Source organism: Hibiscus syriacus, unplaced genomic scaffold (genome assembly GCF_006381635.1).
Source record: "Hibiscus syriacus cultivar Baekdansim isolate YM2019G1 unplaced genomic scaffold, ASM638163v2 tig00111812_pilon, whole genome shotgun sequence".
Lineage (NCBI taxonomy): Eukaryota > Viridiplantae > Streptophyta > Magnoliopsida > Malvales > Malvaceae > Hibiscus > Hibiscus syriacus.
In genome coordinates this window covers 318,213-390,301 of record NW_024063187.1, presented here as the reverse complement: position 1 = coordinate 390,301, position 72,089 = coordinate 318,213, and the positions used below count along the sequence as shown (strand labels likewise).

General features: G+C 35.1%; 1 protein-coding gene and 1 long non-coding RNA gene across 2 annotated transcripts; both read right to left on the bottom strand.

The window, feature by feature from the left end:
• Positions 1-20,770: 20,770 nt before the first annotated feature.
• On the bottom strand, positions 20,771-42,072 carry LOC120171197 (36.4 kDa proline-rich protein-like). The gene is given in 4 exon segments (XM_039178949.1): positions 20,771-20,780; positions 37,686-37,692; positions 40,316-40,450; positions 40,453-42,072. Coding segments are annotated over 2 exon segments (1,620 nt in total). The 5' UTR covers positions 41,957-42,072; the 3' UTR covers positions 20,771-20,780; positions 37,686-37,692; positions 40,316-40,334.
• Positions 42,073-61,874: 19,802 nt separating this feature from the next.
• Positions 61,875-62,841, bottom strand: LOC120171177. The gene is made up of 3 exons (XR_005520852.1): positions 62,555-62,841; positions 62,040-62,078; positions 61,875-61,943 (listed from the first exon to the last, which is right to left on the bottom strand). It is a non-coding gene; the product is annotated as an uncharacterized LOC120171177 (long non-coding RNA).
• Positions 62,842-72,089: the final 9,248 nt, after the last annotated feature.

Here is a 72,089-nt window from a genome sequence, read left to right as displayed (position 1 = left end):
CGTTTAATGCCCGGTCAAAGCCGGTCAAAGTTTTGGTCAACAGTGGTCAACGCCGGTCAACGGTCAATGGGTCAACGGGTCGGGTAAACAGGTCGGGTCGGGTCAATGGGTCGGGTTATGACCGGTCAAACCGGTCAACTATGCTCCAAAACCGGTCATTTAAACCATCCCACGTGTAGTGGCGGCGCGTGGGGGCGCGTGGGGCCCCTTCCAGTTGCCTAAAAATCACGAAAAAATTCTTAAAAATTATTTTGAGCGATTTCAAGATACTTACAAAGCTCGGTTCACAATTTTGAACGGCAGAGAGCTCGATTTCAACAAATCGGAAACTTTGACCGCTTCACCTCCTCACGCGCCGCCGTCGACGGAGACCAAGGATGACACTGGCAAACTCGGAACGATGCAACGAACACGATGGTGCGGGAGGTGTCGTAAACGGATGACCCAATCGTCGTGAATTGATGAAAAACCAACTAAAACTGAGTTATTACCGATGATACTTCCGACTGAAATTAACAACGAACGGAGATGATTCACGACGAAAGGTTTGAGGAGTTTTGTTCCTCGGTTAACAACGAACACAATGGTGGTTTCAGCTCGTTGATCGAAGGTCGGACGGCGAGTAGATCGGAATTGAAAGGAGGGTAGTTGGAGAAGAAAAAACTGAAAAAATGAGAACCTGCGCACGGGGAGAAGAAATTTATAATTCATCCTATATAAAAAATGGGTAAACCAAGAGTTTAGTCACTGAACTTCCTGTACTTCTTAAAACGGTCTTCCAACTTTGAAATTTTACAATTTAATCCCCGATTTCATCCAAAAATACCAATTAAATTCATCACTTTATAATTTCTTAAATTTAGCCCCTAAATTAGGGTGTTAGAAGCCACACTTGAAAATGAATGGGTAACCTCTAAGCTTAATGCTTTTGTTTTGATTAATTGGTTGCTCATTTAGTTTTATGCATGCATGAGATTTGATCTTAAATGATTATGCATTGTTTTTCATCTCATGTATGTTGAAAAGTGTATTATGGTGAACATTTTAATTTTTTGATAATTTTTGATAATTTTTAGTTCATCATAATGAGTTTTGGTCAAAATTGGTTTTAAATGAAAATGATATCTCTCTAACAATTGATATCAACTTTATGCATGTGCACTTAAATTCAACATTTGGTATTGCATAAAGTATCTTATACTTGGTTATATTGAATTTCATGTGTTACTAACATGTTTGTTCATTTTTTTGAAATTCAATATCTTTTAAGTGTCAAGCTTTTAAAGTCATTTTTTTTGTTTGGAATGGTTTTGTCGTAACCGGTTTTCGTCCGGGCACGAAATATTTATTTGGCGGGAAAAATAATATAGATAAAAAATGATTTTTTTTAAATGTTTTGGGAGTTGCCATCGGCCTTTTGAGTTAGGTAGGTCGAATACCTAAAAATTATCTTTTAAAAGAGTTTTTAAGAAAATATCAGTTAAAAGATGAACTGATATGCGTTTATAACCAAAAATTCGTTCTTTTTAATAATAAAAATGGATTCGTGGTCGATTACGTTTAGGGAAGGATTAGCACCCCTATAACGCCCAAAATTGGTACTTTTTAATTATACATTGTCTCTAATAATAGAATTTTAAGGATTCAAATATATTTAATTTATAATTCTGTTATTTCAAAAAAATTTTACTATAATTTTTAAGAAAATATATTAATTTATATATATTTATAAAAATATTTATTTATTTAGAAATATTAGAAAATGACTTCTAGGTGCCTTAAGACAGCTCTTTTCTTCGATATAAAAAATAAATAAATATTGATAAAATATTTATCTAAAATAATAAAAAATTAGATTAATATATATAATTGATAAAAGTAAAATATTTATTTAAAAATATCAAAAAAATGGACATCCAGTTGCTTTAAGACTGCCCTTTCTTAATATTTAAATAAAAATAATATTTTTTTCTAATAAAATAAAAAAATATATGTGTTTTCTGGTTTTTATAAGTAAGATATTTATTTATTTTTAAAATATCAGAATAGGACATCTAGTTGCTTTAAGACTGCCCTTTTCTTTGATATTAAAAATAAATATTATTATTTAAACCAAATATATATATATATATATATTTATAAAAAGAATAATGAAAGTAATAATTTACATATATATTAAAAGTAATAATAAAATAATATTGCAAATGAATAATGATTAAAATAAAAGGTATTAAAAATATAGTGTTAAAAGGTAAAATATTAAAAATTCATAGTTAAAAATAAAAATTAATGATTAAAATGTAAAATATTAAAACTTAAAATTATAATTCTAAGTAATAATATAATATGGACATTAATAATAATTCTAAATATATATGTAAACATATCTAATCATTGGCGAAAATATAAATAAAATAAAATTAAAATACCAAATTAAAAGACATATAAATTGGTTTTAGTGGCTAAAATGGAAGTTTATAAACTTCTGGTGACTATGCGTATGGTTTAACCATACATGAATTTACACAAATACCCCTCCACCAAAACGACGTCATTTGGTGGAGGGTATTTGAACCCAAACGACCGGCCCTTCGGGCCTGTCTCTCATTTTCTTCTTTCTCTCTTCTCTCTCTAACTGAGAGAGAATTTTTAACTCTCTCGCCTCTCTCTAAAACAGAGAGGGAGACCACCGACTGGCAGCCGTGCTCCGGCGTCGGTCACCACCGCCGGCCACCACCGATGGTGGTCGAAAAATTAAAAATATACTCAAAATGAAGCTCTGAACCTCCCCTGGCCGAATCCGGCCTCTTTTTCCCTTAAACAGCCCCGAAATTACCTAGATCTACAGAAATACCCACGATATTTCGGTTTCTTTGGCGGTGTGTGTGGAGATTCTGACGACGGCGTAGCTTCCTCGGTGGTAAGTCTTCTCGTCTTCTTCTTCTTACGTAGTCGTCTGGGATCGTTGGTGTAGTTCTTGCTCTCGTGGTCTCTCGTTTCTGTTTTCTATCTTCCCCTTTCTTTTTGCAGGATCCAGTGGCTTTTATAGCCACCACGGAGCCATGCTCGGACCGGTCCAGAGGGGGAAGTTCGGTGAGTCACCGAGCTATATGGTGACTCACCCCATAGCCGCGACGTGTGGGGGGCAGCTGGCCTTCTAGAATCCTCTGTTGGCGTCGTGGCAGCAAGGTATCGTCGTCGTGGGGCAGCTGGCAGTGTCTGGAGGCGGCAGGTGGGATCTTCTGGAAACTTGAGGTGGCGACATCAGTGTTAGGGTTTAGAAACCTTAGCTAAAACCCTAAATGTTTAGGGTTTGCATCTGGTATGGGCCGGTTCTGGTTGGGCCTGGGGTTTGTATTTAGGCCTCAGCTTTGGGCTTTGTAATATTTAATAAATAATAAATAATATTAATATTAATAATAATAATTATAATAATAATAATAATAATTTTAATAATAATAATAAATTTAAATTTAAAATGAAAAAATTGATGTCTACAGCTGCCCCTCTTTGCTCATCCTTGTGTTAACAAGAATAGAGCAAAGACGAAAAAGACAATAATTTTTTCATTTGGCTTCTTTTGAGCAGGATGGAAATGTTGAAAACATCATGCACTGAAGGGCTTATAGATGACCCAAAGGTTTTGAAAACATCATGCACTGAAGGACTTACAGATGACCCGAAGGACTTACAGATGACCCTAAGGCTTTGAAAACATTAAAAAGCTCCCGAAGGCTTTTTGGAAACATCATGCACTGTAGGACTTACAGATGACCCTAAGGCTTTGAAAACATCAAAAAGATCCCGAAGGCTTTTTGGAAACATCATGCACTGTAGGACTTACAGATGACCCTAAGGCTTTGAAAACATCAAAAAGCTCCCGAAGGCTTTTTGAAAACATCATGTACTGTAGGACTTACAGATGACCCTAAGGCTTTGAAAACATCAAAAAGCTCCCGAAGGCTTTTTGGAAACATCATGCACTGTAGGACTTACAGATGAACCTAAGGCTTTGAAAACATCAAAAAACTCCCGAAGGCTTTTTGGAAACATCATGCACTGTAGGACTTACAGATGACCCTAAGGCTTTGAAAACATCAAAAAGCTCCCGAAGGCTTTTTGGAAACATCATGCACTGTAGGACTTACAGATGACCCTAAGGCTTTGAAAACATCAAAAAACTCCCGAAGGCTTTTTGGAAACATCCTGCACTATAGGACTTATAGATGACCCTAAGGCTTTGAAAACATCAAAAATCTCCCAAAGGATTTTTGGAAACATCATGCACTGTAGGACTTACAGATGACCCTAAGGCTTTGAAAACATCAAAAAGCTCCCGAAGGCTTTTTGGAAACATCATGCACTGTAGGACTTACAGATGACCCTAAGGCTTTGAAAACATCAAAAAGCTCCCGAAGGCTTTTTGGAAACATCATGCACTGTAGGACTTACAGATGACCCTAAGGCTTTGAAAACATCAAAAAGCTCCCGAAGGCTTTTTGGAAACATCATGCACTGTAGGACTTACAGATGACCCTAAGGCTTTGAAAACATCAAAAAGCTCCCGAAGTCTTTTTGGAAACATCATGCACTGTAGGACTTACAGATGACCCTAAGGCTTTGAAAACATCATAAAGCTCTCGAAGTCTTTTTGGAAACATCATGCACTATAGGACTTACAGATGACCCTAAGGCTTTGAAAACATCAAAAAGCTCCCGAAGGCTTTTTGGAAACATCATGCACTGTAGGACTTACAGATGACCCTAAGGCTTTGAAAACATCAAAAAGCTCCCGAAGGCTTTTTGGAAACATCATGCACTGCAGGACTTACAGATGAAGGAAATAGTTTAATAAGTAAAAAAAACTAAGGAAATCATTTTCTTACTTTTCAACAATTTCATTTTTAGAAAAGATTGAATGAGAAACTATGGAAATCGTTTTCTCATTATTTTTTTCAAAATAACATGTTGATTGGGTAACATGCCCTAATCTCAAGATAAGGCTGTTGGAAATAATTTACTAAGTAAAAAACTAAGGAAATCGTTTTCTTACTTTTCAATAATTTCATTTTAGAAAAGATAAAATGAGAAACTATGGAAATCGTTTTCTCATTATATTTTTTTGAAATAACATGTTGATTGGGTAACATGCCCCAATCTCAAGATAATGCTCATTTTTGTGGATTGCGTCCATCTCTTCTTCAGATGTTTGCATGATTCCTGTATTTGCGGTTTTGAATACCTTCTTCTTGTAAGGTATTTCTTACCATGAATCTTCTTGTTCTTCCGAAGATCTGTAAAACTTCATGTTTGAATGCACTCAGATGTATCAATGTAATACATTGTCTATTGTGCAAATGATGTTCTTATGAATGCATGAATGTTGATGAAATCTTCATTTGACTTCAAAGTGGTGAACTTAGTCTTCCTTCACTTTATCATTTATTGTCAGGGTTACCTCTGGATATCAGTGTAGAAACTTATGCTATCAAGCTTGCATTTCTGCAGAATCATCTGATCAACTTGTATCTTGGTGCCTTCTTTGCTTCATTTAAGTCTCAGAAGAAATGTTTCATTTGTGGAACTCTTGCTGTAATCAGAACTAGGATTTTGATGCCCTATTTTGTCTTTGGTAACACCGGTTTTCTTTGTCTGGACTTGTGTAGAAATCCAATAAAGCTTTCATTTTTGAAAAGAGAATCTATCATCTTTAAAAAGAGAATCTATCATTTTTGAAAAGAGAATCTATCATCTTTGAAGAGTGTAGATTTAGATATGCCTGACTCAGCAGGGATTAATTAGGGGAGTAGAGTCTGTTCTGATTTGACTCTTGAAACACATCATAAGGATAATTTATCTCAATTCGTTTCATGTCCCCACATTTAAATGGTTCTTGAACAAGGCAACTTGGACCATATTATGTCGAGATGCTTAACAACAACCTGTCGTTCAACCTTAGTTGGCTCCACTAGTTTCTTGTTGTTAAAATTTCAGCTCTCCTTCTGCGGAAAGAAATCTTCATCATATCTCAACTTATAATCTTGAAGTTGAAGAAGACAAACTTCATCTTGGGTCAAAAATGGAAACCATATGATAACAACATTGGTTTAGCATCGGAATAACTGGTTCGTAAAACATTTGACAACACATTCATCATTTCCTATGGTTTCTACTTAGATGTAAAACATTTGACAACACATTCATCCTTTCCTGTGGCTTCTGCCAATTTCTGGTCAGGGAGGCTCTTTCGTAGCGCTCAGAACTTTCGTATAACTTCACAAGACCACTTGAGAACAAAACTCAATAGGAATACAAATGAGATGCTGGTGTGACCAAAAAGTTGATCAAATTCGCAAGATATGCTAGTGATGAATTGAATAAGAGATACCAATTGATCTTGATATTGTCTCAGGCAAGGGTAAGTGTGATATTGATAACGTTTTCTTCTGTAATGAGAATTATAAGAAGTAGAAACACACCCACTATAAGAGCCATGTATGGAAAGATGTCCGTAGAATTCTTGATGCTGGGGATGAAACGCACATGATAAACCAAATAGATGAAAACTCAGTTCAGTCTAGCTGGCAATAATAACCCCAGTAACATCGGGAAAGAGCAATATACGTAAGCCAAGCCTCTTTATTCAATGTCATCAAGTAAACAAAAACTGATGTGAAAAACAGCTTCATGACCTCAATAGTATGGTTGAAACTAACTGCCAGGAATCTCAAAGAAATATTTCCAATCATCACTGACACACAGAATACAAAATTCAAAGCTGAGATCTTGAGGAACTGAACCCTGGATCAAGTAGTCTGCCTGGGGACCATCTTTATCCAATTATGTAGTTTAACACATTGTCATGTGACACATGGTTTAAGAAGATTGGGCATTTGAAACAATACTTACTGAGTATATATTTGTTCAACAACATGATCAATATGTAACTGCTTGATGAACGAAGCAATTATGTATAGTCAGCTCGACTGTCACTGTTTCATCATTTTCATTCTTCATATCTTTCTGTCTCATTGGAAATATTTTCTCAAATCAATGATCTTTAACACATGATGTTATGGGCCTTTATCATGTCCTAGCATTGCTGATACGAACGTTCAAAAATGCATCAACAGTCCTAATTCTGATTGAAATGGGCTTTCAGCATGCCCCGACATTTGCTTCTTGTTAATCTGAGCCTTCAAAATGCCCCACATGGATCTGTCTGAAGGAACCTTTAAAATGCCCCAATATTTGCTGATACAGATGTTAAAAGTGTGCTCAACATTACTTCTTGTTGAGATGAGCCTCCAAGAATGCTCAAATATTCATATTGTTGTTAGCCTTCAAAATGCCCCAATATTCTATTTCTGATTGAAAATGGGCCCTCAAGATATCCCTCTAGATCTGTCTGATTCACTCTCAATGTCTATTTGACTGAAATGTCATGATCCCTACGAGGTCCAATTTTGACAATGAACTGTTGTAGGTACTTGTAGCTTTATTCGTGCCCCAAATCTGTTTATCTTGAATACTCTCATTCTGGTGTCACTAAACAGTAGTAATGTCAAGTAACTAGAGAAATTCTCTTCATGTTGTCATAAACTTAAGAAGTACTCAATCATTCTGACAGGAATGTCTGAGATATGTGTCTTCTGAATGAGGTGACCATTTTTGTATCTGGAGGGATTTAATCAGACAGAGCAATATAAATAGGTTGGTAATCCGTTCCAGGCTGACACAGTGGCTTATCATCTTTCAATGAAGGCCATCTCTGAAATATACTTTTCCGTAGGAGAGAAACCAATTTATGCAAACAGTAATCTGATGCACTGGCAAGACTACATATACAATGGTACATGCTCTTGAAAAATCCACACCCATGCAACATGTTGATTTTGATAACAACTCATCTGATTATGAAGCGATCTTTCAAGATGATTTCACAGATATTGATAGTTCATTCTGATACCGAGGAAATCCTGAATTCTGATTCTAATGAGGAGAATAAACTGTTATTCTTGACAAAAATGGGGTACTCAGAGGTTGAGGCTTCAATAACCATGGAAAGATGTGGTCCAGATTCATCAATTACAGAATTGACAGATTTATATGTGCTGATCAAATGGCTAAAGTTGCTGACGCATTTCTTCCAGTAGAAGGTAGGAATTCAATATGCAATGACCCCAATTACAAGCAAAGGTGAAACTTGGGCTATGATTTTTGAAAAGGAAGAAGCAGAGAAAGCTTGAAAAGAAGCTTCTTAATGAAGACGATCATGCAGTTCATCTTTCAATTCCAATGATTGGTTCTGGGGTTCCTACCGAACCAGATCAGATAACACTTCCAGAAGATGCTATTGGGCCTCCTTATTTCTACTATTAGAACATGGCGCTTGCTCCAGTTGGTGTTTGGACCAAAATGTCACGGTACTTATACGATGTAGAGCCAGACTTTGTAAATTCAAAGCATTTTCATGCTGCTACACTGAATAGGGGCTATATTCATAATCTGCCAATTGAGAACATATTTCATCTTATCTTGTTTTCTCCACGCATTATACATGATATTTTTCCATTGACAAAGAAATGATGGCCTTCCTGGGATCAAAGAATAAAGTTGAACTGTTTATAAACATGTATAGGAAGTGCCAAATTGACAAAAAAGATCTGTAAGGCTCTTGAAGCTTATGACGATGAGCCACCTTCGAGTGTCCAGAAGTATTCTTAATGAGTGCTGAAAATGGAATCTGGTATGGTTTGGAAGGAATAAAGTTACTCCACTTGAACCTGATGAGGTGGAAATGCTTCTAGGTTTCCCTAAAAACTATACATGATGAGCTGCTAGAGACAAGTTCCCCAGTGATATCAATGTCCTGTCTCTTTTCTCTGGAATCAGTGATGCAGAGGTTACCTTCTACTGTCTTGGCATACTTTTGAAAACAAATGTGTAAGAACTGAATTATGATCGGTTGGAGCAATTGATGAGTAGATTTGGAAATTTCGACCTTGTTGCAGGTAGCATCCAGTGTAACAACCTTAAACATCATTGTGATGGGCTTGAAGATTTTTGTTGGTGCATTTACTTGCAATGACTGCTACAACGACTGTCTCTTTTGCTACTCCAAGATATATCATACTCTTACTGAACCATGGAAAAGTTTAATTGACGGTAAAACTGATTATTATCTTCAACTTTTGGAATCCTATAACCAATGTTACCCTATATAAAAGGCCTATAAGGGTAGATTCTGTTCCAATGTCTTATTCTGTGCCATAAGTCCTCAAATTCAAATTCAGCAATCTTCTGAAGGACATAATGGATGTAATCTTGACAAAGAAAATGATCGGCATAGAAGAAGTAGCAATGATGTATCAAGACTTGAGCTAGCATCACGGTATAACCAGAGTGCAGGTAGTGACTTGTTCATGGCTCTATGATGTAATCTTCTAGAGAAAATGAATTGATGGTTGGGGAAAATAATCTGTCTGGTGATGCTTATCGCCCTCAGCATGAGATAAATGATAATCTTTCTTGATGAGCTGCTAATAATGTCATAGGAGAGTGTTACAAATTCAATTCTCCAGACTTTCTGATTTCTTGGACCATTTGCTTTCAAAAATGTGAAGTGCTTCATCATTCTGGCGTTACTTTTTCTACAATAGAGGTAGAATAGGCAACAATTGCTTCAAGGGCCTTCCTCATTTGAGACTATCCTGTTTGAAAATGTTTTTTATCCTTTCTTTATTGAAGAATGAAAGAATTTTGTAAAGTATTACCCCTTTCAGGTTCACAATATAATCAAATTATAAACAATGAATTTAATGAATATCAAATAAATCAACTACACTTTTAAATCATTCAAAAATCATAGTCCTATGGCAAGTGTCAAAATTATTGACTGATTTGAGGTGTAGGTTGATTTTGGTAAAGTAGGTTCTTTCAAGTTGGTTCAGTATGTCGCTTCGAGCTTCCACTAACTTGAAGAAATGGCTCTTATTCTCATCTTTGTAGAAATACTTCTTGATTCCAGAATCTCAGGAACGTCTTTTGGGATGTGCGGTGCTTTATTTAAGAGCTTAAGATCATCTCTTATGTCGTTTGTTGCACCATTCAATTTTCGAGCCGCCTTTTTAGGTTTTCAACTCGAATCCTCCTTTGGTTTCAAGATGTTATTTAAAAATTTACATCTTGAACCCCCTTTATCATTTTTCATATCATGCATTAAAGATTTTAAAAAACAATTTTTGCAAATAAGAATCAATCTTGAGAGGCGGAATGAAATCTGAAGATATTCTCTTTAGATGCCTTCAATCTTGCTTTGCTTGACTTGGATCTGCCTTACTGGGGATTTTTCCATTATCTGGATCCTCTAAACTGCCAAATTTTGGGTCCATTTCCATTTTATCATATCTTCATCATTTCTTGCTCTGCTTGTTGAATATGAATCTTCAAATTAATTATACTCGATCTATTTTGTAACTTGAGGCTCCATAAGTCACCTATCTTGATTCAATTTCTCCTTTTTTTCATTTTTCTTTTCTTTTTCTTTTCTTTTTTTGTTTTCTTTCTTTTTTCTTTTTCCTTCTTCTTTCTTTGCTGGATGAGTATACTACTTCAATTGCTTTGAACACCTCCTTTTCCTTTTTGTCCTTTTTTCTTCTTCAAGTATAATATTTCTTGATAAATCTGAGTTATTGGTTTCTAAGAACTTTCCCATCCGTTTTTGCCAAGATCAACTCTTCTCGGGAAAAGGCCATTTTTACAACATAGGTCCCTTCTCATTAGACATTTGTTTCCTACAGAAATCTTTATGTATAGGCAATATTAGATCATACTCTCAGAACTCTCTCGGATGTACTTTCTGTTCGTGACCTTTCATCATCCATTTCTGATACATCTGCCCATGGCAAATAGCTTCATTGGTTCTCATCAATAAGGTTTAATTGATCAAATCGAAATTGGATACATTCAGTATTCTCCAATATTTCCTCCTTTAGGATACAAAATAATGGGATCTCAACTTCAATTGGTAATACTGCTTCCATCCCATAGACTAAACAATAAGGTGTTGCCCCAGTAAATGTTCGCACAGTAATTCAATATGCATATAAGGCAAAAGGTAGCTTCTCGTGCCAATCTTTGTAACTTCAGTGGTCTTTGTAATGATCATCTTAAGGTTCTTATTTGCTCCTGCAAATTCCCCATTTATCTTTGGGCATATGTTACTGAATTTGCATGCTTGATCCGTGTGCGAAGTTAAGTCATCTCATACATAGAAGTCCTTGTAAAAGGTATCTCCAGGGGGATGAATATTCAAGATTAACTTTATTTACATGAAAAAAATGTAATTAATGCATGATATATTTATTTCAATCAATCACTTTTTCCTTCTCTTGAGTATGCCCCAATCACTCAAAATTATCTTCAATGAGTTGGTCCATGATGCTTCATCGTCTCTTCTTGTAGTAAGATTCCGATAATTGAAAGTTTGGTTCTTTTGAGGTGTTTTGGTTTATGATGGTTTTGTATTTAAGGACAATGTGTGACTTATGGTGGAATATAACATAATGAATCGATCAACTCTACCCGAAAAGGTAAACATCTGGAGTAGGTATCTCAAGAACAGGTAGAGACATTCTTCAGAGTCTCAGATAAATGTACGGCCAAAATTTGGTCTTTAGTAAGGATCAAGTAATTGGCATTGGATGGAAGGTATAATTTTATCACTTGCCAAAGATCTATAACTTTTTAAAAATTAAAAGAATATTTAATTTACTTGATACTCAATAATCTCAAGGTTAAAACTTGATTCCTTGCTCATAACCATAAAAGCAATACATATTTATTTATTGCACAAAAGGTGGAGAAAGGAACAAAAAAAAACAAGTTCAAACAAGATGCTGAAAATAGAAAGTACTACAGTGGTAGATAACACTTCCACTTGTTTATGCATCATGCCTCATTATTCCTATAATGTTGGGTATGTAATAGGATCAGGGTTCTTTTCTTCATTCGCCCCCCATTTCTTAATCATTTCTTGTGTCAAAACCTCTTTGTCAACAAGCATCTCAATTTCTTTTAACAATGGCCTACAATTGCCTATAGAATGCCCCTTTACCCCCCAAGTGGAAATTACAAACATTATCTTGATCATAGCTATGAGCAGAAGGGTTTGATGTCACTTTAGTTGGTCTTGGTGTGATGTATTTAACCTTTAACCAAATGAGGATACAAGTCTGAAATGGAAGTTTGGAACACTTCCAAAGTTTTTCTTGATCATATGACTTTCTTTGGTCGATCCGAACAGTTACTTGCTCTTTTTCTTTGGCAAATGCGGAAACTCTGGATACGACACTCATTTACATCATCAGCTTTCGCTTTTTGATCCGTCGGGCTCTTGGATGTGACTTTTGAGTTTTCTTCACTGATTACATTCTCAATTAATTTTCCACTTGTCATAAGATTCTCAAATTCCTTCGCCGGGTTTGCCTGCATTAATTCGAAGAAAGGCGCAGGAAGGGAATCACGAAACATACGTGATATCTCTTCTTCTAACATGGGAGGTTGAACTTGTGCTGCCACTCCTCTCCATCTTAAGGCATATTCTTGAAATCTTTCATTGGTTTTCTTCTTTACTCTTCGAAGATCCTTACGTGTTGAAACTAAGCCTTTAACATACAGATATTGTCCCAAAAATGCATCAGCTAAATCAACCCATCTCTTGATCTGTTCTTGGGTCAACTGATTATACCAGACTATTGTTGGGCCAATAAGGCTATCATGGAAAGAGTGAATTAACAGATCATCAGAACTTAATTATCCTTCCATTTTTCTGCAAAAATTCTCAAATGGATTAAGGGGACAACTGGTGCCATCATATTTTTCAAAATTTGGCATTTTGAAATCATGGGGAATAACCAAGTGTGGAACCAAACTGAGTTCTCTTGCTTCTAGTTCTTTGTGGGAAGTATCAACACATTTCATATTTTTGATTGCTTCATCCATCCTCTTAAATCTTTCCTCATATATTGAATAATGAACGAGGCTATTCTTTGGGTTCAAGTGGGGTGCCCCAGTGTATGTTATCTTTCTTGACTCTTCATTCTGATAGCATGGTTGCTCTTTAGCAGTTATCTCTTCTTTATCAGATGCCATCCTCTGACTAATTTGATTTGATCCATCTGGTACTGAATCTGATGCTTCTTTCCTTATATCATGAGGTAACCCTGTCAATACTTCTGGCCACTGATCTTGTAGTCCCTCATAAGATTGCTTCATTGTTTTTATGATGATGGTAAAGTAATATGAATGGTCTTGGTTTTTATTGTTACAGAACCTTTCATGAATTATTTACATGTTTTTATAATTAAAGTATATAACAATATTTAAATAAAAAAATGTAATGTAAATGCGAAAATGCATAAATGCCAAAAATAAGAATGCAAAATGTGCATTTCAAAGATGTAAACATAAAAGTATAAATACAAAATGAAAAATGCAAAATGCAAATGTATGAAAAGGTATTACTCAAGAGTGATCATCTTAGAACATATTTCATTGAACACAAAATCTTTGGTACATCAAACAAAAATTTTACATGTAGGGGATAGCTTTCACTCCTAACTTCTCTATTTCCCTTAAAAGCCAAACTAACTTCCACTCATGCTCAGGTGTGGAGTTCTAAATCTGCTTTAATTCTCTTGCGAAGCCAGCTATGTCCACCAACTTATGAGCCACATTGTTTGCTTGAACAGCAGCTTCCTTCATGATATTGTCTTTTTCCTTCATCTTTTGCATTAACTCTTGAAGTTGTAAACAATATTGTTCATTTTTTCTTGTGAGAGAATCTTTATGTTCCAAAAGTTCTCGTACAAGATCTCCATAATCATCTAAACATTTCTTCAATGTCTTGTTCTTGTCGATAGTGTTTTTTAATTCATTATCAATTTCATGCTGATGAATCTGATATAATGCTTCCATGTTGGTCATAGCACTATTCAACATTTGATTTTTGGCTTGACATTTTCCCAATTCAATGACAGTTGTATTGCGTCTTTCTTCTGCAACTTGTAAATCATGAGAAAACTTCTTGGCGCGTCCTTCATTTATGTTGGAGTTCTTTTTCAGTTTGGTGACCCCTGTTATCCATTCTTCTGGAGTGTTTCCCATGCCAACATTTTGAAAGGCTTGACTGATCTTTTGGAAATCTTCATGCATGGTTTTCATTTTAGTGCTTAATTTCTTGTTTTGATCATTCAAATGACATATTTGAGCTTCGAACCTCAGCAGATCTTCTTCCTTCTGGATGCCCCTACTGATACTCTTACCTTTGAAGACTTTTGGTATTAATCTAGCATGACCTTCAGTTACCAAACTAGGTTGATCATTTATCATAAATTGTAAGGTTTCATGATCCAAAAGACTTTGAACTTGACGTTTGAAAGCAAGACAATTGTCGATGGTATGTCCTTGAGCGTCGGCATGATATTCACAATAAACGTTGATGTCATACCACTTCGGATACGGAGGTTGGAACGATTTTATGTAGTAGGGAGCCACTTCTCGCGCTTCAAGTAGCTTCTCATATAATTCTTTATATGATATGGGGATAACATCAAAATGAGAACCAACTTTTGTCTTGGATTGAACCTGAGTTTTAGACGTCGGGAGCATACCAAACTTCGATGATTTCAGATTACATGATTTCTTCTCATCTCTGGGAGCTCTTACAGTGGTCACCATTTCTTTGGTATCTCCAGACGATTTGTGAATACGAATGATGATTGTCTGTAATTTCTCAAGTTGGTTAAGATCCGAAGTCCCTTGCGTATCTGACATTACAGGGTTAAGTTCATTGAGCTCTCTCTCTTTCTGTGCAGGAATTTCTTTTCCTTTGTCCAAAACAGATATTTTATCCATCATCTTGATCATTTGCTTTCTTATTTCTCGTATCTCCTTTTGCTCTTCAACGCATACGATCTTTGGGTGTATAGCTCTCCTCTATCTTCAGAGTTCCCTCAAGATTCCATTTCATGGTCGCATCATATTTTGTTTGATCATAAAACCTTTTGTCCATTTACGATTTCTTTCCAATATGATGAACAGTCTTTCAAGTAAACACCTTTTGGTTATGCCATGATCATGCAATGCAAACAAAAGAAATCCATGTGAACATATTAGAGCAATGTAACATGCATGAAAAAATAAGAAAAAATAGAATAGTTAGTACCAACTAATGGAAAAAAATCTATCTATCAAGGTATAAATCTTAACCTCATGCTTTCTAGTTCTATGCTTTGTTTAAAAAAATTAACCTAACCGCATGATTTCTAGTTCGCATGCATTTATTCAGGAAAAAGAAAAGGAAATAAAATAAATTAAAAGCTAGAGCTTATTTCTCCTTTGTGTATACCTACTGACAAAATTTCGGCATGGTTTCAGATCGGGAGAGTTTCTAGGGTTTATTATATGCAAGGTTTCAGTTCTAGGAGTAAAGGTACTCAAACTGTCCTTGTTGATGCCCCCTTGGGCTGTCAAACCCTCAATCCTAGTCCATTACAGACTTTAGTGGATCGAGTTCAATTCGAGGGGACACATTTCTCTATGCCTGACACAGAGAATAAATTCTCACGAAGACATAGAGCAAATGAACCCCGAAAATTACTTGCTAGGTCTGACACAGAGAATCAATTCTCACGAAGACGTCGCTTTCACTCCCACTTAAAAGGGACAAGCTTGATTAGAAAGCTTATGTTATGCAATGCAAGTGTTGTGTGTGAGGAGAAATGTTCAAACCTCTGACAGAAAAATAAATAATGAAATAAAATACTTGAAAATAAAATAAAACATTAATAAAATAATATAAATATTATGAAAATATATATATATATAATATATATATATATATATATATATAAATTTTGAAAAGAAAGAATTAAAAATTAAATATATGAATTTTTAATTTTCTAATTGATAGAGACAATTAATAGTTGGCTTTAAAGTTTGACCAGATCCCCAACGGAGTCGCCAAGCTGTCGTAACCGATTTTCGTCCGGGCACGAAATATTTATTTGGCGGGAAAAATAATATAGATAAAAAATGATTTTTTTTAAAAATGTTTTGGGAGTCGCCATCGGCCTTTTGAGTCAGGTAGGTCGAATACCTAAAAATTATCTTTTAAAAGAGTTTTTAAGAAAACATCAGTTAAAAGATGAAATGATCTGCGTTTATAACCAAAAATTCGTTCTTTTTAATAATAAAAATGGATTCGTGGTCGGTTACGTTTAGGGAATGATTAGCACCCCTATAACGCCCAAAATTGGTACTTTTTAATTATACATTGTCTCTAATAATAGAATTTTAAGAATTCAAATATATTTAATTTATAATTCTGTTATTTCAAAAAAAAATTTACTATAATTTTTAAGAAAATATATTAATTTATAAATATTTATAAAAATATTTATTTATTTAGAATATCAGAAAAGGACTTCTAGGTGCCTTAAGACAACTCTTTTCTTCGATATAAAAAATAAATAAATATTGATAAAATATTTATCTAAAATAATAAAAAATTAGATTAATATATATAATTGATAAAAGTAAAATATTTATTTAAAAATATCAGAAAATGGACATCCAGTTGCTTTAAGACTACCCTTTCTTAATATTTAAATAAAAATAATAATTTTTTCTAATAAAATAAAACAATATATGTGTTTTTATGTTTTTATAAGTAAGATATTTATTTATTTTTAAAATATCAGAATAGGACATCTAGTTGCTTTAAGACTGCCATTTTATTTGATATTAAAAATAAATATTATTATTTAAACTATATATATATATATATATATATATATATAAAGAATAATGAAAGTAATAATTTACATATATATTAAGTAATAATAAAATAATTGCAAATGAATAATGATTAAAATAAAGGTATTAAAAATATAGTGTTAAAATGTAAAATATTAAAAATTCATAGTCAAAATTAAAAATTAATGATTAAAATGTAAAATATTAAAAATTATAATTATAATTCTAAGTAATAATATAATATGGACATTAATAATAATTCTAAATATATATGTAAACATATCTAATCCGTGGCAAAAATATAAATAAAATAAAATTAAAATTCCAAATTAAAAGACATATAAATTGGTTTTAGTGGCTAAAATGGAAGTTTATAAACTTTTGGTGACTATGCGTATGGTTTAACCATACATGAATTTGCACAAATACCCCTCCACCAAAACGACGTCGTTTGGTGGAGGGTATTTGAACCCAAACGACCGGCCCTTCGGGTCTGTCTCTCATTTTCTTCTTTCTCTCTTCTTTCTCTAACTGAGAGAGAATTTTTAACTCTCTCGCCTCTCTCTAAAACAGAGAAGGAGACCACCAGCCGACAGCTGTGCTCCGGCGTCGGTCACCACCGCCGGCCACCACCCATGGTGGCCGGAAAATTAAAAATATACTCAAAATGAAGCTCTGACCTCCCCTGGCCGAATCCGACCTCTTTTTCCCTTAAACAACCTCGAAATTACCTAAATCTACAGAAATACCCACGGTATTTCGGTTTCTTTGGCAATGTGTGTGGAGATTCTGACGACGGCGTAGCTTCCTCGGTGGTAAGTCTTCTCGTCTTCTTCTTCTTACGTAGTCGTCTGGGATCGTTGGTGTAGTTCTTGCTCTCGTGGTCTCTCGTTTCTGTTTGATGTCTTCCTCTTTCGTTTTGCAAGATCCGGTGGCTTTTATAGCCACCACGGAGCCATGCTCGGACAGGTCCAGAGGGGGAAGTTCGGTGAGTCACTGAGCTATGTGGTGACTCACCCCATAGCCGCGACGTGTGGGGGGCAGCTGGCCTTCTGGAATCCTCTGTTGGCGTCGTGGCAGCAAGGTGTCGTCGTCGTGGGGCAGCTGGCAGTGTCTGGAGGCAGCAGCGTGGGGCACTGGCAGTGTCTGGAGGCAGCAGCTGGGATCTTCTGGAAACTTGAGGTGGCGGCATCAGTGCTAGGGTTTAGAAACCCTAGCTGAAACCCCAAATGTTTAAGGTTTCCATCTAGTCTGGGCCGGTTCTGGTTGGGCCTGGGGTTTGTATTTGGGCCTCAACTTTGGGCTTTGTAATATTTAATAAATAATATATAATATTAATTAAATAATTATAATAAATAATAAATAATAATAATAATAATAATTTTTTTAATAATAATAATAAATTTAAATTTAAAATGAAAAAATTGATGTCTACAGGTTTTATTGAGGGGGAACTTTGACTTTTTAAATAATTAATGTCAAAATTATCACTTACTCTTCATTGTTGTTTTGTAGTTTTAAAGTTGAATTATTTTTTATTTAACAAAAAGGGGAGAAGTAGTGTTTTTAAAAATTCAATTTCAATAATGAAAAGGGGAGCTTTAACATTTTCCAAAATATGTCTCTTTTTCATTAAATGTTTTGTTAATGGAGTTTTGCCAAAAACATTTTTCAAATGTTTTGTTATAACAAAAGGGGGAGATTGTTGAACTATGTTTTATAATGTTTTGATATATCAATTAAAGGCAAAATATTTTTGGACTAAAATGAATTTGTTCAAAGTTTTCAAAAGATTTCAAAAATAATTCAAAGTCCATTAAACAAGGATTTGAGCACAAAACTATTTTTCAAAGTACGAAGTATCAATAATGTTCTTAAAGTATCGATACTATATGAACAGTACTGACATTGTTCATGTGGTATCGATACCAAAGGTAAGAGAAGTATCGACACTCTCAAGGTAGTATCGATACTACCAGCTTGCTCAAATTCTATAATGCAAAATAGGTATCGATACTCAAAGGAGTGTCGATACTACTTTACATAGAAGTATCGATACCATCATCATAGTATCAATACTGATCAAGCCCAACGGCTAGTAACAACTAGTTAATTTAAACATTATAAAGGAAGTACCGATACTCATTAAAGGAGTATTGATACTCCCTGTCCTGGGCAGTTTTATTTTGCAGAGATTTTATGCCCATCGGCTCCAAATCATCCCCAAAGGATAGAAACAACCAAAACACATTCCAGCATATAAAAATAAGTTGATGACACTTGAAGAAGGGTTAGGACACATATCCAAGCAATCAAACACAAGAGAAGAGCTTTTCACTCTTTATTTCTTTTCTCTTGTAAATAGTCGTGTTTTTGTGAGCTTCAATTTGTAAACACCTACATTGTAAGGGTTTTCTTGTTTACATCTTTGTCTTTTTGTAAAAAGGGCTTAGGTTCTATCTTAGCCAATTGAAAAGATAGGGATTTGTAAAGGTTATCTCTTTGTCCTAGAAAAAGAAAGAACAAATTAGTGAATTTGTTAGAATATCCTTGGTGAGGAGTTAATGTAGTGGATGTAGACTTTGGTTGAGAAAGTTGAACCACTATAAATCTTCGTGCATGAATTCTCTCATCCTTTATCTCCTTAATCCCTAAATTTTTCTCAGATCCACTTCAACCCCTATTGGAAAACCATTTGGTTGTTCATTGAGCTTCATTGAATATCCTAACAGACACATTTAATATGAAAACATTAGCAAACAAATCAGTCCAACTATTTAGTGGTTAATCAAATTGTAAAAAAAATTATTTAAACCAAACAATGGATCAGAAACTAAATTAGACCGAACTTGTAATTTTCATTGCAAAGACAATTAATTAATTGACTATCGGCCCGACCCTCTAAAAAAAGTCCCCAATAGAGACGCCAAGCTGTCAAAACGATTTTTTCTTTTAAAAAAACAACATATTTAATTTATTTTTAAATTAATTGTGATTTAAAAAATATCTCTTCGAAAAATATGGGATTTTTCTTTTCAAGTAAAAAACCAAAATATTTTTTTTTTCATTTTAATGAGATTTAATTTTAAAAATATTAAAACAACATTTTAAGGTCTTCGCACCAAAAATTGAGTTCAGGAATGAATTACACGTGGGGAAGGATTAGCACCCCACAGCGCCCTAGATCGGTACATAGTCGATTAATTAATTGTCTTTGCAATAAAATCTACAAGTTTGAGTTTAATTTAATTCAAGATTCCTTCAAATAATAATCTTTGAACTTTAGGAAAAAATGATAATATTTAATTATTTCCTACCGAGAAAAAACGACCTCTCATGTCTTAAAGCATTCAATTCTTACTCCAATTGAAATAAACAAATATTACAAGTCCATTCTAAAATTCATTATTAATTTAAATGCATGAATGATAATAAAATAAAGTAAATTAAATTAAAAATTACCAATCCTATTAAAAGAAGGATATTTGATTATTTAAAGTCGTCGAGATCAGACCTTTTATAAGTTCTAACGATCATTTCTTGAAGAATTTAAAAAGACAAACACTCATTTTTCTCTTGTTCCCAAATTTTAGATGTTGAATTTTAGGGTTTACTTAATGGATGCACTTTCATTTTAAAATTGTTGGAAGTAACTTTCTTATACGTGTTAACTCCATAAAAAGGCCATATTTATGGCCTTTTCACTTAAGTTATTGATTGTCTAAAAGCCCATATAGGATCATATAGATGCCTTTAGGAGCATATAGTTGCATGGGTGGAAATATATTTTTTGTGGCATTTTATTTTGAAAATGGTGTTGCGTTATAGGGAATGTCTTTTGTTTGATGATGTGTAGGATTTTGGAGCAAGGATAAGCGAGGAGAATTGTCGTGACATATTGGGAACAATGAGAAAAATATAAATGCCAACTTAAAATAGCATTTCTAAAGTAGAAAAGACTAAAGAAGATGGTTTTAAGAGACAACTTTCCTTGTCTTCATGTGCCTTCAACTGCCAAACACCTAGGAGGGAACATCTGCACCTTTGTCGGTCGACCTTGTCTGAATGTACGTCCAGCTGCCAGCCTCCCAGGATAGACCAGTGCCACGTCACCAAGGAGGGGACCACTACCACTTCTGTATCACCCCTCACGCGAAGGGAACCAACTTGGGGTATCATAGGAATTTTGATACAATCCCTAAGTTTATTTTCCACTAAATAATAGATGAGGCCACCGGATGAAAGGGGGATTTTACACCATTTTGAGCTAAATCCTTGAGAAAATAGTAAAGAAGCAGTTGAAAGAAAAACGTTCCTCCTTTTTCTGTCATTCTCTTTTGTCGTGTCATTCCTCCATTAACAAGCTAGAGGGAGTGGCAAACTAGACATCCGATAGGATCTAGCAAGCTAAGACGGTTTGTGGCGGCTGATGGGAGTTTCGACAGTGCATGTCGAAGACTTTTTCCTCCATCCCTTTGTTTTCTTAGCACTTATCATATTTGGGTTGTATGGAATGAATGATCATTATGTCCTGTTGCTTGGAATATTCGAACCCTACCATGAACTAGCTTTATTTGGTGAGAGTTTAGTACAGATGTTTAAGCTTTTTTGTAATGGATGGTTGTTTTTCTTTATGTTCCTTTTTGTTTTGCTTATGGTGCTTAATATCTTAAGGTTATAAGAGCTATAAGAGTAGCCATTCCTTAGGAAATTACTTAGGTTGCGTTTGGTTCGCTGGAATGTTTATGAGGGAATTGGAATCTGTGAAGGAATTAGAATCTGTCAGGAATTGGAATCCAATTCCATATTCTGTTTGGTTGGCAGGAAATGGAATTGAAATCCAATTCCATATTCTGTTTGGTTCGCAGACATGTCAGATGAATTCGATTTCAGTAATGTAAAATGACAGAATTGCCCTTCTTGTTTTTTTGCTTTATTTTAGTTTGTTTTACAACTTACATGTAGTAATATATTATAAAAAATTAAAAAATATTAAATTTTCATTTTATTGATTGATTATTCATTTCAATAAATTATAAAAATCATGCTAATAAACATCATAAGTTAAAATCATCGCAATCAAAATATGTTAATAAGTTACCAAAAGATAGAGCAATATTTCGATACATTCCAATCGGAGTATGTTAATTAGTTACTAAAACATATACCAAAAACTATTTTTATTCAATATATGAATTAGAAACCCGACCCGACATGATACGAAATAATAAAAAAATTATTTTTATTCAATAAAAACATGGACTTAATTGAAAACAAATATATATAGGGGTATTATTGTAATTATTCCTAAATATATAAGGTAAAATTATATATTTTTTTTGGGTCGGGTCCGATTTTTTCACCCTAAACCCAAACCCGACCCGACCTGAATATCACAGTTAAAGACCCGACTCGAATATCACAGTTAAAAACCCGACCCGAACCGAACAAAATAAAGTATCACCCGGCCCGACCCGAATATATGAATTAGAAATCTGACCCGACCCGACCCGAAATAATAAAAAAAATATTTTTATTCAATAAAAACAGTGACTTAATTAAAAATATATATATATATAGAGGGGTATTATTGTAATTATTCCTAAATATATAAGGTAAAATTATATATATTTTTGAGTCGGGTATTTTTCACCCTAAACCCGAACTCGACCCGACCCGACCCTAATATCACACTTAAAAAACCGACCCAACCCGACCAAAATAAAGTTTCACCCGACCCGACCCGAAATAATAAAAAAATATTTTTATTCAATATATAAATAAGTTACCAAAAGATTGATAAGGGTAGTATGGTCAAATTTCAATTCCCTCCAACAAGGGAATTGAATTCCATCCATTCTTGGATGGAATTCACTTTCTCTCATTTGATGGAAAGTTGAAGCCATGAGGGATTCTAATTCCCTTGGAAAACATGAACCAAACATGGGAAAGTGGTGGAATTGGATTCCAATTCCCACCAATTCCAAGGGATTCCAGCGAACCAAACACCACCTTAGTGTTTGAGAGAAACTAAGTATCTCATTTTTAGTGTTCTAAAGAAACTAAGGAGGATCAATATAAGCAATGGGTTTTAGATAGTAACTAGGCCTAATCCACCTTTAGACATAAGGCTAGGATTTCAATCGACTAAAAGGAGTAGTGCTCGATCGAGAGGTTAGATACTAGTGCTGACGCCGAGTGGTATTGTCGTGACATATTATGTTTATCAGAACCAATGGGATAATTGTACTTGCTAACGCCGAGAGGTATTACCAAGGCATTCTCAACCTATCGAGTCTCTTAACTACAGATAGTATAGGGCACCTTTAGTAAACTCTTTCGGGCAAGCAAGACATAGAAGTAAGACCATCCTGAGAAAATGGACCTAAGTTTCCTAAGTCACTCCTATCATTCATTCCCATAGTAGATTGTTGTGTGAGGATTATCAAGCCATTCTATTAAAATATATTGTTTTCATTTTGTTTTTCATTTACATTCTTATTTGATTACTCTACACATATTCTATTTTTTCATGACATCTCCATTTACTGCCACATCACACTATCATTCCATCCCCGTTAACATACATTTCACATTGCCTCACATTCTCATTAGTACATACCATCACACTAACTATACTTAGATAAAGTAGTTCTTTGCTTTGATTAAACTTATAAATTTCCTCCAATCCCTGTGGTGATGATACTAATTATCACTGTATTACTTGTTTGATTGTGTACACTTGTATATACTTTGCGTCCATATTAAGTACTCACAAAATGCGGACAAGTTTTGGCACCATTATCGGGGATTGGCAACTGGAAGTTAATTAGTTTTGTCATAGCATTTTTATTTTACTTTTTCATTTTTTATATAGTTTTACATGTTATTTTCCTTGTATTTTTTAGGTTTTTCTTAGTGTATGACTAGAAGACACTCTGACAACCCATTAGAACCAATTGAACCTGAGATTAAGGGATTTTTAGGCAAAAAATATGTGCTCAACGTGTTCAAGGTGCAAAAATATATCAAATTGGCAATCAACGTATTAGTCAAGAGGAAGATCAGAATACTGAGGTAATTCTGAATGTTAGGAATGGAGGTAGGCCTCGTGCCATTTAAGATCACTTAAATCCTATCTTGGACGACTTAAGTCCATGAATTGTGGCACCCGAGATTCAGGCATTCCCATTTTTAGCTTAAACCAGTCAGGTTAATATGATGAATTCTATAGGGTAGTTTGGGGGAATGCCTCATGAAGATGCCAGACAACACATCTGTAACTTCTTGGTGTGTGTGTTTTTTTTTCGACAAAAGGAGTGCACGAAGATGTATAGAAGTTAAAGTTATTTCCATATTCTCTGTGTGATTGAGTGAGGGCTTGGTTGAGTGGTGTTCCAACTGGCTCGATGTAGTCTTGGACTGATATGCGTAAAAGTTTTTTGTTGTAGTATAATCTGTCGAACATGAACACTCAACTGAGGAACGACATCGCTTCTATTCGTCAAGATGATGACAAATCAATGTATGAATGATGGGATCGGTATAAATAATTGCTTTGCAAATGCTCTAATCATGGTTTTCAAGATTGGACTCAAGTGGTAATGTTCTATAATGGACTAAATATACCCATGAGGATGATGTTAGATGCTTAGCAAATGGAACATTGCTCGATAAATCACCTATAGAGGTGTTTTATATTCTGGATAGGATTGCCAACAATGATTATCAATTCTCATCTACAAGGCTTGGAATTGGACGAAAAGCGCATGTGGCATTCAAGTTGGATATTAAAGATGTCGTGTCTTCCCAACTTGTTGCAATCACCAATATGTTGAAGAATTTGCAACGAACAAGTGAAGTGAAAGAAGTTAAGGCAGCCAACTCATCATGTTTATTATGCTATGGAAATCACCATGAGAGTGAGTGCCCGACCAATTAGAAATCCATCAACTATATAGGAAACTACAATCGAGGCAATAACAACCCCTATTCTAACACTTATAATCCTGTATGACATCAACATCCAAACTTCTAGTGGAGAAATCAAGAAACTAGCAATACTAATCAACCTGTTAAGCCGTAGAATTTCAATAACTCCCAAGGTTTTCAAACGAATATGCCATGGCATATTTCTAACAAGGGAGTATCATCTTCATCCAACACAAGTTATTTGGAGGCCACAATCCAAGATTTTATAGCAACCACGAAAACCATGCTGCAAGACCATGCTACCTCCATAAAAAACCAAGGACCCTTATTACACAGTCAATGAGCTTTACTTCAAAGCCACAACTCATCTCTGAGGACTTTGGAGGGTTGGGTTGGTCAAATTGTCGCGACAATACAAGAATGTCAACCAGATCATCTATCGAATGACACTAAAGTCACTAAAGCCCATGGAAATTAGCAATTTAGTGCACTCACTGTACGGAGTGGCACCCAAATCAATATACAAGACAAGTTTGGGAGAAGAAAGAATGATGATTTACCCCCTATAACTATGCCAGATGAGCATGAAGTGTTATAAGAAACACAAGTGGAGGAGGATAAGTATAAAGGTTCATCCAGTGAAACTACTGAGGGAGCAAACAAAAGTGCCACGAAAAATGTTGTTCCTATCAATTCACTAAAAGAAGTTAGACCCCACCAACCTTCCCACAAATACTAAAGAAGCATAATGATGACATTCAATTCAAGAAGATTTTCGATAATCTGGACCAACTCCACATTAATTTCCTTTTCTTGAAGCTATAGAACAAATACTGACATATGCTAAATTTCTCAAAGAGATTGTTACCAAGAAAAGAAAACTGAGAAGTTTGAGACCATTGCCACGGTAAAAGTGTACTACTCTGCCTTGTGCAAGCTTTTGCCAAAGTGACAAGATCTAGGAAGCTTGATCATTCCATTTTTTATAGGAGAAAATAATGTTAGAAAGGCACTATGTGACATTGGCTCAAGCGTGAACTTAATGCCTAAGTCAATCTTCTTGAAGCTTGGAATAGGAAATGCAAGACCCACCTCCGTTATCTTGCAACTAGCCGACCACTCCCATGTTTGTCCCGAAATGAAAGTTAAGGATGTTATTTTAAGGGTGGACAAATTTATGTTTCCAGTAGACTTCCTTATACTTGATTTTGAGGTTGATGCCACAACACCCATAATCTTGGAGAGACCCTTCCTACCTACTGGACGTATTCTTATCGACTGTGAGAAGGGCAACCTCACGATGAGAGTGGATGACCAATATGTCACTGTTAATGTTTTTTGTACTCTCAAGTATATAGATGAGTCTGAAGAATGTTAGAGCATTTTGAAAGTGGATTCATTGATAGCAGGAGAAGCAGATCAATTTTCTATGATAATTTTATTCAGCTAGAAAATTATGAGAGGCTTATTGAAGATAAAAGTATCAAGAAGCCCAATAACTTTTCTTTGGAGGTGCAACATGATAGCTTTCTCATAGCTATCCTAGATACATACTTTGAACCTCTTGATTTTGATAAGTTTGTTCCTCTTAAGACCTCATTACAGCATGCATCTACCCTAGAGTTAAAGAATTTGCCATAACATTTTAAATATGATTACCTATGTAGTAATGAAACTTTATCTGTTATTAATTCCTCTTTTCTTACTCCTAACCAAGAATGTAGTTTGTAAAGTGTTTTGTCGCAACAAAAAATACGTTAGGATAGACTATGGTAGATCTAAAGAGGATAAGTCCCACTATTTTCATTCACAAGATCCTACTAAAAGAATGTTATGAAAAATCCATAGAATCAAAAAGAAGACTAAACTCAATCATGAAGAAAGTAGTGATGAAAAAAATCCTCAAATGGCTTGATGCTGGAGTGATTTACCCATATCTAATAGTTTATGGGTGAGTCCTGTCCAATGTGTGCCAAAGAAGGGACGCACAACCGTAGTGACTAGCGAGGATAATGAGTTGTTGCCATTACGCACTGTCACCGGGTAGAGGATATGCATGGACTATCGTAAGCTAAACAAGGCCACCAAGAAAGACCACTTTCCTTTGTGCTTCATTGATCAAATACATGATCGATTGGCATACAAGGTATTTTACTGCTTCTTGGATGAATATTCAAGGTACAGTCAAATTTCCATCGCACTAGAAGACCATAAGAAGACTATGTTCACGTGTCCCTATGGAACTTATGTTTTTCGAATGATGCCTTTTGAACTATGTAATGCCCCGACAACTTTTCAACGCTGTCTGTAAGATATATATTTTGACATGGTTGAAGACTTCCTAGAAATCTTTATGGATGACTTTTCAGTTTTTGGAGATGACTTTGAGAAATGCCTCAGCAATTTGGCAAAGGTACTCAAGAGATGTGAGGAGGCATACCTCGTACTGATTTGGGAAAAGTGTCACTTCAAGGTGATCGAAGGTATTGTCCTATGCTATAAGATCTCTCATAAGGGCATTGAAGTGGACAAATCCAAAATCAAGGTGATTGAGAAGCTACCCCAACCAACATCTGTCAAGGGGATTGGAAGTTTTCTTGGATATGTCAGTTTCAATAGAAGATTCATCAAGGACTTCTCCACGATATTTAAACCCTTATGTGCCCTGATTCAACAAAATTAGCCCTTCGTGTTCAATAAAAAGTGCCAAGACGCGTTCACCAAGCTGAAACAAAGACTTATCTCTACGCTTATTATGGTCCCCCGATTGGTCGTCACCATTTGAGCTAATATGTGATGCGAGCGATTTTTCCTTGGGAGCTGTACTTGGGCAACACAGAGGTAACATTTTCCATGTTATATGTTATGCTAGTCGTACCTTGAATGAAGCACAAATGAATTACACACCCACTGAGAAGAAATTACTTGTTGTTGTATTTGCATTTGATAAGTTTAGGTCATACTTGATAGGCAACAAAGCTATTGTTCAAACTAATCATTCAGCTGTCAAATACTTAGTAAACAAGAAAGATGCCAAGCCTAGACTCATTAGGTAGATATTACTATTGCAAGAATTTGACTTAGAGGAGATAGATAGAAAAGGTACTGAGAACCATGTTGCAAATCATCTATCTAGGCTAGAAAACAATTTTGAATGTAACATCCCAAAAACCAGGCTAGTGACTAAAACGTAAGTTTTGAAACTTGGTGATAAATTTTAGAAAAATTGAAGAGTTAAAGGACTTAATAGGAGTATCTTGGTGTTGGATTTAATAGAAAAGTTTGGAAATAGAAAGGGCATATTGGTCTTTTGGTAATTAATGAATTTAAAATGTTTATTTGGGGTTATATATCTCCACGTGGAGAATAGTGGGGGAAATCTATAATATTTTTTCCTCTTTCTTCATCATTTCTTCCTCCTCTCTACGTGAGTGATTGGCTAAGGTAAGGATTCATCCAGTTGTTTATTTCTTATAATTTTTTATTAGTTTTGACTCTTGGAGTATTAGTAAAGCTTAAGGAAAGCTTAAGGTGGCTTAAAACTCAGAGATGAATTAATTATGAAAGATTGAAAGTAAAAGGTTTTGGAGTGAGTTGTTGAAAAAGAGTTTGTAAATGACGGTTGAGGTTAAATTTGACTTGTCAAGAGCTGAAATAAGAAATCTAAAGTGTTAGGAAGGGATTTAGAACATGTTGAATAATTGGGGTGATTTTTGTTTCCAAGTGTTCTATGAGGATTTTGGATGTTTAAGTGTGTTGAAGTTATATTAGTTAGTTTTAATAAGTATATTTATGTTTAATGAATTGAAAAGAGTTAGTAGAGTGGAAGTTAAGTAAGTTTTGGAAAGTTTTCGGGTAAAATAAATAAGTTATGGGCATGAGATATTGGTATTGGATGAAAAATATCGATACTTCAAAGCAAAATGAGTAGAATTTGAGCTTGGGGTATCGATACTGGAGGAACAGTATCGATACCATAAGATAAAATCTGATGAAATCTTTAAGAAGTATCGATACCAAAGGAGTAGTATTGATACTAGGGATATTAATACCATTAGCAACTATCAGTACCATTTTGAAAAGGAATTCCAGAATTGAAATTGGGTATCATTACTGAAGTATAGTATCGATACTATAGGGTAGAAGTATTTTTACTGTACCTTGGGTATCGATACTACTCATATGGAAATTATGAATTAAGTACTTTGTATAGCTTATGTTATATACTATTGATTAATAGTGATTCAACTTAAGGCATCCATATCGATTATGTGTATCGTGTAGATATCGAACGAAAGCAACTACCAGATAAGTCAACAAGATAAGATCGATCAAGAAAGAGATAAGTGTATTTCTTGGACTAGTGAGGCTAAGGTGAGTACATATTATAGTGTGTATGGTGTTTTATGGAAATAAGACTTGCGATGAGTCTATTTCCAATGCTTTGATTGTATGATTCTATGAATGTAAGCATATTGTTTATATGGTTTCTATTTGTGTACATGAATACATGTTTATGTGTTATATGCATTGTTATTCATGAATTATGTGTTGTATGTTATCTGGTGTGATAATGATCTAGGTGAATATATGATAACAAGGTATAAGTTATATAAATTAGATATATGTGAAATGGTATAATTGACTTATGTGATTTAATGAAAAATGGGATAAGCTAAGTAGCCTTGACCTATATAATAATATGAGAATAGGATATAAGCTAGGATATATTGACATAAGTTATTATACGAATATTTAAGATAAGTTATAGGGGAGGATCTATGTGTTTAAATAAACCTATGATATAAGTCTTGTGAAATTCCTATGTGATATGAGTTATATGGCAAGGATCTACGAAATCATATGATAATGTTATAGGAACTAGGTGATAATAAGTTATAAAAATATATGCATATGTGACAAGCTTTGTGAAACTGAACTAAGTAAATATATGAAACTAATATATAATTAATGTGATATAAAGTGATTATGGAAAACTGTGAGATAAGCTATATGGTATTGATATATGGGCTATATGAAAATGTGTACATGAGTATATGTATAAGTTTATATGTTAGTTTATGTGTTATGTGATATATGTGAATATATATACGTACAAGATATTATCCATGTGATATAATCTACGTGTTTACATGAACATACGAGATAAGCCATGTGATATGAACTACGTGATTAATTGACTATGTGAAATAAGATACAATAAATGATAAATGATAAGCCCATAGTATGTGAGATGGGAGCTAAGGGTATAATTGGCATGCCAAGAGTCGAGGGTTCTACGAGGTCCTTCGGGACATATATGTGGTCCTTTGGGGCAATTCTATGAGCTCCTTCGGGACATATATGTGGTCATTCGGTACAATTCTACGTGGTCTTTCGGGACATTTTATATGAAACTCAGTGCAATTTATACGAGTTGTGCTGACAGCATTTGTGCACAACCTCAATGCACTCACATATTTTTAGTTCTCAGAAGTGTACCATGGGCTATTAAAAGAGATAACATAAATAAAATGTGTGTGATGTTATGTGTTTTGCTGTGTGAAATGTATTATATGATTTGTATAATTTTTAAGTATAATATTTATAAATAAAAGGGATTAATGATGATATATGTGTATGTATGCATTTTGTTATATGAAATATTATATGGTTTTTGTATGACATGATGATATGAAATGTTCTTGTATTGTTAGTACTTAAGTTTCCATTATAAGTTTTATATGCCTCACTAAGTCAATGACTTAGCATGTGAGTGTTTTACACGTAGGTTTCGAGAAGAAAGATGAACAAAGATAGGCAAGTCAGATCAGCTTCTCCTTTCCAAAGATCAGATCAGAAAAGAACTTGATTCGTATGTAGTTTGTTATAATAAATGTAGTTGGCATGTAATAAAAGATTTGAGTTGACTATTCTCTGATCAGTTTTGCAAAACCATATGATTGTAATTCATGTAAATTATTCATTTTATTTGAATATGAATTTGAATTTTCAGTTATTTTGTAAAAATAAAGAATTTGAAAAGTTAATGTGACACTTCGGACTTATATCTGGGTCGGATACGGGTTGGGGTGTTACACTGAATGCCATGACAAATTATATATTCAAGAAGCATTCCTTGATGAGAAAATTTTATATACCACGACAATTCTATGGTAAGCTGACATAGTCAATTTTCTTAATAGTGAAATTTTTCCTTATGAATTGAACAACCAAGGTAGGAGGAAGTTCAAACATAATGCCAAATTATACTTTTGGGACAAGACATATTTATTCAAACAACGTATCGATCAAATAATTCGATGTTGTGTCCCTGAGGAGGAGCAAAGAGACATTCTACACCATTTCCACACAACCCCTTGTGGAGGCCATTTTGGAGGTACGAAGACTGATGCTAAGGTCCTTCAATCAGGCTTTTACTGGCCTTCACTATTCAAGGATGCTCATGAGTTTTACAGAGCGTGTGATAGATACCAGCGCACTGGGAATATTTCTAGGTGACATGAAATACCATTGCAAAATATTCTAGAGATTGAGCTCTTTGACATTTAGGCATTGACTTTATGGGGGTCGTTCCTGTCTTATTTTGGATACTTGTATATCTTGCTTGTTGTAAACTACATATCTAAGTGGGTTAAAGAAATTGTAACACCAAGGAATGACTCTAAAACCGTGCTCAAGTTCCTTCACAAGAACATCTTCACCCGATTTGGAGCACCTAAAGCCATCATTATTGATGAGGGCACTCATTTTGATAACAAGCTAATTGCCAAGGAATTACAAATATATGGAGTACGAAACAAAATTTCCATGGAATATCACCCACAAACCAATGGGCAAGCTGAAGTGTCCAACCGAGAGATTAAGCAACTCCTAGAGAAGGTGGTGAATCATAGAAGGAATGAATGGTCCCCAAAACTTGACGAAGCACTCTGGGTTTATCGAACAACATTCAAAATGCTTTTGGGAATTTCACCTTTCAAGATGGTGTATGGGAAAGCATGCCACCTACATGTGGAATTAGAGCATAAAGCATATTGGGTATCAAGAAGCTTAATTTTGATGCGCAACTATCTGGGGAGAACCAATTACTCTATCTGAATGAAATAAAAGAATTTATAGCACAAGCATATGAAAATGCCAACCTTTATAAAGAAAAATCAAGAAGTGGCATGATCAAATACTTTTGCCAATGTATTTTCATATTGGCCAGCATGTGCTCCTCTTCAACTTAAGGCTGAAGCTCTTTCCTGATAAACTAAAGTCATGATGGTCTTGACCCCTTTGAAGTACACCATGTATAACCTCATGGCACTGTTGATATCAAGAATATAGATGATGGGACCATTTTTAAAGTTAACGGTCAACATCCGAAAGCTTATCAAGGAGCTCTTTCCTTGCGTGACAAATCGACACTCTTATTGAAAGATGCCTGAATCTGTAGAGCATTTTGAAGATGCCATGATATTTCAGATTTACTCATGTTCATAAATAAAACATTTATTTTATTTTTTATTTTATTTCATATTCAGTTATTTTTCAGTTAATTGAGTTATTTTGAATTTTTAGGGACCCACACAGATGGCATGTGAGGACCGTATGGTTAAGGACATAGGAGTTGGATGTACCAAGATAAAAATAGAAGGGAAAATCTTCACTTTTGACTTTTTTAAAAATTTTCCTTTTTTGGGTTTACTTTTACATTTAATGCTTTTGTCTTTTTCCCCAACTCGCTAATGAGGAGGTGCTAGAAGACGTTGATCCAATCCACTCAGTACTAGTAACCGAATGCCAAGAGACTGATGTCTAGTCACCAATCTTAACAACACCCTTACAGCCCATAGAGCCACTTGATGCAGCATAATCAGAAATGCCACAACTATTCCCCCTATGAATAAGTCGATGCCATTGGAATAAGGTGTTTCAACGTGAGGAGCCTCAATTCACCTTGATCCCTTAAGGCCTTAGGACCCCCTACTGCACCACCAACAGATTCTGAACACTCTAGTCCCACACCATTGCGCAAGCGCCCACGTTGCACCACAGCTCTAACACAACCATAAATAGTCAAGGTACCTTGCATTGCATTGCATAACATGTAGTCTAGTTTTTCCCTAGTTTTTATTTTGCATTGAGAATAATGCTTTTCTCAAGTTTGGGGGAGGTAGGGTTCTCAAATCATTGCATGATAGTATTAGTTGAATGAATATGCCATTACATTAGTAAGTGCTCGATTTAGTTCTTTGGAATAAATTAATAATGCCCGGTGATGATGAACTCTTTATGACTAGAATTGAATGTACATGACTATTGAGAATGATGTAACCAACTCTAGGACTTGCTTCTCTGTGATTTTTTGATACAGGATTGTATGTTTTCCATGCTTAAGGAATGTAGAAATTTTTTATAAGAGAATTCTTGCATGTCTAAGAATAAAACTTTGACAATGTCTTTGAATGATGAAAACCCCACATGTTCTTGAAAATGAAAAAAAAAATGAAATTGCAAATAAATGTTTATACATAACTGTAGAGGGACACTCCGCTATGACATGGCATTGCCTGGATACTATATTTAAATAAATGGCATCCATAGCATATGAGTGAATGAAAATAGTCACGGGATGACTCTGCCCAATAGGCTAGGTAATGGAGTGTTCGCTCCACCTAATTGTCAAGTCTAGAACGGTAGGTGTGATGAGTTGACTCCCCTCATAGCAATATTAAAAAAGAAGAAGAAAATAATGTGGGAGTAAACTTGTAAGTGTCGTGGCAAAACAAGAGAGCTTGCTTAGAAATTTTCTAGATTTTTTTAAGCATGGACTTGATACAATCACACACACACACACAAAGGATCTTTCCCAAGGGGACAGTACTTGATTTCTCAAATTAGTCTAGCATGTTGAACCAAACTGTTCTGAGGGCTAAAATTCTATCATATATGACTTTCATGACCCTGAACTTACCATGGTATTTCTTGAGGACAAGCAATAGCTTAAGCTTGGGGTGTGATAACTCCGTAAAAAGCCATGTTTAGGGCCTTTTCACTTAAGTTATTATTATCTAAAAGCCCATATAGGATCATATAGATGCATTTAGGAGCATATAGTTGCATGTTATTGAAATATATTTTGTCGTGGCATTTTATTTTGAAAACGGTGTTGCGTTATGGGGAAGGTGTTTTGTGTAATGATGTGCAGGATCTGGGAGCAAGGATAAGTGAGGAAAATTACCGTGACATATTGGGAAAGCTGACCAGAATGTGAATGCCAACTTGAAACGGTATTTCTAAAGTGGAAAAGACAAAAGAAGATATTTTTTAGATCCAGGTGTCCTTGTCTTCAGGTGCCTTCAACTGCCAAACACCTGGAGGAAACATCTACCACCTTTGTCGACAAACCTTGTCTGCACGTACGCCCAGCTGCCAGTCTCCTGGGATAGACCACTGCCAAGCCACCCAAGAGAGGACCACTGCCACCTCTAATTACCCCTCACGTGAAGGGAACAAACTTGGGGTATCATAGGAATTTTGACACAAATCCTTAAGTTTATTCCCCACTATAAATAGGATATGAGGCCACAGGATGAAAGGGAGATTTTACACCATTTTGAGCTAAAATTCTTGAGAAAAGAGTGAATAGGTGACTGAAAGAAAAAGGTCCCTCATTTTTGTGTCATTAATTTTTGTCGTGGCATTCCTCCATTACAAGCTAGAGGGAGTGGCGAGCTAGACATCCGAGAGGAGCTAGCAAGCTAAGGTGGTTCGTGGTGGTCGAGAGGAGCTCCGACAGTGCAAGTCGAAGGTTTTTCCTCCATCCCTTTGCTTTTTTATCACTTATCATATTTGGGTTGTATAGAACAAATGATCTTCATGCCTTATTGCTTGGAATATTCGAACCCCACCATGAACTAGTTTTATTTGGTGTGTGTTCACTATGGATGTTTAAGCTTTATCTTTAATGGATGGTTGCTTTTCTTTTATTTGTTTTGCTTATGGTGATTAATGTCTTAAGGTTGTAGGAGCTATGAGAGTAGTCATTCCTTAGGAAGATACTTAGTGTTTGAGAGAAACTAAGTAGCCCATATTTAGTGTTCGAAAGAAACTAAGGAGGATCAACATAAGCAATGAGTTTTAGATAATAACTAGACCTAATCCACCTTTATACATAAGGCTAGGATTTCAATCGACTAAAAGGATTGGTTCTCGATCGAGAGGTTAGATTCTAGTGCTGACGCTGAGTGGTATTGTCGTGACATATTCTGTTGATCTAAACCAATGGGATACCTGCACCTGCTAATGCCGAGAGGTATTGCCAAGGCATTCTCGACCTGTCGAGTCCCTTGACTAGAGATAGCGTAAATCACCTTTAGTAAACTTTGTCAAGCAAGTAAGACATAGAAGTAAGACCATCCTGAGAAGATATACTTAAGTTTTCTAAGTGATTCCTATCATTCATTCCCATAATAGCTTGTTGTGAGGATTATCAAGTTATTCTATTAAAATCCAGTGTTTACATTTTGTTTGCCTTTACATTCTCATTTGATTACTCTACAGATATTCTATTTTGCCACAACATCTCCATTTTCTCCCACATCACACTATCATTTCATCCCCATCAACATACATTTCACATTGCCTCAGCATTCTCATTAGTACATACCATCACACTAACGTATAAATTTCCTCGAATCCCTGTGGAGACTATACTCACTTATCATTGTATTACTTGTTCGATTTTGTATACTTGCACATACTTCATGTCCATATTTAGTACTCACAAAACATGGACACACAGCCACTCCACGGTAACCTTAAAACGAAAGGGCATTACCCTTAGTCTAATTATTTAGATCGAGTCGAGTTATGCTTGTGAGGGTATTATACCTATTATCTAAGGAGTGCCACATACTTAAATAAATAATAGAACCTAGATCAACACATTCAAATAAGCACATGCATATGCAAATGCAACTATATGTATAATTTATAAACATATTAAGGATTAATGATATTTAAATTCGATTAAGTAAATATATATTATAACTATTTTAAAGTAACATATAATAAATACCTTTAATATTAACTCATTTAATAATTTAAGAAAATGCTCATCATGTTATATTTGGTATTTGCATAAAAATATTAAGGCAAGAATTAAGACATATTTATAATATATATGTACACATACATACATAAGATTGCACAAGTACATCATAATATCTTAGATAGAAAACATATTTTAAAAATATGCCTAAACAAAATATATTACATGGACCATACTATGCGTATCTACGTGTGTGTATATATATATATATATATATATTAATGTCATAAAGGACTAAAACAGCAAAAACCAAGAAAAGGCGGACAAAGTGTAAAATAACAAATAAATGAAATAAGCATATTATTGGATGAAAATGCAACCTCACATAATTACAGGTACTAAAATCAGAATAAACCCACAAACATGCATTGGACTAAAATAAAACATGCAAAAATTTAATGACCAAATTTCTAAAACAACATAAATTAAGAAAGTAACACTTGGGATTGGAATGAAATGCGCGTAAAATATGGAGATAAAATTCAAAATATGCAAACCTTGATTTGAAGACTAAAGAGAATTAAAATGAAAACTGGTGAGTCCCATACAACGGATAACCCATCCCAAGCGTTGAAACATGGATTTATTACCCTAGATGAAACGACATCGTTTTGGCGCTTGAATACATATAACATTTTTGGGGGGAAATCTAACCTTAGCCTATTTACCACCCTTTTCTTTTCCTAATAATCTCTAACCCCCTCTCATCTATTCTCTCTTTCACTCTCATCTCCCTTTCTTTTTTTCATTCTTTCACCCCTTCTTCACGAAATCAAATGACCACCGTGGCCATCGTCGCATACGAGCTTCGATGAGGGATCGAACAGAGTCTGACTCTCTCTTATAACCCAAAGCCAAACACACCCCAGGAAACTAAAGAATCGACCACCTCCGGCTCCTATATCACTTGACCAAGGCTAGGGAAACGAAGGGTTTACCTTCGACTCAATGGCTTCTGAATCCCAGGGGATGGCAACGATACTTTTCGGAACGAAAATCTGAAAATTTTATTCTTTGACGCCTCTCCCTTTTTTGATGACTTGGTTGCTCGGTCATACGAATGACTCTTTTTTTGTTCTTTTTAGTTGCTTTTGATTGGTTATGTTAGCTCCCTAGAACAAGATTCCCCTTCTTGTTTTTATGCTTGGTTTATCCTCTCGGTTTCTCTCAGTTTTTTGGTTATCCTCTTCTTTTTTGGCTACTACCTTGTATATTGCTCCCTGTTTTTCTCTAATATTTTGTTGTTGCATGCGAGGGAGGAGGACCATCGATTTACTCATCGCGTGGATGATCTCGCGGCTAAGAAAATGTTAATCTTCCTTATAGAGTTTTGTGGGTGGCCCGTCGCCTCTACCTTCTTCCACTGTCGGGGAATATGACAGGGATACAACAGGTGCTACTACAGCATGTGCTCGAGTACAACAGGGGTTGGTTGAAACGCGTGTGCGCAACAGCTTAGAAAGCAGCTGAAGCGTCGAGCATACTTCCCACGCACGAGGCATGGTTGGTTGGTCTCCTCGGGTTGAAGAATGATCGTTGGATCGTTGATCAGATCCAACGGTTCAGATGCATTGACGACGGCTGATGCAACATTAAGGTAAAACCCTAGTTTTGTGTGTTCAATATGGGTCGTTGATCCCATAAGAGATTTAACAGTGAAGGCTCGGCGACGCTGGGACTTGATGGAGGCTAGGGTTTCTGCAAACCTTAGTAGCTTGGGCTTACTTTGGTTCGGGCTTTGACTGCCATTTGGGTCGCTTGTAATTGCTTTGGGCCTCTATCACTAGGTCATTAGCCTTGTAATTACTTTGGGCCTGTAATAAAATAAAGAATATTTAATAAATATATATATATATATATATTTAATATTATTTGTAAATATACTCAACATAATATATATATATATATAACATACATATATATCAATGCTAAGATACCTATAATACAATATACAACTACGTATTATGCATATTATATAATTAATAATATGTAAATGGACACACCTATATATACCTAAGTCAAAACATAACCATATAAATATATATATATATATAAACACGCGCATAACTAGATATAATAGTTAACCCATATAATTAATATATAAATAACTAATTATAATATATATATATATATATAGATATATATATAAACTCAAATGAAATTCGAATGAAACCCCAGAAAAAATGAGCATCTACAGTGTCACAACCTAGTAATTTTAAAATTTTTATTTAAAATTAAAAAATTAAAATTATATATGCAAATTTTTAAAAGGAAACACAAATTTTGAAATAAACCCAAAACTTTGAAAACCTTCATTTCAACCCTCAAACCCATGAGGATAGTCATCTTTTTCCATTGATGAAGCTCCACCCGACCTCCCCTTCCCCCGGCGACTAAAACCACCATAAAATCGTGACCGAACGACAGGCGATTGATGACTAATCAACATTTTATATCATGTAAACATAGGATGAAAATCGTGATCCCAAGCAATACCGACGGCCAATCGACGGAAACTAGAACAAAGTATGAGTAGAAGGATGGAAGGGACTATGTCGGTGGCGGTGGTCGTGGCCGGAAAGGGTAGCAGAGGCAGATTAAGGTTAGGATTTGGGATTTTGTGGTTGTTTTATAATATAAGAAAAGTTAGTGTTTTTTATAAATATCATAATATTTTTAATATTTTAAAAAATCAAAATCATCATAGTGTGACATGTGTCACTTAACGGGAAAAATTAACGTCGTTGAAGACTCGAGCACCTAAATGGGTAACGTTTGTAACGTTATGCACCTGAATTAATAAAAAAAATTAGGCACCTATTTGAAAAAAACGGTATAATTTGAACACTTATTTTGGTATTAAGTCTTAATAAAAAAAACACCTAACAGTAATTCAATCCAACTTATAAAATTAAAAAAAAATACACTTTCACTGAAGTTTTTCAACCAAATAATTATTTAAAACACTTCAGAGTAATTTTTTAAATATAGATTTTCAATGATCTTTTGTATTCATTGATCATTTTATTATCGAACAAAACTCTTCTATTTAAACGTAAAAGATTGGTGCACAAATTAAACGGTCTTAATGATAAAATGATGATTATTATTGTAAGATATCCTGAGTTGGAGCATAAAAAATTATAAAATATTTAAGTGTTTGTTATTAAATGATTAAGAATTTTTAGCACATTTGGTGGTATGAATTGACATTTGGTGCGATGATAGTTTTCTAATGAAATTTTACGTGTTAATTTGTGATTGGTTGAGATATTTTTTTAAAACAAATATAATTTTTGCATTTAAAGTGATTAGTAAATTATAATTTAAGTATTTATTCGATGGAAGTAATTTAAATATTTAATTAAAAAATATAATTTAGAAGTTTAATATTCGAGTACTGAGTGTATGATATTTGAGTATTATTTATCAAATAGTTAGGTATGTTTAGAACATATCACTTAATCACCCTAGATTAATCTATATCAAAGAGGATTGAGATGGATAAAAAAACATTAATTTTAAGATTCAAATTATAAATTTATATTAGATATAATATTTTAAAATTTATTAATAAATTAATTAAATTAAATTGATTAAAATAGTCTGTTGGAATATTGATTTAGTTAATTCTTGGGTTTAAATGGTATTAAATATCAAGTTTAGTTCTGTTAATTTTATCTATTTATTTGTTTTTTAAAATTATCATAATTTTTAAAGAATAGGAAAATGATTATTTAAGATTAATTCGAACTAGAGTGGTGTCTTACACTTAAGTGCTAATTACAATTCTTATATCTAAATATGATAATAATGACAATTATTTGATGTAACGATGACAACTGGATGCATAATATTTTAAAATTATTATATATCTTATTTATTTATCAATTATAAAAATATAGTATAAATTATTTATTTAAATATTAAATTATTTGAAATAATAAAATAACAATAAAAATAATTATTTGATACTATAATACTATCTTTTACAAACATGTGATGCTGCCTGCCTACTATATAAGAAGTAGCTCGTAGGTCCAATACACTGAAATATTGAGTAGTATATGAGGAAAATCAGTCCCTGGACTGGCCCACCATCGGAGGAGGTACGGACATATCTAAATGAATACATGAACGTGATTTTTAACTTTCATCATCTTCTTTCAATTCCAAAATTAGTAAACCTCAATAATTTCCTCTTAGAAAGGTAGAACCAGACAAAGTTCAATATATCACAAGCTTGCCATTGAAATTATAAGAGAAGAGGGGAAACAACATTAATCACTCATGGCTGGCTCACCAACATCTATTAAAAGGTTTAACAGCAAAACCCTAGACATGTCTTTTATGTTGAAAAACAAATTACTGAAGTCTTCAACCTGCAAACACCAGAGTTTATTAAGAACATATAACATGACATGAAAAACCAGAAACATGTTTTTTTTTCTCATCATTACGCCGGACATTGGAATCCCGGAGGTGGAGTCTTGCCGCAGTCGATGAGGAGCTGAAGGGCGATGGGTATTATAATATTGATATTCAAAAGCTTGGCCTTGATCGTGGTGCAAGACAAATCGCGGCGTCCAAGTCCAACAGCCCTTGAAGCACGGGACAACACGTGGCCTTGGCACTGCTGCCTATGCCGATGTGGACCAGACCACCTAACACGTCCACGCATGCCCCTAGCTTGAGGGTGTCAATGGGACATGTTTGTTGCGCCGGAGGGGAAGGATATGGCACGGGAGGCGGCGGCGGAGGACATGGTGTCTCCACCGGTGGTGGCTTCAAAGTAGGAGGTGATGGAGGAGGCAAAGTTGGTGGCGTCGGCGGTTTCACAATAGGAGGAGGCAGGATCGGCGGCGTTGGTGGATTCACTATCGGAGGACTGGGGTACACCGGTGGCCTTGGAGGCACAAACGGTGGTGATATGACGGGCGGTATTGGATAATAAGGTGTTGGAGGTTTGGGTACGTAAGGTGGCTTGGGTGTGTAAGGGGGAGGATTTACAACAGGAGGCTTGGGTGTATAAGGCGGAGGATTTACAAGAGGAGGCTTGGGTGTATACGGCGGAGGCTTTATGACCGGAGGTTTGGGTACGTAAGGTGGGTTTGGCACCGGTACGTAGGGTGGCTTGGGTGTGTAAGGCGGAGGATTTACAACGGGAGGCTTGGGTGTATAAGGCGGAGGCTTTACGACCGGAGGTTTGGGTACGTAAGGTGGGTTGGGCACCGGTACGTAGGGTGGCTTGGGTGTGTAAGGCGGAGGATTTACAACGGGAGGCTTGGGTGTATAAGGCGGAGGCTTTACGACCGGAGGTTTGGGTACGTAAGGTGGGTTGGGCACCGGTACGTAGGGTGGCTTGGGTGTGTAAGGCGGAGGATTTACAACGGGAGGCTTGGGTGTATAAGGCGGAGGCTTTACGACCGGAGGTTTGGGTACGTAAGGTGGGTTGGGCACCGGTACGTAGGGTGGCTTGGGTGTGTAAGGCGGAGGATTTACAACGGGAGGCCTGGGTGTATAAGGCGGAGGCTTTACGACCGGAGGTTTGGGTACGTAAGGTGGGTTGGGCACCGGTACGTAGGGTGGTTTGGGTGTGTAAGGCGGAGGATTTACAACGGGAGGCTTGGGTGTATAAGGCGGAGGCTTTACGACCGGAGGTTTGGGTACGTAAGGTGGGTTGGGCACCGGTACGTAGGGTGGCTTGGGTGTGTAAGGCGGAGGCTTTACGACCGGAGGTTTGGGTACATAGGGGGGCTTTACAACAGGAGGCTTGGGAGGGTGGGGTGGATGTTTAGGTGGTTTAGGATGGTACGGCGGGTTAACCACCGGAGGCCTGGGTGGTTTGGGATGATAAGGAGGGCTAATAACCGGAGGCCTGGGTGGATGTTTCGGCGGTTTAGGGTGAGATGGAGGCTTCACAATGGGAGGATGCTTGGGGGGATACTTAGGCGCCGGAGGACATTTCGGCGGCGGAGTAGGGTTGTGGGGACATTGAGGGCAGGCAAGAGAAGCAAGCAAACTTCCCAAGTTCAAAACCAAGAGAATGAAATTGGCTAGGTTTTTCCTCCCCGTCATCTCTGCTTAGGGAGACTGCGTTTTCATTTCACTCTTTCCGAACAAACCATGCAGATTTTATACCGTAAGATGAGGAAAGTGGAAGACGAGATGGAAAGCAATGAAATCAATCAGAATGTGGTTTTGGTGTTCATATATTAGAGCCTTTGGCATCATTCATTGACTTTCTTTCCACATGCATGGTTTCACTGTCAAGTACGGTTTGTTTTGGAATGGAGAAGTCCGAAAATGCTTGCATGATTGATGACAATTCTAAGTCTGTTGAACCCGTGAGTGTTTACTTTTGGGATAAAGAGGATGCATCATGCATGTGATGTGATCATTCCAATTCTGCAACATGACAAACCTCACCCTTGTTTTTCGTTTTCTTCTACTTCACACTATCATTATCCCTGTAAAAGGATCATACCTATTGGGGTTCGGAAAGCAGTATGAATATCCACCCCTCAAACTTGAATATTGCCATTTTTTAACTAATATTTTTTTTATTATTTAAACTAGAACTCGAATAATATTTTGAGTTGGGCTACAGTCTTACTATTCCAATTATGCAAAGAAAAAGAAAATTGAGTAGGGTTACCGTCTACTAGTCTAACCCAAAGTTGAAAATGACAGCAAGAGCCAAGTCCTGGATAAGCCACTGAGGCATGCAAGTTTTGTCGGTAAGATATGTACATATTACACAGTAAACTTAAGCGACTATGATGGATATTACTTAAAGTTGTATATTTTAGTAACAATTTCGAACCGACAACGCGTCTAAACAGTGCATGCATTTGTCAATATCAAGCATATAAAATATGAGACCGTGAGAGATTAATCAGGCAAAACATTGGATCTGGATGACAACTAAAAAAGTATGAGACTGTGAGAGATTTGTTTCTTCTCTTTATCATTTGCACAGAAATTTACATAGGTTAAATTAATTTGTCATAAGATTCATGGGGCATTGTCAGGATATTTTGTTTCTGGTAGAGCGGTGCATAAGGGGACAATGGCATTAGAAAGTCTAAAATACAAAGATAGAGTAACCCCACCACGATGTTTCAGAATTTTATGTCAAATCAACACATTACGTTCTACAATGCAGGGCTCAACGTAAATTCCGAAGGTTTTACCTCGGATAATTGTTAGAAAATTATACATTTTTGGATTTTTTATAAATATTTTAGTTTTTAGTTTTTAGTTTTTTAATAAATATTTTTTATTTTTATTAAGTATAAATACCATGCAAAGAACATTCGTATTCTAAATTGTGAAGGAGTGGCTTGATACTAATTATCGTAATCCTTGATAGTTAAAATAATCAAATCGCTAGTTTGTTGCAGACGGTACAGCAAACCTGTTGAAATGACATTGCTTTTTGGTATTAACTATGTTGAGAATGTAGAAAAAATGGAGGTTAGAATTTGGATAAAATTAAGAATTGGTTTATTTTAGGTGTTTATTAGACATTATTATTAATAACTAAGATATAAAATTCTCTTTTATATTTAAATTTGTAATATATATATATATATATATATATATTCAAATAATTTTATTTTGAATTAATTAGAGTATTCGATAATTTGGGACTAGTTCAAAATTTAAGATATAATTTAGAAATATTTATAATTAACTCTGCATGATATAGCCCCTTATTGATCTAATTTGAGAAGATTAATTCTTAATTTTACTTTTTTTTAAAATTCAGTGCCTTATAGGAAGAATCTTTAAAAAGTCAGTCTCGTTTTAAATATTTAACTATTTAAAAATAAAATATTAATTAAAATTTTAAAATAGTATAAATAAAAAATACTTTTATTTTTCTGTCTTAAAAATTATGAATTGATTTTTTTTATTTTCTATTAATTATTTTTAACCATTTTGTTTTTTATTTACAATTTTCAAAACGAAATTTAGAAGAAATATAAAGGAGGGGAAATTTTTTTAAAGAGATATAAATGGGGTTGAAGATTTGTATTGATTGCAAGTGGTAGTGTCTACTCTAAATACTATCAACTATTTGGCAATAGATGTTCAAATACCTTACAATCATTTGTGCTAAAATCCATGATCTCTAGGAATAACAACTATTCCTTTAACCACTAAGATAACAACTATTATGGCACGAACCAACTTATCTCTGTGGTTAAAGAAATCGTTGTTGTTCTTAGATGTCATGGGTTCGAGCATCAGCGACTACAACAAAGTGATTGAGTGTTCATTGTCAAATGGTTGAGAGTATATTTAGAACATATACTACTTGTAATCACCTTAATTAAAAAAATGTATTCATTATGGTGTCTTTTTGAACTATTAATCAGAGCTTAAAAAATAAGATATAATTTCAAATGTTTTGGGACTAATATAGAACTAGGGTCATAGTTTAGGGATGAAATTGGAATGCTCAAAAGTTTAGGCACTAATTTAGAATGAGAATGATAGTTTAGGGATGAAATTAAAATATTAAAAAGTTTGAGGATTAATTTAGAATAACCTCCATAATTTGAGGACGTTTAGTGCAATTAACTCCTGAATAATTGATAAACCAAGTTTTTATGAACTAATGGCTCATTATATAAATTTTCTTATTAATCATATTACATTTGTTTTTTTTTTTATCTTCATTAGAGTTGTGCTCTAATATGCCATGTACAAGTCTAGAGTTTCACAAATGTTGTGGAGACGTCATAAATCTCATAGAAACAAGCTCGCTTCATTTTTATGCAGGTCATTTCACCAAGTGTGTATTGTATGGAACAATACATCACCTATATCACAATCCCGATTCACACTCATAGAGATTATAAGGTTGATTAAGAGAGGTCAAAACTGTTTCTACGTTTGAAATTATTTTTAATTAAATATAACTCTTGTTTCTAAAATATCAAAGTCATCATCTATCAATTTTGATCATATATAATCGAATAACTATAAAATCGTAATTTTTAAAATACTTTTTTTTTAAAATTATTTTTTAAAGATGATTTTAGATATTTACGTTAAAAATCATAATAAAATTAAATTTTAAATTAATTACCTATGGAAAAGATTAAAGTATATATATTAAGCTCAAAATTGATATTTTTCAAGAATTATATGTTATCTTAATTTTTAAAAAGTAATAAAACATGAAAAATTATTTATACGATGTGTAACCTTTTGGTAACTGAAACACACAAAAATAAATGTAACACCCCAAATTGATATCGGTGATTCGATCCGGTCTTAGGTGTTACATTAGGGCCACTGGAGCGACACACAATAAAAATCTAGGAAAATTAAATTTTTTGTTAAACCATTTAAAGTCGTAAGACAATTTAGAAATAAAAACGCAACTTTAGAAAAAAAAAATCATTCACATATTAAAATAGAATCCAATAGAGTCCTATGTCAAAATAAAATACATACTTAATATAAAAACAAATGTGACCTACATGCCTCCTAATTACACTTATACCGTACTCTCAAATAGCACCAAAGGAACTCCCATACTTATGTCGATAACTGCACAGAAACGATCTTTAACCTGAAATGGTAAATTATACAGTGAGCTTTGGGAAGGTATGCTGAAGGACATGTAGAAAAATGGCAAAGCATAAAACTTACTTATTGATCTAGACATATACAGGTTCTACTGATGAGTTGAGGTTCCCTTAATATTTCTTTAGGTAATAGACATGAAGCTTACAGTTCAAAGGAAATGTTCAAAGGGATAGATTTAGGAGATTGGCAACGGATGTCTAGTGTGTTTCCCCGAAACCATAAATCAATGTAAACATAATTTAAAAAATAGTAGTATTTTATTCCAATAAAACGTATTTTTAAAATCATTGTAATACCCTCCACCCGAACACCAATATGTTGTTCCCTATAATTACATCCATAAGGACTTACCCTAGGCCTATTGGGCGTAGGAGCCAACCTAAGGGAGTACCTTGGGGACTTAGAGCCTACCCAAGGAATATCTTGGGCCCTCAGAGCCTACCCAAGGAAGAACCTTAGGGCCTGAGAGCCTACCCAAAGGAATATCTTGGGGCCTAAGAGCTTACCCAATGGTCACCTTAGGTCCGTAAGGATTTACCAACTTGATCAGAGTTGAACCTCCATACTCCATCCTACCTAGATAGTGCCCCAATAAAACAGTTCAAGTAGCAACCAGTAGTTCCATGATCCATAAATCTAGCATATTTCATTTTCCAGTAAAACAAGTAACCAATAAATCAATATATCAATCAGTAAAAACAATCGTAAATCAACCAAATATCAATTTATAATTTCAATACAAACAAAATGGTCATGTAGAATATAGGAAACACACTAGAAGATTTATTTATTTTGTGGAGGCACTTGATCGTTATCAAGAAGGAAAAACATATAATTTCTGTAGATTGATCGGATTTTAGATACGCTATCCTTATAAAAAAGGGTTCACTTACTAACGGATCTAACCAGACATTCAGGAATTGATGTTTCAGGATCATTTGAAATTTTAGGTGCATCAAAAAGGTATTCAAAATCCTTACATCAGAATCATTAAAGATTCATATATATTTGGAATTAGTTAGGATTCGTGTGCGTGTGTGTGTATATATCAAAAGGGATTCCATTACTCAGTCTACTATGAGCATTTTTTACATTTTGATATTTGAAGAATTCTTGGTGACTTAATCCAATGGTGAAAAAATGATGATTTATGACATTCATGATTTATATCGAACTATCAGAATCAGATCCCAATAGTGCGATACTTACAAATAATTCAGACAGAGATCTTTCACAAATATTCTCTTCTTAATATTGACTGCACTAGCTGAACCGATCAACATCGGAATCATCATTGATCGATTCTCGTGGAGGAGACGGATAGGTATTCCGATGGTATTATTTATTTCTATATTGTATCAGTATCAAGAATGTTAGGCATGCCTGGGACGTGCTCTATAACCTTTAGGGACGATACAACAATTAAGTTTATTGGTATTTCTAGAATTTATCCAAGCGCATTCACTTATTCCAATCGTTAGGATATTTAGGTCACTTCAACACTCGAGGTTACTTCGGTCAACTTAGAGTTCAAGGTATTTCGATCATTTTAGGGTTTATATGTATTTTAGTTAGTTAAATATTAGAGGTTATTTTGGTTATTTCGTAGTTCAATGAAATTTTGCTAATTTTGTTCAATCCACACATATATACTTTTTCTTGTAATTTGGTCAAGTATGTCATTTCAGGGTTATTTTTCACTTTCAGGGGTAATCTTATTATTTTTACAGTACAAGGGCATTTTTGTTATTTTACTCTATAAGGTTATTTTTGTAATTTCTTAACCAAGTATTCCCGACTTTTAACCTTTAAAGAAATTAATCAAATTTGCGGATCCTAAGGTCAATTTATTTACTAATTAATCACTGAACTTAGAATTATTTCTGATCAGTTTTCCAATTTCTTATGCTAACCCTCTTAGTCTTATATAGTATTATGCCTTTATTTCGTATTTAGTTCAAGTCCAACAATAGTTAAATACACAAAATTAACCAATCATTTCCATTCATGCATTTACAAATTTTCAATAAGTTCCAAAAAGCATACAAAATGTAGTAGAGTATTACCTCGATTTTTTAGCCATATCGATCGACCATTTTAACTTCATTCGATCTTCCTTGATCTTGAATTCAACGTCCCATAATATCTCGTATATAAAGTAAAATAAATTGCATCAGAAATGGGTCTTAAATGTGAAAATTTGTATCGAACCGGAAGATAAAACATCAAAAAACAACTTACCAGGTTCAAATTTAGAAAAAAAAGACTTTGGATTTGGACTAATAACGTCGAAAAACATAAAGTATAACATTTAAAAAAATTAACTTTTTCAAAGTCAATAGTCAACTCTGGTCAAAGTCAACATGGCTCGGTCAAAGTAGATCGTCTTGTTGAATGGCTTAATCGACTCAGTCAACTCATAAATGGCTCATTCAGCTCAATCAACTTAGTTTAAACTGATTCGATTTAACTTAAACCAGTTCAATTGGCCCATTTTTAGAAACCCCTTACACTGAGTAGAAGCCCCACACGCATGGGCGGCGAATGCACCGGCTAAAACAAAGACTGTGACCAGTCGGTTACTCCCTGGGCATTCACACACCATAAACAACTAATTTATAGTCAAATAAGCAACAAAATTCATGATAAACACCAGAAAATGCAACCATACACTTACCCACGACGAAAGGCGAACAACCAATAGTAGGGAGATGAATCTGATTGGGTTTTGATCGGAATGAGCTGAGGATCACATTGGTGGAGGTGGTGTGGTGACTGGAGCTTAGAATCGACGTGAAAACACGAAAAATTGAGGCAACATTTTGATTCATGATGAACGATGGGACTTTACGACTGGAGTGAAATTGGGCTTGGATCAGATGGGGGTGTCTGCCCTTCTAGGACCAACAGTGACCTTCATTGACGAGTGACGATCGTGAATGGAGATGGATTTTTCAAATGATATTTGTCACAACCCTAATAATTAAAAAATTATAAATTAATTTAATTAATTTAGGGACCAAACTGCAAGTTTTCAAAAATTGTAGTTCAGTTTAGAAACTATGGGAAGTTTAGTGACTTAACCCTAAATTTACCCATTTTCTATCAATAGAGAAAAAAAATAAAAATGGAGTTGGTGGCTAGCAGGGTTCGAACCCCTGTTCCCAGGGAAATGCCGCTCATACCCTAATCGATTTAGCATGCTTGTGTTTATGAAAATCCTTAATGTTGCTCTAGATTAGCCTGCTGGGCTTTAAAAGCTCAGCCTTCATATGTTTCCATTGGCAGGTCAATAGCTTAAGCAGTTCGTGGAGCACTGTCGCAACAGAACTTCCATCATCTCCTTTAGAGTATTGTACCGTAGCTTAGTGGGATTATGTTTCGTAGAACCTTACTCATGTATTCCAATTTGTATAAGAAAGAGTTTGTAATATTTGATTTAAACTATATGTCACGGAGCTCCAGTTTTATAAAATGTTTTTATAACAATTATTTATGTTTTAATTATGATATCATTCAACATGTTTGAAAAGAAAACGAACAGGGTTTTTGAAAATAAGGGGTTACCTCAGTAGCCCAATGTAACACTTTAAGCCCAATTAGGTATAGGATGTTAAAATTTTAACATCGATGTCACTTGGTTTGTGCAAGAAGGGTCACGATGACCCAGGGTCAAGGGACGAACCCTGCTTGAGTCACCCAACCCAATCACCCAATTTTTTTTTTATAAATTTAGGATGAATACAAAGTAATATTTATTAAAAAAATCCTCAATCATTTGACAATGAATGATCATACTCTTACTTATGTAGAGCTCGAACTCGACACTTCAAAGGATAACAACAAAGTCTTTAACCATTTAGATAATTTGATTCGTGCATCACCCAATATTAAATATCAACCATTATTTTAAAAAAGTTATTTTCCTTTTTAAAAAAAATATTATTCTATCTTCGTCCTCTCAACCGATACGGACATCATCCTCTGCATCATGCTTGTCGTCACTCGCCAGCAATCAAAATCGACCAAATTTTCTGATCAATCCATTTTTGCTTCATGAGTATGGATCCTACATCATTTTATTAAAACAGATCTCGATGCTCATAAGTCTAGCCCTAAATCATTTCGCTTCTCTTTTTTCCTCTATATATATGGATTAAGATCCATTTACAATAAAATAATTTAAATTAACTTTTTATTTTTAAATAAATATCTTCTCATTTCTTACTATTAATCTTAACTATCTATTTTCTTACATCCAACTATCCTAAATATATATAAAACTAAAAGAAAAATTATACTATATAATTGGAACTCATCCCCCTCTCTTTTTGTGTATAAAACTAAAAGAAAAATTATACCATATAATTGGAACTAATATATATATATATATATATATATATATATATATATATATATATATATATATATATATATATATATATATATATATATATATATTATCAGATATTGCCGAATTTCCCCTTTATAATATGACTTAATACATAAATGAGCCAGTCTGAATTACTATATACACATCCAATATTGTAAACTCTTTGAGGTTCATAGAATCACATCTATCAAGAGTTGGTTCAGACCTCCTTGGGTTACTTGTATCAAAACCTATCAAATTTGCATAATTACAAAAGTCTTCCAAAAAAAACAAACATTTACGTTTGCTTGTCACAAAATATAGTCAGAAAGAGGCTAGGAGCATCGCGGTGCCTCCAAAGTAACAAGTGCAACCATTCCCCTCTGTGTTTTGCCAGTAGCTGCTGAAAACATGCGAAATCAACGTGTTGGGTTGAAAACAAGGCTGGGTTGTGCTGAATTGACTTACAATTAGAGGTGCACAAAAAATCTGAATATTCGATTTTGCCTAAAAAATATCCGAAACCGGATTTTGAAAAAACCGGTTTTTTTTTAACCGGATCGGATATTTATAAACCGGATAGTATAACCGGTTTGGGAAAAAATTGAACGACCGGTTTTTTTACCGGATTAAAAACCGGTTTTTTTCAAACCGGATAAAAAACCGGTTTTTTATCCGAAAAAAAATCCGGTTTTTTAAAAAAACTGGATTTTTATCCGAAAAAATCCGGTTTTTTTTTAAAAAAACCGGTTTTTTTGCAAATCGAAACCGGTTACACCATCCGGCCCTCCAAACCGGTTAGGATCCGATCCGGTTTTTTTAAAATCTGGTTTTTGGGTTGGGGGAAAAAACCGGATCGGTTTTTATCTGATCCGGATCGGATTGAAATCCAGCTTCTGTGCATCTCTACTTACAATCCACACCAGAATCATATGCATAATCCATGGCCGCTTGGATTATTGACAAGGGGTGTAATCGAGCCGGGTCGAGCTCGAGTATTGCTGAGCTCGACTTGAACTCGAAAACTTTAAACGTATGCTCGACTCGACTCGAAAACTCGCGAGCTAAAAATTATGAAGCTCAGCTCGAAATCGAAATATATTATTGAAACTCGACTCGAACTCGAAAATGCTCAAACTCAAAAAAATTTCAGGAGCTCAATTGAAGCTCGAGAATCGAGCTCGATTGAAGCTTGAGACTTGAGCTCGATTGAAGCTCGATTTTGAGCTCGATTCAAACTCGAACTAGAATTTGAACCTACTAAAATCTTATATTACATTTAAAATATATAAATAATTTTCCATTTAATCAACCATCACCAATACATTATAATATGAATGTATCAACTATAAAAAATATAAAAAATAAAAATACAATTACAAGAAATTTAGGATAATTAATATAAGCTTTGAAGTTTTTTTTATAATAATTATTAGTATTATTATTACTCATGTTTATTATATTAACATATGGTGCAAATCCACCAGGAGGAAACCCGAGACAGTGCGCCACCCACGTGAACCCACCGAGGAAGACCCATGCTGGTCGGCCATCCACCGAAACCAATGCTGCCGTCGCCCATGCTGGCCATGCTTGAATCCATGCCCTCAGACACACAAAACAAGGGACAGAGCACCAAGAACCGAAACCAATACTAAGAATGACAATTAACAGCTTATGCAGCAATTGATAAGAATTAAATTGTATCTATGGGACAGGTAAAATAATATGTTTCCTGGAAGAAGGGGAGTGAAATTTTTGAAATATACAACGAATGAACCACCAGATAGAATACAAAATATAAAACAATTTCAACCTTAGATCGTCTTCAAAGATATAATTAATCAACAATTTATATAACCTTACTTGTGACATTCATATATGTCCTAATCACTAACGTGAAAATCTAATGTATTGGTTCACCTTAAAAGAGTTATGAAATTGAACAACTATATATTTCTTGACAAAACCATATTCAATTATCAGCAGAGTTTTCTGTAACCTAAATCAACATAACTAAAGAAACCACTATAATAAGACAGTGTGGAATTTGTCCACTCACTTGAAATCAATCAAAGGTCGAATATAATTTTGACCAAACTTGTAGAAGTCAAATGGCTCCCGCAAAGCTTTGTGGTAGGGTTGAAATACAAAAGGATCCTGAAAAGCTACTGTCATATTTCATGTAGAAGTTCATAAAAACTTATGATCGAAATGTAGTATCTGAAAAGGAAGTTCATAAAAGTTACAAACTGTAGATTCATATTGAAAGAGCATTTTAGAACAACTACCTCTATATCCAAAAGCACACGGTCAAGTGCAACAGCCATGTTTGTAACCCCCTAGACCCGGTCTGTGAGTTAGACCCAAACCTAAGTGGTCACATATCCCATTCAGAGGTTTTTTTTATATAACTTATAGAACGTTAAATATAATATAGAACATAATATTAATAATACAGATATGTCCAAAACGATAATAAAATACATGTCACCAAACATAACTGAAAAACATATAGAAATATATGTTCGTACAAAATAAAGTAGTTGATTTCTCCTGATGCCAAATCTGCTAGCTTACGGTCTGCTGTTATCTGAAAAAGGTTAAATTTTACAGAATGAGCTAAAAAGCCCAGTGTGTTCCATACAGCGTGCAAAAACATATTAATAAGATATTATCAATAAAAATCGATTTATGCAACATGTTTTTTTTAAATATGAACACTACCCCCATCCGTCACGAACAAATTGTGTAGGTTCCCATAACCATACACCCCGTCACGACCAGTAAGACCCTGAGCACAAAGCCGAGGAGCCTGCAATATTTTCTTCCTCTAACAATTCTTTCCCCCCCAATGACAGTAATAAAAAAATATGTATTTGAGTAAAAGTGGTGATTAATCCATTAAAACATGAAAATGGATCATGCTTGAAAATCATATACAGAAATACGGTAATCAGATGTTGGTAACCATTATTCAGAAATCAGATATCATGTATCATGTCATAACAATATTTTGAATAATCACCATTCTGAAATAATTCAAATAATATTTTACGACAGTAAAACAACACTGTCAGGAAACACACCTATCACACTCTGAGAAATCGGATAGGGAATCCTACTATTGGGTTTGTCGATCACGTTCTGCTGCAGCGCTAGATCCTACGAATTAGAAAAATCCATATTGGAATCCTAATATAAATAATCTAAATATTATTTAAATAATATACGGAAACCTACGGGTAATTCTCGTAGTATGCGGTTCAGGCTGATCTAACGAACGGATAACACCGGACCTAATTGATCCTTGCTCAGGTGAAACACGAGTACCTTCATAAAATATTTTTATTGAATAAATCCTTGACCAAATCTCATTTAAATAATCAAAATATTAAAATATTAAGCCTTTTGGGTTTACAAGCTCGATTCGAGAATTTCGGGTCAGAATTTGGCAAAACGGAATCAAATTTAGGACGTCGAAAAACATAAAGTATGATCTTCCGAAATTTCGAATTCTTGGTCAAAATTAAAGTCAACGGATTTGACTGACGATTTGGAGACTTTCGGGTTTGAATTTAGCGAAACGGACCCCAAAAACAGATTCGGGACGTCGAAAACTATCAGGATAGGTATTCTTGGTCGAAAACAAAGGTCGTTTAATAGCTGGTCAAAGCCGGTCAAAGTTATGGTCAAAGGAGGTTAACAAACTGTCAAACATTTTACACAAATAGCACCCTTTTTAAAAAAATTACCAAAATAGCACCCATTTCAAATTAATTCCCAAAATAGCACCAAAACCGAATTAATTCCCAGAATAGCACCGGTCAACGGTCAACGGGTCGGGTCGGGTCAACGGGTCGGGTAAACGGGTCATGACCGGTCAAAAACGGTTCAAAACCGATTTCCAGCGTTCACTCGCCTGCGGCGGCGCGTGTGGCGTGTGCGACGTCCTTCGGGGCTCTAAAAATCACGGAAAAATTTCTAAAAATTATTTTGAGCGATTTTGAGATACTTACAAAGATCGGTTCAAATTTTTGAACGGCGGAGAGCTCGATTTCGACTTGGCCGAATCTTTGACTGATCCACCTCCCCACGCGCCGCCGTCAACGGAGATCGAGGATGACACCGGCAGACTCGAAACGGCACAAGGAACACGATGGTGCGGGAGGTGTCGTAAACGGAGCAACGATCGGCGATGAATTTAGGATTTTCTAGGCGATTGAGCTTAAAAAAAACGTCGATGCTTTGACTTGAAATTCACGACGTTTGGCAGCGTTTCGCTTCAATTAAATTGAGGGAATTGTTCCTGACTCGATAACGAACACGATGGTACTTTCAAAACGACGATCGGAATTCAGACGGTGTCGGAATCGTCGTCGGAAGTTGAGGTAAGGAAATGGAAATTTGGGAGGAATTGGGTTCTGATTTTCAGAACCCAATTCACGCATATATCATATATATAAACCAAATACCTAATTTTTTGGGTAAATTCAGGGCTCGGTCCCTGAATTTTCTTTAACTCTAAAACAAGCTACAAGTTTTAAAAACTTCCAATTTAGTCCCCAAAAATCCACCAATTTTCACAATTAAAACCTCAATTCCCAATTAAATATTATTTTGAAATTTTCGGGTTGTTACAATTCTCCCCCTCTACAAGAAATTTCGTCCTCGAAATTTACCTTATGAAAACAGACGAGGAAATTAAACCTCCATTGACTCCAATGTCTCCCAAGTAGCTTCTGAGGGGCTACAATTACTCCACTGCACTTTGACCATTGGAATACGCCTATTCCGAAGAACTCGCTCATCCCTCTCTAAAACCTGAACAGGCTCCTCCTCATATGACAAATCAGGTCTCAGCTCTACCTCATCAACCTGAATGATGTAATCTGGATCTGGACGGTATCGCCTCAACATAGAAACATGAAAAACATCATGAATACGACTGAGCTGGGAAGGCAACTCAAGCTGATAAGCAACAGTTCCAACTTTCTTCAGAATACGATACGGCCCAATAAATCGCGGACTCAGTTTACCTTTACGTCCAAATCTCAATACCTTCTTCCATGGAGATACCTTGAGAAAAACCTGATCTTCAACCTCAAACTCGATATCCTTACGTCGCTTATCTGCGTATGACTCCTGCCTATCAAATGCCTCTCTTAAGCGATCACGGATCAGTCTGACAGTATCTTCAGTCTCTCGAGCCAAATCTGGACCCAAAGTTTTTCTATCATGTAACTCTGTCCAACATATAGGAGTACGACATCTACGTCCATACAGAACCTCGTACGGTGCCATGCGAATACTCGCCTGATAACTATTATTGTAAGCAAACTCAGCTAATGGCAAGAAATCTTCCCAACTAACACGGAAATCAATCACACAGCCCCGTAACATATCCTCCAACACCTGAATCACTCGCTCAGACTGTCCATCAGTTTGAGGATGAAAAGCTGTACTGAAATTCAAACGAGTACCCAGAGCCTCATGCAAAGCTTTCCAGAACCTAGAAGTGAATCTCGGATCTCGATCAGATATGATAGACAACGGAACACCATGAAGTCTAACGATCTCAGAAATGTACAACTTAGCCAGTTTATCCAGAGAATAATTAACTCGAATAGGAATAAAGTGCGCTGACTTGGTGAGTCGATCAACAATCACCCAGATAGAATCCTTTTTGGAAGGAGTTAGAGGAAGACCAGTAACGAAGTCCATCGTAATACGCTCCCATTTCCACTCAGGAATCTTAATTGACTGTAATAATCCAGATGGATGTTGGTGCTCTGCCTTAACCTGCTGACAAGTCAAACACCTCGCCACAAAATCTGAAATATTTTTCTTCATACCAGTCCAAAAGTAGCGCTCTTTGAGATTATTGTACATTTTGTCCCCACCAGGATGCATAGTATAAGGACTACTATGAGCCTCCTGAAGAATAACCCGTTTCAACTCATCATCTTTAGGAACGCAGTAACGACCGTGAAAACACAAAATACCATCCTGATCCACAGTATACTCCGAACTCGATCCTTGCTTAACTTGTTCAATAATGGGAAGCAACGAGTTATCAAGGAGTTGTTTAGCCTTAATCTCCTCGGCCAAAGTAGGTTTAACCTGTAACTCTGCTAACAAACTATTATCATCAAATAAGCTCAAGTTGGCAAATAAGGCTCTGAGATCTGATATCGCCTTACGGCTCAAGGCGTCTGCCACTACATTAGCCTTCCCTGGATGATATTCTATCTCAAAATCATAGTCCTTTAAAAGCTCCAACCAGCGACGCTGTCTCAAATTTAATTCTTTCTGAGTAAGCAGATACTTCAGACTCTTATGATCAGTATAGATATAACACTTTTCTCCGTAGAGGTAGTTCTCCAGGCCTTTAAAGCAAAAAACACAGCAGCTAATTCCAGATCGTGAGTAGGATAGTTACGCTCATGCGGCCTTAACTGACGTGACGCATAAGCGACAACCTTCCTATCTTGTATCAAAACACATCCTAATCCAGAATGAGAAGCATCACTGTAGACAGAAAAATCCTTCCCAGATTCAGGCTGAATCAACACTGGAGCTTGAGTTAGAACAGTCTTCAATTTCTCAAAGCTAGCTTGTTGGTCCTCAGACCAGACAAATGAAACATCTTTCCTCAATAGTTTCGTCAGAGGAGCTGCAATAAGGGAGAACCCCTCAACGAAACGACGATAGTAACCAGCTAAGCCCAAGAAACTACGGATCTCAGAGATGTTTCTGGGTTGCTTCCAGTTCATAATAGCCTCCACTTTGCTTGGATCCACCTGATTGCCATCAGCAGAGACGATATGTCCAAGAAAAGTCACTTCGCTGAGCCAGAACTCACACTTGCTCAACTTAGCGTATAGCTTATTCTCCCTTGGAGTCTGAAGAATAATCCTTAAATGCTCCTCATGTTCTACTTCACTTCTAGAATACACCAGTATATCATCAATGAATACAACTACAAACTGGTCCAAATAAGGTCGAAACACCCTATGCATCAGATCCATAAAAGCAGCAGGGGCATTAGTTAACCCGAATGACATCACTAAAAACTCATAGTGCCCATATCGAGTACGGAAAGCAGTCTTCGGAATATCCGAATCTTTCACTTTGAGTTGATAATAACCAGATCTCAAGTCTATCTTTGAGAAGATAGAAGCCACTCGAAATTGGTCAAATAGATCATCGATCATGGGCAGAGGATATTTATTTTTAACAGTGAGCTTGTTTAGTTTTCTATAATCAATACAGAGTTTCAATGTCCCATCTTTCTTCTTGACAAAGAGAACTGAAGCTCCCCACGGTGATACACTAGGTCGAATAAATCCCCTGTCCAACAACTCCTGAAGTTGAACTTTTAGTTCCTTAAGCTCCTTTGGGGCCATATGATAAGGAGCCATTGAAACCGGGGTGGAACCAGAATAGACTTCAATCACAAACTCGACTTCTCTATCTGGAGGTAATCCAGGCAACTCCTGGGGAAAAAACATCAGGAAATTCCTTGACAATTCGGATGCCTTCAATATCGGATTGAGATCTCCTAGTGTCCAAAATATAAGCAAGAAACGCCTCGGAACCCTTCCTGATAATCTTCTCCGCTACCAAGGCAGACACAACATTCGTCAGAAATCCACGTCGTTCCCCGATCATTACAATCTTTCGATTATCTGGGGTCTTCAGAACAGCTCTCTTAGTCTCAAAATCAATATTTACTCGATGTTTATCCAACCAATCTACGCCAAGAATCAAATCGAACTCTTCAAAGGGTAACTCCATCAGGTCAGCCAGAAAAATCTCCCTATTGATCTCTATAGGGCACTCTCTAAAATTACGATCCAACACGATGGATTTGCCTAAGGGACTTTGAACTATCACCGAATGCTCAGTATTCTCAACGGGAATATTTAGACCCTCAGAAATGGAATGGGATACATAGGAATTTGTAGAGCCACTATCAAATAATGCAAAGTATGGAACTGAATGAATAGTAATAGTACCTGCAGTCACATTAGGCCTATCACGATCTTGTCGAAGTCTAGCAGTGTAAACCAATGCAGGTTGTCTAGCCTCAGATCTGACTGGACCCCTACTCTGAGATGCTCGGCCTCTACTAGATAATCCAGGTGCTCTCTCCTGAGTACCTCCTCGTGCTGGAGTCTGAACTGTACTATGAGAACTAGCGGGAGTACGAGCTGGTGTCTGAATAGAATGAGGTATCTCCGGATAATCCTTCAAATAATGGTCACCATACCCACATTTATAACAAGTGACCAATTTCTTCCTGCATTCTCCAAAGTGATTTTTCCCACAATAATCACATGTTGGAAAGGGTTGCGACCCAAAAGAACCACCATGTCTAGAAGACTGAACTGTTGAAGCACCAGATGCAACATGTCTGACACTTGCACCGCCTCTCTGAAAAGAATCACCCCTGCCTCTCTTGCTAGGATGTGCAGAAGAATTAACAGAACCAGAAGGCCTCCTGAATCGATTCTGGGCTCAATCACTATCTCTCTTGTGCTCTATACCCTATCGCTCTATTTCCTCAGCAGTCTTGGCTATCTCAACCAGGGCGTCAAAATTTCTCTCTCGGTGGGTAGCGACTCGACTCATGATCTCATACCTGAGTCCATTCTCGAACCTCAAGCATCGATCTGTCTCAGTGTCCACAAGTCCAGGAGCATATCGGCTCAATCGGATGAATTCAACCTCATAATCCATAACAGACATATTACCCTGCTCCAGATTCTGAAACTCCTGGCGCCGCTCCTGCAGATATCTCTCTCCGATGTAGCGACTTCGGAAGCGCGTCTTGAAAAGATCCCATGTTAATTGGTTCCTCGGAATACTACCAGAAATGGATTGCCACCATCTGAAGCTTTCTTTCTTCAACATAGTTAGGGCCCCCTTTAACTTTTGCTCAGGTCTGAGGTCCATCTCATCCATAATCCTCTCTGTGTCCTCCAGCCAATACTCAGCGTCTGTCGGAGGTCCACCAGTAATACCCTCGAATGGTACTACACCAGCAGCAACCAGAGAATTTGAAATCTCCACTGCAGTCATGTTACTAGGGGCTCTAGCAGCTCTCTGAAACATGCGGAAGATAGCTCTATTAATGGCGTCTTCATTCATCTCAGAATCCTCATCTTCAGTGACGGGAGGGTCTCTCATAGGAGTAAACTGATCATCATGAGAAAGAGTCGGATCTACTTGCGAAACAAGAGGATCACGTGGTGACATCGGATCGTCTATCGTAACAGAAGGTCGAGTGAGTCACCCTCTACCACGTCCACGTCCTGTCCTACGACCTCTAGCAGTATTCATCGTTGGATCTATAAGGCTCTACAGAAGAATTTGAAACATATGTCAGATTAGCATCAGGGATCTTGAGAAAACTTTAAATCATAACATAAGGTGACATTTTTTTTATTTCCTAAAAATTCAAAGTTTAGGACCCATATACAGTCCGAGTGTTTAAAACCGAAAGCTCTGATACCACCAAATGTAACCCCCTAGACCCGGTCTGTGAGTTAGACCCAAACCTAAGTGGTCACATATCCCATTCAGAGGTTTTTTTTTATATAACTTATAGAACGTTAAATATAATATAGAACATAATATTAATAATACAGATATGTCCAAAACGATAATAAAATACATGTCATCAAACATAACCGAAAAACATATAGAAATATATGTTCGTACAAAATAAAGTAGTTGATTTCTCCTGATGCCAAATCTGCTAGTTTACGGTCTGCTGTTATCTGAAAAAGGTTAAATTTTACAGAATGAGCTAAAAAGCCCAGTGTGTTCCATACAGCGTACAAAAACATATTAATAAGATATTATCAATAAAAATCGATTTATGAAACATGTTTTTTTTTAAAAATATGAACACTACCCCCATCCGTCATGAACAAATTGTGTAGGTTCCCATAACCATACACCCCGTCACGACCAATAAGGCCCTGAGCACAAAGCCGAGGAGCCTGGAATATTTTCTTCCTCCAACAATTCTTTCCCCCCCAATGACAGTAATAAACAAATATGTATTCGAGTAAAAATGGTGATTAATCCATTAAAACATGAAAATGGATCATGCTTGAAAATCATATACAGAAATATGGTAATCAGATGTCGGTAACCATTATTCAGAAATCAGATATCATGTATCATGTCATAACAATATTTTGAATAATCACCATTTTGAAATAATTCAAATAATATTTTAAAACAGTAAAACAACACTGTCAGGAAACACACCTGTCACACTCTGAGAAATCGGATAGGGAATCCTACTATTGGGTTTGTCGATCACTTTCTGCTGCAGCGCTAGATCCTACGAATTAGAAAAATCCATATTGGAATCCTAATATAAATAATCTAAATATTATTTAAATAATATACGGAAACCTACGGGTAATTCTCGTAGTACGCGGTTCAGGCTGATCTAACGAACGGATAACACCGGACCTAATTGATCCTTGCTCAGGTGAAACACGAGTACCTTCATAAAATATTTTTGTTGAATAAATCCTTGACCAAATCTCATTTAAATAATCAAAATATTAAAATATTAAGCCTTTTGGGTTTACAAGCTCGATTCAGGAATTTCGGGTCAGAATTTGGCAAAACGGAATCAAATTCAGGACGTCGAAAAACATAAAGTATGATCTTCCGAAATTTTGAATACTGGGTCAAAATTAAAGTCAACGGATTTGACTGACGATTTGGAGAATTTCGGGTTTGAATTTAGCGAAACGGACCCCAAAAACAGATTTGGGACATCGAAAACTATTAAGATAGGTATTCTTGGTCGAAAACAAAGGTCGTTTAATAGCTGGTCAAAGCCGGTCAAAGTTCTGGTCAAAGGAGGTCAACAAACTGTCAAATATTTTACACAAATAGCACCCTTTTTTAAAAAAATTACCAAAATAGCACCCATTTCGAATTAATTCCCAGAATAGCACCAAAACCGAATTAATTCCCAGAATAGCACTGGTCAACGGTCAACGGGTCGGGTCGTGACCGGTCAAAACGGTTCAAAACCGGTCAAAACGGTTCAAAACCGGTTAAACCGGTCAAAACCAGTTTCCAACGTTCACTTGCCTGCGGCGGCGCGTGTGGCGCGTGCGACGTCCTCCGGGGCTCTAAAAATCACGGAAAAATTTCTAAAAATTATTTTGAGCGGTTTTGAGATACTTACAAAGATCGGTTCAAATTTTTGAACGGCGGAGAGCTCGATTTCGACTTGGCCGAATCTTTGACTGATCCACCTCCCCACGCGCCGCCGTCAACGGAGATCGAGGATGACACCGGCGGACTCGGAACGGCACAAGGAACACGATGGTGCGGGAGGTGTCGTAAACGAAGCAACGATCGGCGATGAATTTAGGATTTTCTAGGCGATTGAGCTTAAAAAAAACGTCGATGCTTTGACTTGAAATTCACGACGTTTGGCAGCGTTTCGCTTCAATTAAATTGAGGGAATTGTTCCTGACTCGATAACGAACACGATGGTACTTTCAAAACGACGATCGGAATTCAGACGGTGTCGGAATCGTCGTCGGAAGTTGAGGTAAGGAAATGGAAATTTGGGAGGAATTGGGTTCTGATTTTCAGAACCCAATTCACGCATATATCATATATATAAACCAAATACCTAATTTTTTTGAGTAAATTCAGGGCTTGGTCCCTGAATTTTCTTTAACTCTAAAACAAGCTACAAGTTTTAAAAACTTCCAATTTAATCCCCAAAAATCCACCAAGTTTCACAATTAAAACCTCAATTCCCAATTAAATATTATTTTGAAATTTTCGGGTTGTTACAATGTTCGACAACACAACTTCAGCAGCAGCGGGATCTCCACTTTGGAAAACCTAAATGTTGCCACATGCGAAAGATTTTCTCTTTTAAGTTTTCAGATATACAGGTAAAAGATACACAAGAACGAAAAAAAAAGTTCACCAAGATTTTCGAAGGGCATAGATCGTGTACAGCAGCAGGTGTAGTGTAGAATTAAAAGCAGGTGCAATTGTATAGGGAGCTGATGAAGCCGGCTGTCGAGGAAGAGAAGAAAGAAGTTGTTTATATACATAAACTGGAGTATAATGCTCAACTTAATAAGAAGAAATTATCAAAATGAGTATGAAAACCTAAGCAGACGAAACACCGGTTGAACCCAAAGACTTGCTCTGGAAGAAAAAAAAACAATGAGTTGAAAATGTATTAGTACTAAAAACTGCAAGCACTTAGAAAGGGGCCACGTGAACCAGAATTTGCTAAAATTATTCAGAGATATCAAACTACTCTACTATATAGAAGAAGCTAACAATTTTTTTTCGTTCAAAAACAGGCATTAAACTATTAGTTCAAAATTTTACAAAATAAAGCCTAAAACTTTCAATGAAAGCCGTATATATATCCATATTAAACAATGAAGACAGTTCACCAAAAGCAATTGCAAGGCGAAGTCAATTCAATAACCCAAATTAACCATCCATAAGAACAACAAATTTATTAAACTACGAAAGAAATTGCACTAATTAAAACAACTTTTCATGGGAGATAAATCAAATACTCAGGTAATTATCAAAGCAAAAAAGCAATATGAGCAAAACATAAAAGTAAGAAATACATTAATTGAAGATTTTTTTCCTTTTGTATATACCTTGCTAAGCATGACAACCAGAAAGCCATCTTCGGAGACTTTATTATCAGCAAAAGTAGTTTCATCCTTCAAAACCTTCCCATTATGAATCAAACCAGTAGGGAAATAAAGTGGTTTATTTGGGTAGTTCGAAACCTAAAGGGTAAAAGTTTTCGATCTGGTTTACCCTATTGTATTAGGGTCTTCGCCGGAGAAGAAGAGGACCATCATGTTGAGAGTGGCACCGTATGTGCGTGAGAGGGAGAGATGGGATTGAGAGAGCTGCCGAGAGAGGCTGTTGGAGAATAAAGGGGATGTGCGGCTGTGTTTGGTATTTTGTGTGCATGAGTTTAGTTTAGGTTTAGTTAAATTTAAGTTTCATATTAATTTTTGGTAAATTAAGTTATAGTCCCCCAAACTTGAGCGTCCTTTTGTAAATCCCTAATTTAATTCTTGATTTGTATATTGAATTTTATGTTTATTTAAATTTAGTCATTAGTTTAATATGTATATGCACGTTTAATAAATTTATAGTTTGATATGTTATATTTTAATTTTTGTATTTCAATCACATTTGTTTAAATTTTCTTATTTGTTTTAAATGTTCAGGTGTCATTTATGTTATTTTCCATATTATTTTAGCTTAAACCGAATAGAATCAATAGAATAAAAGACCTTATAGTTTATTCGTATTTTGTATTTAAGTCATTGGTTTAATTCCAATTTTGTAAGTTTAATTTTACATTTACGTGAATTTATCATCATTCTAAAGTTAGTATATTTAGCTTAAATTAGTCTTCGCATTTAGTTTCTCTTATTTAGTTCCTATTTAGGATTGTTTTCTTTAATTAGTTGTGTATATTATTTTGCATGTTGATATGTTTATGTATAAGTATGCAAATGATTATTTAGGAGTCACATAACATTATTTTGCATAATTTGTATGTTACCTTCATGTGCATAACTTAACTCCTATCACATAATTAGGTTTAAGGTTTATGGTTTATAGTTTATGGTGTATGGTTTAAGATTTAAGGTTTAAGGTTTAGGATTCATTGCAAATATATTAATTAATCGACTTGGTACCGATTTATGATGTAAGTATAATTTAGGGTTTAGGGTTTATAGTGTATGATTTATGGTTTAATGTTTAGAGTTTAAAATTTAGGATTTATGATTTAAGGTTTAGGGGTTAAGATTCATTGCAAAGACATTAATTAAATTTTGAGAGTAGCACCAATATGACGCTCATTCATACGTTCAACACGGAGCTTGTTGTATGCCTTGAACGACTTCATTTCCTCAGTGACCTTCACGAGGTCAATGTCGTAACTGGTTTTCATCCGGGCACGAATTTTTTACTTGACGTGAAAAATAATGTGAATAAATGGTTTTGAAATAATTTGGGAGTCGCCATCGGCCTTTTGGGTCAGGTAGGTCGAATACTTAAAAAATATCTTTTAAAAGAGTTTTTAAGAAAACATCAATTAAAAGATAAATTGATCTGCGTTTAACCAAAAATTCATTCTTTTTATAAATAAAAAAGGATCCGTGGTCGGTTACGTTTAGGGAAGGATTAGCACCCCTACAACGCCCAAAATTGGTACTTTATTAATTATAAATTGTCTCTATTATTGGAAATTTTAAAAGTTCAAAAATATATTTAAAAGTTCAAAAATATATTTAATCCTAAAGGGTAAAAGTTTTCGATCTGGTTTACCCTATTGTATTAGGGTCTTCGCCGGAGAAGAAGAGGACCATCATGTTGAGAGTGGCACCGTATGTGCGTGAGAGGGAGAGATGGGATTGAGAGAGCTGCCGAGAGAGGCTGTTGGAGAATAAAGGGGATGTGCGGCTGTGTTTGGTATTTTGTGTGCATGAGTTTAGTTTAGGTTTAGTTAAATTTAAGTTTCATATTAATTTTTGGTAAATTAAGTTATAGTCCCCCAAACTTGAGCGTCCTTTTGTAAATCCCTAATTTAATTCTTGATTTGTATATTGAATTTTATGTTTATTTAAATTTAGTCATTAGTTTAATATGTATATGCACGTTTAATAAATTTATAGTTTGATATGTTATATTTTAATTTTTGTATTTCAATCACATTTGTTTAAATTTTCTTATTTGTTTTAAATGTTCAGGTGTCATTTATGTTATTTTCCATATTATTTTAGCTTAAACCGAATAGAATCAATAGAATAAAAGACCTTATAGTTTATTCGTATTTTGTATTTAAGTCATTGGTTTAATTCCAATTTTGTAAGTTTAATTTTACATTTACGTGAATTTATCATCATTCTAAAGTTAGTATATTTAGCTTAAATTAGTCTTCGCATTTAGTTTTCTCTTATTTAGTTCCTATTTAGGATTGTTTTCTTTAATTAGTTGTGTATATTTATTTTGCATGTTGATATGTTTATGTATAAGTATGCAAATGATTTATTTAGGAGTCACATAACATTATTTTGCATAATTTGTATGTTACCTTCATGTGCATAACTTAACTCCTATCACATAATTAGGTTTAAGGTTTATGGTTTATAGTTTATGGTGTATGGTTTAAGATTTAAGGTTTAAGGTTTAGGATTCATTGCAAATATATTAATTAATCGACTTGGTACCGATTTATGATGTAAGTATAATTTAGGGTTTAGGGTTTATAGTGTATGATTTATGGTTTAATGTTTAGAGTTTAAAATTTAGGATTTATGATTTAAGGTTTAGGGGTTAAGATTCATTGCAAAGACATTAATTAAATTTTGAGAGTAGCACCAATATGACGCTCATTCATACGTTCAACACGGAGCTTGTTGTATGCCTTGAACGACTTCATTTCCTCAGTGACCTTCACGAGGTCAATGCCGTAACTGGTTTTCATCCGGGCACGAATTTTTTACTTGACGTGAAAAATAATGTGAATAAATGGTTTTGAAATAATTTGGGAGTCGCCATCGGCCTTTTGGGTCAGGTAGGTCGAATACTTAAAAAATATCTTTTAAAAGAGTTTTTAAGAAAACATCAATTAAAAGATAAATTGATCTGCGTTTAACCAAAAATTCATTCTTTTTATAAATAAAAAAGGATCCGTGGTCGGTTACGTTTAGGGAAGGATTAGCACCCCTACAACGCCCAAAATTGGTACTTTATTAATTATAAATTGTCTCTATTATTGGAAATTTTAAAAGTTCAAAAATATATTTAATTCATAATCATGTTATTTCAATTTTATTAATGTAATTTTAAGAAAATATATTAATATATACATATCTTTATTTTTATAAATAAGATATTTATTTACTTAGAAATATCAGAAAAAGACTTCTAGGTGCCTTAAGACAGCTCTTTTCTTCGATATTAAAAAATAAATAAATAACTAAAAAAACATTTTTCTAAAAATAATTAAAATAAATTAATATATATAATTTATAAAAATAGGATATTTATTTATTTAAGAATATCAGAAAAAGACTTCTAGGTGCTTTAAGACAGCTCATTTCTTAATATTAAAAATAAATAAATATTAATATTTAAACAAATATATATTTATATGACTAATATGAAAATAAACATAAAATAAAGCGAAATAGTTAAAGAACTAGAATTAAAGAATTAAAAAATGTAAAACAAAAATAGAAATTAAAGTAATGAAATTAAATAAATAAAATAAATCGTATAAATTAAAATATAAGTAAAGAACTAAAATAAAAGATATTGAATATAATGCCCAAAAATAAAATAACTCAGAAGATTAAAAGAAAGAATTAAAATAATTAAAATATAATAAAATAAATCATAGATATCAAAATGAAAGAAAATAAAAATATAGCAGCTAATTTTGAAATAAAAAAATCAAGAACTAAAGTGTAAATATGTACCTAAATTATAGGGATTATTTAGGGATTTTTTCTATTTTAAGTGACTATAATATAAAGATAAGGTAAAAGTTTAGTGGGTTATATATAATTCGACCCTGGGTTAGTGACCAGGATGTAAATAGATGCTTAAATTTTGAGGGCCTAAGGATAATTAACCACTAAATTAGTGACTAAAACGAAAAAAAAGGTGTTGAAATTATGGGTACCATTTGGTGATTAATCCATAAAATATGTGAACAAAGCCAGAAGCTCCCAGAAACTGGTGACCTGACGCGTGATTTACCCAAAATAATTAAAATGAAAACCACTCCCTTTTTATCTCTTCCAGAGACGTTAAAACTAAAGAAAATCCTTCCCTCTTTATCATCTTCTTCTCTCACACTCTCCCTCTCTAACTCAATATGCGGTCGAGAGCTTCAAAGCTCCTCAGCAACGTCGCCGGCTATGACGCCGGCCACGATAAATATGGCCAAATAGGCCATTAAACCGAGACCAAACAGCCTCTAAGAGGCTTTCTTCCTCCTCTCTCTTTTGCTCGACCGAGAGCTCCACACAAAAACAAGGACCAAACCGGCTCTAGATTCCGACGAGGAGCTCGAGGAAAGGTAAACTCACCCCCCTCTTCCTATATTTCTACTCGAAAAAACAAGAAAATAAAGAAGAGAACGAGTAACGAAAAAATGAACTTTTGGAAATGTTGTTGTATTGATTTCGAATAGGTTCAAAAAAAAATCCTTTCTTACACTGTAATTTTATAGGTTATATATATTAACCTATTTATATGATTAAAAAATAAATAATGATTGTTTTTTTTTGTGGTGAGCTGTAACTGGGAAGCTGCTGGATAGGGGATATACTATTGTTGTTGGAACGTGGACGGTGTTCGAGAGGCCATGGGTGGAGCTACCGAAAGCTTCTGAAACATGGAGGGACAGCTGGTGTTCCTCTGAAATCTACTTAATAGAGCAGGGAATAGCTAGTGTTGCTGGAAGGAACTGGAACACTATTGTGGTAGAGCTACCGACGTGGAGGGACAACTGGTGTTCCTCTGGAAACTGCTGGAACCGTCGAGTGAAGCTGTAACGTGGACGGGCTGCTGTTATTTTAAAAATGGTGATTACAACTGCCCCTATTTGCTCGTTGTTGTGGAACATGAATGGAGCAAAGACAAAAGACACCATTTTTAGCTTGAATTGTTCAAACTTTTGAGCTATAAGTTCTTCTCATTATGAACTTTTTGCTCACTTCGGACGAGTTCTTCTTATTATGAACTCTTCCACTGGAAATGATGATTATCCTCCTTCTGCAATGAAATCTAGCAAAAGGTTGAACATTGATGTTGCTCTATATCCTTCTACGATAGAGTCGAACAAAATGTTGAATAAGTTCTTCTCATTACGAACTTCTTCTTCTTCAGATGAGTTCTTCTCATTATGAACTTTTTCTGGCAAAGTTGATGTTGATCTACCTTATGTGATAGAATCAAGCAAAAGGTTGAACAAGTTCTCCTCCTTCTTCAGATGAGTTCTTCTTATTATGAACTTTTTCGCTGGGGATGACAATTTATCTTCTTCTGTAATGTAATCTAGAAAAAAGTTGAACAAATTCTCTTCCTTCTTCAGATGAGTTCTTCTTATTATGAACTTTTTATGGAAATGTTGATACTGATCAATCTCATTCTGTGATAGAATCAAACAAAGGTTGAACAAGCTCTTCTCATTATGAACTTCTTCTTCCTTCTTTAGATTAGTTCTTCTCATTATGAACTTCTTCTTCCTTCTTCAGATGAGTTCTTCTTATTATGAACTTTTTATGGAAATGCTGATACTGATCTATCTCATTCTGTGATAGAATCAAACAAAGGTTGAACAAGCTCTTCTCATTATGAACTTCTTCTTCCTTCTTCAGATGAGTTCTTCTCATTATGAACTTCTTCTTCTTCAGATGAGTTCTTCTCATTATGAACTTCTTCTTCTTCTTCAGATGAGTTCTTCTCATTATGAACTTTCTCTGGAAAAGCTGATCTATCAAGTGATGGATTTGAACAAAAGGTTGAACAAATTCTTCTCATTATGAATTTCTTCTTTCAGATGAGTTCTTCTCATTATGAACTTCTTCTTCTTCAGATGAGTTCTTCTCATTATGAACTTTCTCTAGAAAAGTTGATCCATCAAGTGATGGTTTTGAACAAAAAGTTGAACAAATTCTTCTCATTATGAATTTCTTCTTTCAAATGAGTTCTTCTCATTATGAAATTCTTCTTCTTCAGATGAGTTCTTCTTATTATGAACTCGAACTGGTAATGCTGATCTATTGAATGATGAATTCAAGTAAAAAGTTGAACAAGTTCTTCTCATTATGAACTTCTTCTTCCTTCTTCAGATGAGTTCTTCTCATTATGAACTCGAACTGGTAACACTGATCCATTGAATCATGAATTCAAGCAAAAAGTTGAACAAGTTCTTCTCATTATGAACTTCTTCTTCCTTCTTCAGATGAGTTCTTCTCATTATGAACTCGAACTGGTAACGCTGATCCATTGAATCATGAATTCAAGCAAAAAGTTGAATTCTCATTATGAACTTCTTCTTTCTTTTTCAGATGAGTTCTTCTCATTATGAACTTTCTCTGGAAAAGTTGATCCATCGAGTGATGAATTCGAGCGAAAAGTTGAACAAGTTCTTCTCATTATGAACTTCTTCTTCTTTCTTCAGATGAGTTATTCTCATTATGAACTCGACCTGGCAATTTTGATCCATCGAATGATGAATTCAAGCGAAAAGTTGAACAAGTTCTTCTCATTATGAACTTCTTCTTCTTTCTTCAGATGAGTTCTTCTTATTATGAACTCGACCTGGCAATGTTGATCCATCGAATGATGGATTTGAATCCTTGCTAAAATCTTTGAATTTCCTGTCAAAATTCAACATGGATAAAATGAATGAAAATGCTCCTATTTTGCAAATGTCTAAATATGATGCATGAATATTGATGCAATCTTCATTCGACTTTAAAGTGATGAACTTGGTCTTCCTTCACTTCATTATTTATTGCCAGTGTTACCTATGGATATCAGTGTAGAAACTTATGCTATCAAGCTTGCATTTCTACAGAATCATCTTATCAACTTGTATCTTTGCATCTTCTTTGCTTCATTTAAGTCTTAGAAGAAATGTTTTACTTGTGGAACTCTTGTCGTAGTCAAAATTATGACCCTGATGCCCCATTTTGTCTTAGACAAAATCAACTTCATTGCTTGGAGTTGTGCAGAAATCCGATAAAGCTTTCATCTTTGAAAAGAGAATCTGTCATCTTTAAAAAGGGAATCTATCATCTTTGAAGAAGTAGATGTAGATATGTCTGACTCAGCAAGGATTAATTAGGAGAGTAGAGTCTGTTCTGATTTGACTTTTGAAACATATCACAAAGAGGATTTATCTTAATTCCTTTCATGTCTCCACATCTAATTCAATCTCGAATACGACAACTTGGATCATATCATGTCGAGATGTTTAACAACAACCTGTCGTTCAACCTTAGTTGGTGACATTAGTTTCTTGTTGTTAAAATTTCAGCTCTCTTTCTGTGGAAAGAAATCTTCATCATATCTCACTTCTATCCTTGAGGTTGAAGAAGACAAACTTCATCTTGGATTAATAAATGGAAACCATATGATCACAACATTAGTTCAACATCAGAATAGCTGGTTCATAAAACATTTGTCAATACATTCATCATCTCATGTGGCTTCTGCTCTTTGCATGGTGTTCAAAGTTTTTGTATGATGTCACAAGACCATTTGAGAATAAAACTAAATGGGAATACAAGTGAAATACTGGTATGACCAAAAAGTTGGTCAAATTCACAAAATGTGCTGGTGTCGAATTGAATAGGAGACACTAATTGATTTAGATATCATCTCGGGCAAGGGCAAGTGTAATACTGTTAACGTTTTCTTCTATAATGAGCGTTGTAGGAATTAGAAACACACCCACTATAAGAGCCATGTATGGAAAGATATCCGTAGAATTCTTGATGCTGGGGATGAAACGCACATGATAAACCAAATAGATGAAAACTCGGTTTAGTCTAGCTGGCAATGATAACCCCAGTAACAATCGGGAAAGAGCAATATACATGAGCTTCTCTCTTCAATGTCATCAATTAAACAAAACTGATGTGAAAAACAGCTTCGTAACCTCAACAGTATGGTTGAAACTAACTGACAGAAATCTCAAAGAAATGTTTTCAATTATCACCGACACACAAAAGGCCAAATTCAGATTTCGAGGTCTCGAGGAACTGATCCTTGGATTGAATGGTCTACAAAGGGACCATCTTTATTCATGCAACCATGATGTAGCTTAACAAAGAACACACTGTCATGTGACACATGGTTTAAGAAGATTAGGTATTTGAAACCATACTTAATGAATAAATATTTGTTCAACAACAGGACCCTAATGCAACTGCCTGATGAACGAAGCAATTATGTGTAGTCAGATTGACTGTTATTGTTTCACCATTTTCATTCTTCATATCTTTATATCTCATTGGAAATATTTGTTTGAGTCAATGATCTTGACATAGGATAATATGGGCTTTCAACATGCCCCAATATTGGCTAATACAAAAAATACCTCAACATTCTTCATTCTGATTGAAAGGGTTTTCAGCATGCCCCAACATTTTGCTGATATAAATGTTTAGAATACATCAATATTTCTGATTCTAATTAAAATGGGCTTTCAGTCTGCCCCAATATCTGCTTCTGATTCAACTCTCAATGTATGTTTAACTGAAATGTCATGATCCCCACGAGGTCCAATTTTGACAATGAACTATTGTAGGTACTTGTGGCTTTATTCGTGCCCCAAATCTGTTTATCTTGAATACTCTCATTCTGGTGTCACTAAACAGTAATATTGTCAAGTAACTTGAGAAATTCTCTTGATATTGTCACAAACTTAAGAAGTACTCAATCATTCTGACAGAAACGTCTGAGATATGTGTCTTCTGAATGAGGTGGCCATTTTCTGTATCTGGAGGGATTTAGTCGGACAGAGCAATATAAATAGCTTGGTAATCTGTTCCAGGCTAACACAGTGGCTTATCATCTTTCAGTGAAGGTCATCTCTGAAATATATTTTTATGTGGGAGAGAAACCAATTTATGTAAACAGTAATCTGATGCAATGGCAAGACTACATATACAATGGTACAAGCTCATCAAAAATCCGCACCCATGCAACATGTTGATTCTGATAACAACTCATCTGATTATGAAGCGATCTTTCAGGATGATTTCACAGATATTGATAGTTCTTCTGATATCGAGGAAATCATGAATTCTGATTCTGATGAGGAGAGTAAACTGTTATACTTGACAAAAATGGGATTCTCAAAGGCTGAGGCTTCAATAGCCATGGAGAGATGTAGTCCTGATTCATCAATTGCAGAGTTGATAGATTTTATATGTGCTGATCAAATGGCTAAGGCTGCTGACGTACTTCTTCCAGTAGAAGGTAGGAATTCATTATACAATGACCCCAATTACAAGCAAAGGCGAAACTTGGGCTATGATTTTTGAAAAGGAAGAAGCAGAGGAAGCTTGAAAAGAAGCTTCTTAATTAAGACGATCATGCAGTTCATCTTTTAATTCCAATGATTGGTTCTGGGGT